At 29.1% G+C, this 72,089-nt stretch overlaps 2 protein-coding genes across 6 annotated transcripts in view; one reads left to right on the top strand and one right to left on the bottom strand.

Annotated features, from left to right (window-relative positions):
- Window positions 1-25,355, bottom strand: part of LOC142329678 (uncharacterized) — a 62,615-nt gene extending 37,260 nt beyond the window's left edge. Inside the window, exon 1 of one of the 2 annotated variants that reach the window (XM_075374368.1) lies at window positions 25,092-25,355. In XM_075374368.1, the coding sequence (XP_075230483.1) occupies window positions 25,092-25,265 (174 nt within the window). In that variant the 5' untranslated portion in view covers window positions 25,266-25,355. The other variant, XM_075374370.1, reaches the window with a different exon arrangement.
- Window positions 25,356-32,785: 7,430 nt separating this feature from the next.
- U2af50 (U2 small nuclear riboprotein auxiliary factor 50) lies at window positions 32,786-71,660 on the top strand. 4 transcript variants are annotated; one of them, XM_075374380.1, is made up of 10 exons: window positions 32,786-32,912; window positions 33,003-33,245; window positions 36,992-37,119; window positions 41,404-41,520; window positions 46,029-46,167; window positions 50,512-50,567; window positions 60,839-60,961; window positions 63,309-63,467; window positions 66,880-67,044; window positions 69,208-71,660. In XM_075374380.1, exons 1-10 carry the CDS (start codon window positions 32,894-32,896, stop codon window positions 69,337-69,339), a joined length of 1,281 nt encoding a protein of 426 aa, XP_075230495.1. In that variant the 5' UTR covers window positions 32,786-32,893; the 3' UTR covers window positions 69,340-71,660. The 4 variants fall into 4 exon arrangements, with proteins under 4 accessions (XP_075230495.1, XP_075230494.1, XP_075230493.1 ...); XM_075374379.1 differs by having other exon boundaries at window positions 50,512-50,573; XM_075374378.1 differs by having other exon boundaries at window positions 50,485-50,567.
- The last annotated feature ends 429 nt before the right edge of the window (window positions 71,661-72,089 follow it).

Below are 72,089 nucleotides of genomic sequence, written 5' to 3'. Positions count from 1 at the left end.
TTGAAGTGCAATCGTTTACGTAATAGCGCCATACAATCGTTTGAGGAATGACAGTATCGCATGACGCACGTCGAACTGATTTCTTCAGACTACGTGCAAAGCTTTCTCCAAGTTGTTCCACAGCAGCTTCAGGGATGCGTGGACATCGTGGTGATTTAGTATATTTAACAGAACAACCTGTCTCCACGAAGGTTTGATCCCAAGAGTAAACTGTACGTCTACTCAGAGGCTCCCAATGAAACTTATCGTACTCTCTACGAAAATTACGTGGAACTGCATTTGCTGACTGCAAATCGTGAAACCAAAACATACAGCGAGCACGTTCCGTAAAGGTTTAACAAAGGATTTTTAACGACACTGGTAACAGCGCTGGTAGACAAAATTCGGTAATAATGAACTACGCTAGTCAAAACTTGAAGTGTTCTGCTATGAAATGAGACCTCAAACGAATCTGTATTATCTAAATAAATTTTTGTATGCTTTTAAAGTTGTGAAATTCTTTTTTAATCAGCCGGTATTTCTTCTCCTGCCACCACGCATTCGGTCATATCAGCTTACCTTCGTTATCTGTTACATAGAACATTATTATATTTATATAAATATACAATGTGAAACACCAAACAGATTTTTTTAATGTTAATTATATAATTCCACGACCGCAATTTATTCTCCGTAACAAATTTGTTCTAGTTAAAGTATTTAAGTAAATTATTTCAATACTGCGACAAGTGTAAAGATTTCTGCAAAAAATAAATGTAAAATAGGAGAACATGCTACGCTATACGTACAAAAATGTTATATCTTTTGTACATTCTAAAGGTCATTGGGATCAATAATCGTACTCTGAATACTTGTATACTTTCGCGTGCTATTTATTTCTCTTAAGACTACAGTCATTGAATCGAGAAAAATATAAAATTGTCTTTAGAGAAATTTATTTAATACAAATAATAAACCAAATTAGTGGCATTAAGTATACAGGTACCCAAATAAAACTTAGTTTTGTAAATTAACTATCCAATATTGCGTATAATAATTTTTTACCGTTATTAAAAATGTTATATCAAAAAATAAAATTATTTAAGAATATACATTCAATATTAATACTTAAAAAGAAATATATATTACAAAAAGAAATTCTTTTATCATATATCCCGTTTCACAAAAAAGGAGTATATTAATTTGTTTTTTCACATTTTTTTTTCTTTCATGTTGCAGTGAAATATGTAAAGCACATAAGATACAAAAGACACCATCAAGAGTTTCTTTCTCCGAAAGTAATGATATTCACTCTACAATCTTATTCACTGTATATCTTCCGACGAGCAAAGTGAAAATATCGTTTGTAGAGCCAAATATCATCTGCATTTCAGTAGGCTTAGATTTCCGGTATTATACATCAATAAATTGGGCTCGCTGAATAAGCCAATGTGAAACAATTTTATTCCTTAGTAAACTTGACATGACATGCTAGTAATATACCTGACGATACGGCCATTTCAATCGCTTGAATGTCAGATGTAAAGTCCACCACAACCACCACGGTTATACCACTGAACATAGACGATTTTATTATGAAATTTTTATACCGAACCGTTTCCGAAAAAATCGTTAAAAATGATTTTTGAATTTTGCCCAAATCTCGGTCGGCTATGAAGATTCATAAAATTAACCATCAGTCAGTTAACAAATAAAGAAAATGGAAATTGTACTAAAATAATTCCTCTAAACGAAAAAACGCTGTAATAACGCCGAGAGTAAAAAAACCAAAATCTCACAGAATTTTAAAGATTTTAACAAAGATCTTTTGATTTTTATATAATCATTTCAGCCGTTATCGACGCTGGATGAAGGCCTCTTCAGCACGTTTCCAACTAATATAGTTTTTGCGATTTTCTGCCAATTCGGTTCAACGTACTTGATAATACAGATCCATCGAACCTTTGGTCTTTTTCGTGGGCGTTTAACGTCTAGTGATATCCACTCAAGTGCTATTCTATCTGCTATCGGTTCTTCTTGCTACTTAGCGTGCCCACCGCCATTCTAATTCTTTAACTTTCACCATGATATCAAGTACTTTCGTCTGATCTCTGATCCATTTACAGGTATTTCCCGTCTCACGTCTGGTAACTCCAAGAATACATCTTTCCACATTTATTTAATCTATCGGCAGCTTCTGTAACGATTGAAAGGTTAATTTCAAAAGTTTCGCTTTAACAGGAAGGGGACTGACTGGATGGATGCACTGATCGAAATCTTACTTTTTAAGGCAAAAGGGAAGTTTGTTCTTGAAAACGCTTTAAGTCTTCCAAATGCCTGCCGTTCTAATCTTAACTCAACCTTCGACTTCGATTGCATCACCGTCAGTTGATTATCCGTTGGCCAAGATATACGTAACGATCTACCTGTTTGAGTACAAAAATCTTTCTTTCCTCGGCAAACTCGTTAAACACGATTTTTAAATACATATATTTCCGTATTACTCTTTTGATCGCTAATTTTTACTGCGCAACCGTAAAGAAAAAAAAATCAAAATCAAGTACATTTTATTGTACTTGATTTTTGTACCTTACTTGTAACTTAAGATGTAATCGTTTGTGTAATTATTAACCCTAGAATGGTACGAATACGCCTATTAGACGTAGTTCAGTAGTTGAACAGCCGCCATTTTGTTTTGGAGGAGAATAATACCCCTGCCTTCTAGATATACTACACCTGACTCTCCATTGGAGGATTAGTGTACTTCAAACCTCAGAAGTGTTCACATCAAGGTCAGTGCATTTTTTCTAACAAATCCTACCCCGCCTCTCAGGCGTGTTGGTACTATTCTTGATGTATTTTTTTTTTTGCTAAATATAGCAAGCTATAATGCTTACATTATTTATTTGCACAATTTTTTTATGAAAAATAATGGTGACAAGAAGCCTTTGTCAAGATTTCACTTCCTCATGAAATTGGCCGATCAACTGTCAATTCCGTGGATGATGGAGAGACTGAAACAGTCACACATGCCTCACAACCTACGAAGCATCATAAAAGATTGTCTCGGTGTGACGGATGCACCTGTTGAAATACAAGCGGCATCAAAATCTGAAAAAAGGCAGTATTGTACGTACTGTTCTTATAAGAAGAAAAGAATGAGTAAAATGACCTGCTGCAACTGCAGAAAGCCAGTGTGTGGCGAACATTGTTTCAACATTTGCCAAGTTTGTAAAAAATAATAAATTTATGACCAATTTTTGTTTAAATCTCATTAAAGTGTTTTTTATATACCTCATCCTTTCATTTAAACATTTTTACCTGCTTGAAAAAATTCCTGGGAATCGAATTCAAATTTATTTTCTATAATGATGTTTTCTTACTTGCAGTTTTGTTTAATATTTTAATTCTAAGAGCAGTTTTTCATTCTATGATATGTAGTAAGTATGCAAATAGAAGAAGATTTAACATTTATTGACATTTACAGAATTTAAAATATTTATTATACCATTTTTTGGCACTTTTCAGGGCTGTACGTCTATAAGACGTATAGGTACCATTCACTATTGTTGTGTATAGGTACTATTCTAGGGTTAATTTACTTATTTTTAGTTATGTAATAAAAATTATCTTTAAACAAAAATGACATTACAGAAAGAAATTATAAAAGGCATTATTTAATGCCATTTTAGGCGTGAATAAAAAAAACTCACGGTCGATACAATGAAAAATAAAACGATTCCGCGCAAGGAAAATATAATATTGCGCGCAAAAATAAACAATTAAGAAGAAGCAAAAATAATGGGCAACAAAAAGACAAATAAACGTGTAAGAAAAAATAAAAAGAAAACAATAATAGCGAAACAGCTGAGAAGTTGTAGAGGTAATCGTTTTTTAACCTTGACTACCACGCCATCTGTAAAAACCTTGGAACAACAAAAATCGCATGACAATATTTGAATAGCGAATAGAGCATCGCCGCCTCGGTTAACAGCGAATGCCGTAAAGTAAAAATAATATTAAAACAAGAGGAGAAAAAAATTTTAAAATATGAGATGAGCTCGACCTCCATGGATCAGGCCGATCTAGTTTAATAACATCTTTATTTGAACACCGGTACAATAAAGAAAAAAGCAAGGGAATAAACGTCGATCGAATTTAATAAGATCGATAAAACTGTAATAACGGCCGGTGACATTTAAATAAAATGTACTTAACCCTCGAAACTGTAATTAAGAGCCGTCTAAATGAACACACCTGGCCCTGTAGTAACGCATCGTTTAAATGTATAGCATTTATAGAGACAAACGAATGCAACTTTAATTTTATAAATCCAACAGAACTTCAGTTAACCGAATCTAGGCGTAACCACCTTGTTTACAAAATAGGATTTTCGGAAAATATAATCTGCTTATCCGCTTAAAATTACGATATATGATTTAATTCCTTTCATATTAAAATTAATTACTTATAATACGATAATAAAAACCACCGTAATAATTCAAACTTAAAAAGCTATCAAAATAGATTTAATCAAATTAGCAAAGAAAATATAATCAACCCGAGAATTTATTTTTTCTACTGGAAAATTATTCATTTAATTTTTATTATTCGACCGCTATCCAAGTTGTATATTTTGATGACATACCTATTCGTATAATTTCATCTTTACCCATGAGAAGACTTTTATAGATCCATTTTCTAAGCTACCTTTAAATTTTAAACCAATAAGCAAGAAGAAAGATCAGCAATTTGTTTTACTATTACGACTCTGGAAGTATACAGATTTTTCATGAATTAAATTCGTCTCAATCCCGTCGAGTGAAACTGGGTGTAAGAAAATTTGAAAAAAAACGTTAAACAAGAAAAATTATTTTTTCTAATTCAAAACATTTTACATATTTTCCGGAATAGTAGTCCATAAAAAATTTAGCAATCAATTTAGAACAAATTTAACTAGTCAATTTAACTCGGCGGTTTTTTTTACAAGAAAGCACAAACCGTAGTACAATCCTTCTTCTGGAACTTTTTAATCGATCTCTCCTTGAAATATAATCTAGGTAACTGTAAAATTCTGATTAAATTTAGTGCCAAAACTAAAAAAAAAATTAAGTATCTAAACGGGGACTTAAAAAAATTAAATCCGGAATTTTTCAAACTAAGCTTAATTATTATTTAAGTAAGGTTTAACTCCCTCCCCCAAAAAAAAATCTTATAGCCGATTTTTTTCGTGTGAACCCCAAAAGCTACAAATTGATAAAGGTGATTTTTTTCTAATGATAAATAAAATTATAAATTGATTACAGATCAATAATAATACTTCAAGTAGAAAATTAAGTAAATAATACTTTTAAGTAAGAAAAGTTGTTCTAGACGGCAGTTTAATTTATTTACAGCAAGCAAGCACGCTACCGATCGGCTGCCATGACAACCACGGTTAGGAGTAAATAAAGATGTTTTTTTATTAACAGAATGGAAAATGAAATATTTTTAAGTTACAAAAGCATATAATTAAAACAAAAACGTCGTCTAACAATACATTATAGGAAATTTGGTGCAAAGCAATCTCACAAAAGGAGAGGATAGTATCAATTTTTAAAATGTACGTGGAAGTTACCCCCCCCCCCCATATACGCTTTCCTTAAGCTTTTTACTTGTACGAAGTAAAGGAAGTATTGTGATCGCGAAAAATTTAGGTTTTCAGATTTCAAAGGAAATATCCATTTTGACCATACCTGAATATTCAGTTTGACTAGTTTCGGCATGATGTCTGTACGGTACGTACATACGTATCTCGTATAACTAAAAAACGATTAGTCGTAGAATGTTGAAATTTTTTATTTAAGACTGTTGTAACATCTAGTTGTGCACCCCTTTTGATCGCAATCGACTGGACCAAAAGTGTCCAAAAAAAAGCCCAATATCCAAATAAATTTGGATTTTGGACTTTTTCTTAACTGCATTAATAAGCCCTTATTGAGAGCTTTTCAACGATATATATATATATAAGTGGTAATTATTTTCATTAGTTCCGGAGTTATAGTCAAATAAAATTTTAATTAAATATTTGGATCCTACACGGTACAAAGGTTCGAGTCAGACATCTTTTTTTTCTTTTAATTTAAATGTATTGATTTACTTTTACATATTAACCTCTCATTGTAAAAAAAAAGAAAGTTTACGATGAATAATAATGAAATAATAACAAAACAAGAAAAAATATCAGAAATTAATAAATAAACTTTCATGTACTTTTCATTTAAAAAAAATGTGTATATGTAATTTAATATGCGTACAAGGAAGTCATGTGGTGTCCACATCACAATTTTTATATCAACTCATATATTTATTCAGATCAGAGCTATTATGTACACATTTCAGAATGATAGTAATGAATGCTCTTACACTAGTAATGACAGCCAATATATTAACCCGCTCCATGCATGGTGGATATAGGTTGACTTCTAGAACACTATAACTGTTAATAAAAAGGCATCTGCAAGCCTTTTTATTATTAATAGAAAACTTCGTACCTTCGCAACTAAAGAAGATGTTAAATCCAAAAATGGGATACAAATTTTTTACATTATCTTTAAACAGTACATCAAAAATTAAATAAAAATGGCGGCCATTTTAAATATTAATGGTAAATTTCTTAAAAACTAATAATAAATAAATAAATAATTTTAAACGCTTAAAAAATAATATTTCGTTTATTATTTTAAGTAAATAAAATTCGAGAAATGAACTTTTTACCAAATAATTAAATTATGCTTTCAATACTTTTAATCTGACTACAGCAAGATAACAACAGGTAATTATTTGATAAAATATTAATGCATTGTCATTACTCATCATAAAAAATGAAGTAGTATTTATTTAAACATTAAACTTATTATATTTTCTTATGTCATTTTTTAAAAATAATTACTTTTAAGAAATTCAGAATTGTAAAAAAAAACCGCCGCTATTTTGAAAATTACTTTTATTTATACTATACTGTTTAAAGATTATGTACAATAAAGTGCAATGTGTATTCCATACTTTATGTAAATGCGAAGTTATTTTAAAAGAAAGGAAAGACAAACAGGCAGACAAATACGAAGTTTTATTAAGTTCTATGTTTACTGAATATAGATAATTTCGCGACGTTAGGCGTGATCTGTAAACATTTGGGCGTAACCAATATATATGTATGTGCGTGTGTTTAAGTGTGTGAACGCGTGAGCGTAAGTGCGGGTGTAGAGGGTTTCGTAACAATATTACCTACCCAAAATGAGTTAAAATTCAGAAAAATATTTACTTAAAATAATTTAACAAAGATCGATTACAATCTGAAGAAATGAAATTTTTCCAAAGTTGGGTGGTTCTGTTAATTTTAATATTCTACCTGTTTCGTTATTTTTCCTAATCGTAAAATAACGAAAAAGCTGGCAAAGTATTGCACAACTTTTTCACTGCAACACGTTTCCGGCTTCACCAGAATATCTTTGCAAATCAATCATTAAAAGTCTTATTTTTTTATGTTCATAATAAATGTAATAAAAAAATTTCGAATTTTTTTTTTTTTTGGCGTCCCCGTATCAATGGGGCTTTCTTACCGACAATAAAGATCACCAAAATAAAAAAGCATCGAAATTTGCAAATTTCAAAAAGGAATTGTCTGATTTTGGAAAGTCCTTACTATGTGGTGACAATTTAATAGATTTTAAAAAATAAAATAGTAATCTTTAACGAAAAATTAAAAAAAGAATTATTTAAAAATACTGAAAAATAAAGTAAGTTTTATGACAGTAATGAAACAAAAATATTTCTTACTTCGGGTCCGGTGTAGAGGAACTTAAATTTTAATTGCCCTTAACACTTTAAGGTGACAAAGTGACAAAGAAAACATTTTTTAATAATAAAAATTAACAGAGTTAAAACCAAAACACATAATATATTCTTTAGAGGTGGGGAATAATTTTTTTTTTCAATTTTCTAAAAATATTCATATATAGGTTAAGTTCAACAAACTTGCTTAAGTAAAGTTTTCTCTAAATCTAACACCCCCTTCCAATCAAGGGTAAAACAAGAACGTAAACATTTTCAAAAAACGTTTCGTGTTTAAAGTCCAGGGTCTATAGTTTTGGAAAATTCTATTTATTTTTTATAGCCCTATATATGATGTATAAAAACCAAAAATAAAAATTAATATTAAAACCGAAGGGGATAGACTAAGGCAAAAAAAAAAAATTATTTCAGTTTTAAGAGGTAGGAGTTGTTTATTGCAAAAAGGATTTTCTGCAGGTAACAAATCTGCCGAACTTAACTTTTTTTCCCCAAGTACCTCTGAAGAAAATCGAAACTGGTTTTTTGCGATATTCCTCCACCCCTGAAAATTTAAAAAAATGTGTATGATCGATCAATGCTCATGTATAGAAATATTTGAACCAAATTTTAAGAAAATCAGTTCGGTCAATTCAGGTCAAAAGCAGTGCGACACACACACACACACATACATGTTTTTTGGTCTAAATGAACTAGTTTGACCCTAAAACATTTTAAAAAACCCAATACTCCATTTCTAACACGATCACGAAAATCCTTCCTCTTTAATATAGCTATAATCGCCAGGAAAGTAACATGTAACTACGTACTTATTACGCGAAGAAATAACTGTAGTTTCTTTTTATCTATATTTCAGGTATGTATAACCTTAACAAAACTAAATTTAATTTTATCACTTAGTAGGTGCATTGTTAAGTTTCCAGACGCCTTGTAGTACCCCCTTTAATAGATCCATTTTATTGAAAATTTAATTTTTCATACGGCATGCACATGTTAACGTTTAACAGAATTCAACTATACGTATTACATTAAAGCCCATACATGTATATGACAAATTAACCCTGCAACCGTGTACACAAAGCAGCCGGGCAAACCGGCAGGAAAGGGGTTTCCTTATTTACGAATAACTGCAGTTCAACAATCGGGTACAAATGTGCATGAATAGCAAACATGCTATTTCGAGTCCTAGAAGATAAAGGCAATATGAAGAACAACAGCATGTCCTTTATAAAAAACAACCTGTCTATATCGGTAGGTATATTTAAATAAAAAATTTGATGTGGACAAAACACGACCTCCTTGTACGCCTATTAAATTACATTTATACATGGTTTTTAAATGAAAAGTACATAAAATTTTATTTCATTAAAAACTTCTGATATTTATTCATATATATTTTTTTTATTATTTAATTATTATTCACCGAAAAAGTTTTTACAATGAGAGGTTAATAATTATAAATAAATCAATATATTTAAATGAAAAAAAAAAAGGTTAAAAAAAGGAGACGAAGACCGATTCGAACCGATGTGCCTTTCCGATCCAAATATTTCATTAATTAAAATTTTATTTGGCTACAACACTGGAACCGATGAAAATAAGTACCACTTATATTGTTGAAAAGCACTCAATGAAGGCTTACTACTGCAGTTAAGAAAAAGGCCAAAATCCAAATCTTTTTGGATTTTGGGATTTTTTGGACACTTTTGGTTCAGTTGATAGCAATCAAAAAGGGAAGTGCACAACTACATGTTACAACAGTCCTAAAATTTCAACATACTACGGTTACTAATCGTTTGCGAGTAATGCGTACATAAGTAGGTACATACATGCATACATATGTACGTATGTACAGACGTCAAGCCAAAATGGATTCAGAGATAGTCAAAAGAGATATTTCCGTTGAAATCTGGAAACAAATTTTTCGCAATCGCAATACTTCCTTTACTTCGTACAAGGAAGTAAAAAAGGATTTGTAAATTACCAAGTTAAATATTCTATTCCCAAACTTTCCAGTACCTTTAATTCTAGAGTAAATTTTTGGAAGTGGCCGCCATCTTCATGAATACACGCTTCCACCATTTTCACCGTGTTTCTTCCAACTGTTTTCAGAGTTTGTGGGTTTATACTTAAAACAGCTTGTTCGTTATTGACCTTCAGTTGTTCCAAGTATTCGTGGTTTGTTGCTGCAGGCTTTTTATTTGAGCTAACTCGAAAGAAAAAAATTTGGCGTAGTCAAATCTGGAGATCTTGATGACCATTAGCCGCGACCAATAACGTGATCACCAAAGAATTCGTTAACGATATCAGAAGTTGAAATGTGCGTTGTACAATGTTGGACCGTCATGCTGGAACCAGCAGTAACGATCATCTTCCAAGAATGCAATGAGTTACATTAAAATATTCTGATATCGTTCTTCAGTAATGGTGTAAAAGAGGTAAGTAATGGTGTAAAAGAGCTTCGTAATGGTACGAAGAAAAGAGGACCAATAATTTTTCCGTGATATCGCACACCATACGCCCATCTTCTGCGGGTACAATTGTTTTTCATGATAGACGTGGGGATTTTCAGCACTCTAAAGCCTACTATTACGGCTGTTTACGTAGCCGTCCAGATGAAACCACGCCTCGTCAGTGAAAAAATCGAGAATCGATTCCATAAGATAAATACCCTCATGCACGAAATGATGAAACCACCGATGACAATATTCTAGCAATTATCTGGATGAAGAAGATGATGATCTGTTTGAATTTGATATGATCGTAAATTAATTTTTTTGTCACCCGATAACAAGCGTCTAATTGATTTTTTTTGGCGAGGCAGTTAATCGGTCTTTGATTTCAACGACTGCCTGAATTTAACACTGCCATAGATCTTTTATGTTCCTTGTTATAACAGAACTTGTCTCTCTAAATTTAGTCACTGACCTCAAAATGATGTTTTGTTAGGTGATAGTTTATTACGGTACTTACGGCAAAAATATTCTTGCATTGCAACCACCGATCGTTTTCTCAAAGTACGACTGAAGAATAAAAACACGTTCGTCTTTTGAAAACACCTTCTTCTCTCTAACAATGCACTGAGCGTTATGATCGCTTTGTTACGACTATCAGGAGCAGTCTTCTGCATCGGCGGATGTTCACTTGTTGAACAAGTCCATTCCAGTAAAACGTAAGCGAGTCGGACAATCCACTCAAATATTATAGAAGGCCGATTGGTTGGTTGCGTTTTAAATGCGACACTCCGTATTTAAACTGCAGATAAGGAATGTTTCTAATTTTACACACGTTATTTATGAACTTAAAGAGTCACCCGTACGAAAAAAGGTCGATCACAAGATATGCAACGGCAAGAAATCTGCGACTTAAAAAAAGGGATGGAAGGATCAAGTTTTTATAAAAGATTGCTATTCGGCTTAAGTTAAGGGTGTCTGGATTTTATTTTTTTCTCATATCTTTCAATTAATTTTTTTTAATTTTCCCGAGAAAATTCTTTAAATATCATACTGAAATTTCAGTAATCATTATTATTATGCCTTACAACATTGGCTAAACTAATGCAACTAGCACTGAACATAAAAAAGAAACTATCTTCATTCATCCAGACAATGTACCAATATAAACGATTCAATTTGTTTAAACATCTTTCACACGTAAGTTACCTGGAAACCTTGCAACGGGACCAATAGAGGAGCTTCCTCCATATTTTTTTTTAAAAACTATCAATGAAATGAATCCACTTGGTGATGAATAAGCTGAAGTTAATTTTTAAAAACATTCTCGCAGTTTTGCGCAAAAAGACAAACTTATCTTTATTTTGTTTCATTTTGCCCCGCTCAAACACATATGCAGTTATCATGACCCTCAAAGTACTCCAAACAATATTGCTAACAGATACCGCAGATAAAGAAACGTCAACGTTCCTACTTGCAGCATAATAACGAATTACGCTTCTAACTTGCCCAGGTCAAATTTTTTCGACCTTAAATTAAGCGTAACTCAAGAACGACTCGACTGATCTTCATCAAATTTTCACATTCACAACTTCAGATAAACTACTACTACAACATAACTAAATCTCAATGGAAGGAAATATCTCGTAGTTTTGAAAATTTTCGTGCCACAAAAGTTTATACGTAGGCCTACAAGTAAATAAATTATAAATATACATATTGGTCGAATTGAGAACCTCCTCCTTTTTACACGTAGATTGACCAAAACAGACATTTCTAAGACCCACTCACCTCACACATGCAAAGCTCTGCACGATTAAAAACTGAAGGTACTTACAGCAATATCTAGGAGAAAAAAGAATCGGCCTGAATAATCTTTGCTGAAAAGATAAACGTTGATCCGTTATTGTGAACTTATTCTGTACCCGTTTAAAGGGAACTAAAAATAGAATTAACTACGCGTGGTTTCAACAAGACGGCGCCACAACACGTACAGTCAATCAATGAACCTGCTGACCGAGGTATGAGGAGATGCAATTAATTATTTCAAGGCCACAAAGTTCTCCTAAACAAAGCCACCGTACCTTTTGAAATAAAAAAATAAAGTTTCCAAAGAAAATTCCCATTAAAAAACCGCCACATTACAGTCGATCTTTAACCAAATTATGTCAAAATATTTTTCATTATGAATGAAGAAAAAGAAAGAAACCATATAATTTCTGATATAAGGATTCCCTATCGCTAAAATGATTTTAAGATTAGCAATTATTAAGTTATATTTTAAAATCTTCTAATTCGTCTTTCTTTTAATCGGCATTACATAATATTGTTACCTTTAGTATACAAAGAATTGCTACATTTTTCATGAAACTAATTTTTTTATTTTGCAAAATCAATATTTAACCCGCACTATTTTTATCAGTGTATTTATAACATATGGTCTTCTTTCAGATAATTTTATGTCCGCTATCAATCAATAACTATTTCTCTAAACTGTTATCAGTAATTCAATCTATATCTATCTTAAATTATTAACTCGTATTAATTATCATATACGGTAAGTTGACCTATTAAACGATGTTCAAAGGCTTTCTTATCGGTGTAACATATATAAAGCACACAAGAGACACAAATTGACAATTGCTTTTTCTAAGCGTAATAATGCTCATTATTCTTTTGTAGTAAACAGAACGGCAGCACACGAAAGACTAGATACTCAAACCATATTATTTATTAGTGTAATCAATAACAATGTATTTTTTTTTTAATTCCCGTAATCAATAAAATAACCGTTTTTCGTAATGGTATTTAGTAATCAAATTTAAATTTACTTTATATTACCAAAATAGGTTGAATACCACCTGGAATTCAACGAGCTTGAATACTTGTAGGAAAGGATTTATTCAGCTAAATAAAGAAACAAATGAAAACATTTTAATTAGATAAACAACCCAAGCCGATGAGGCGTAAAGCATTTATTCTATTATGATAATAAACAATGTACACATAAATCCGTTTTTTTACCGCTTTTATTTTATACCACTGTTAATAATTTCAATAATTTTAGTTTTTCTGGTTGTAAAAAATTGTCAACTATTTTCAATTGGCTATAAATACATTACTGTGCAAGATTAGTCGTGTATTTGGGATGAATCTTTGATTGCGTATCGTGTAAGTCGACAAACACATTCTAAAATTAAAGGAGTACAACATACCATAGAAACATTTTACACATATCCTGATGGTATCTGTTAAAAAAAAAAGAAGATTTTCGGTACAGTACAATGAAAAACTTTTTCTGTTTTTAATTTTAATTCGAATTTTCAAAAATTAATTGGAAAATAAGAATGTGAAATTGAAAATTTAATTTTCAAAGTTCGACATCTACATATGTTGATTTCTGAAGAAACATTTTATGTAGACTTTTTAAACGTAATTGGTCATATTCAGATGATGATAGTACCAAATAAGATTACTAAAAAACAGAATGGAAACTGAATTTTTACGACGGTAAAATACCCATGTTATTAAGGAACAATCGACCGACTAAAATTCTTACAGTATCAAAAGTATTATAGATCAATAATTACACAGTTTAACAAGTTTAACTGTATAAAAATCTGCTATACGGGATATTTAATTAAATTTAGAAAAGGAAAACTTTCTGGCAAGCAATACAACCAATCTCAACTTTCTGACGTTAATGAACCGTAATGGCAATTAAAAAAAAAACTTACCTTCAAAAGATTAAGCTATTACATAAGTCTTTTTTCTTATTTTAAGAAAAATTTGTTTTTCTTAACAAATTTAATGATTGGTGTTTATGAAATTATTGCAAGTTTTAACGACAGCACCATATTAAAATGTAAACTCAAGGTACTAGAGAAGAACGGTTTCATTCTTGCATAGACAAACTGTGTATAAGTATGAAACACTTTGACATACACCATACTAGAAATCAGAAAGTTAAGTAAATAAAGTTAAAAAAAAGACGAAAAAAGCCAATGAAATCATTAAAACTATAAAAAAAAATGTAAAATAGTGTGAGCAATGTGCGAAGAAAAGGATCTACGACAGGTTGATCATACTCAACTGAGGCCAACTAAAAAACTAATTAAAGCATATTTATAAACTTTAATAGTTTTTTCTCTCCATCTCAACATCTATCACAGCTGTAAATCTGGCTTTTTTCCTTTTAATCACTTTATTTGTTTTTTTTAATACAGAGCGAGTCAAAGAGTATGGAAATCCCGTTAAAACCTTTCCAGATAAAATACTGTAACTTTCAGGATAAGGTATTTGTCAACTACTTTACCTTTTGATGATAAATAAAATTTCAATCCCTTCTTGAGGGGTGGCCCAGGATGCAACACAACTATATTAAATGATAACATCCTTTATGCGATAAATAATTTTAAAGTTATCTTTAAGACAAAAAAAAATTGTATAAATAAAAATTTAGTTGATGGTACAAAATTTGGATTTTGAAAAAATACACTGATTAATTTAGGAAACTGTTATTAAAAATAAATAAATGCTTCATAAAAACTTCATTAAATGGATAGAATAAATTTATTTAAAAATAAAAAAATATTTATTAAGCATAATGTTTGCTTGTTTACTTAAATTTCAATTTAATAAATGTTTCAAATGTCCTCCTTCTGTTGTTTGACAGTGTGCCAATCAATTGGAAAAGGATGGTACTGCATTATTCAATGATTCCCTAGTGTTATTTTGTGTTGATTCTCGAATTCTATTTTGTAAATCATCGATATCTTGGGACTTCTTACAATAACAATGCTTTTAAGTAGCCCCGCAGAAGATAATCCAATGATGACATATCCGGTGATCTAGCTGGCCATTCTATTTGACCCCTTCAGTCGGTCCATCTTCCAAGAAAATTGAATTTAAAATTTCACTACCTGAAGATTGAAATGAAGCGAACAAACATCTTGTTGAAACCAAATGTTTTGGAAGTTGGAGCCAACAACGTTTTGAATTTTTGCAATGATACGATCAAGAATCAGAAGCTATTTCACTGCATTTAAATTTCCATCACAAAACATAAGCCTTATCAGTCAATCACAAACAATACCTGCCTGTACATTTGCTTTGGCTGGATACGGTGTATGCGTCTCAAGATACCAGTGCGGATTAATATCAGTCCAATATCAACAATTATGGCGATTTGCATTACAATTTGAAAAAGTGGTTTCATCACTAAAAACTATGTTGTTTAATAAATTAGAATTTGCACATGTATTGTTCATCATAATTTTGCAGAACTCAAGTCTTTGATCGTTGTAACTTTCATTACGTTCTCGCACCACACAAATTTTGAAGGGTTTGAAATTTTCACTTTTTAATGTTCAAATCACTGAACTTTGGCTAAGGTTACGTTCTCGTGCTGCTGTTTTAGTCTAGGAATGAGTATTCTCAATAAATTATTGCAGAATCGCCAACTATTGTTATTTGTTGCAAATTTAGACCTCCACAGTTTTCCCCTATTATTAATGCTCCCTGTTTCTTCAAATTGTTGTTTGATGGTTTTTAACTATGTACCTTTTGAAACAGGATTATGATTATTAAATACTGTATTGAACAACTACCAAACTTCATTATATGACCTCACCAAAGTACCTAATCATTAAAAGTGTGACCCTCTCCTGTTCACTAAGCGACATGATAGCAATGTTAGCAGGTAGCGCAGAAAAAATTAATTCAGTAAAAAACAATAAAAATGTTTAAAAAATGTAACTAACAAATGTGGTAAAGGTAGACAAAATCAATTAGCCAATTGATCACAGTAAATTCTCATAAGAAACAAACAGTGTAGTACTGAAACACTCTAAATGGAATATAATCCAACTATGAAGTAAGCTTCATTTCAATGATCAGGTGACAATATTTTTATTTGTTTACTCATAAAATGCATTAAAAAATAAAACGTTTAATTTTTTTTTAAATAAATTTTAATTTAAATCAGTTTAATTTTTTTTTTAATTTAATTTTATTATTTGAACTTTATCCCGCTGCTATTTTGGGTACAGACATTGCAGCGACATTTATTTATAGCATTTTTCCTGTCTTTTAAAATTATATATCACACAAAGGGTGTTACCGTTTAAAAATGTCTGTAACCCTTAGGCCACCCCTCAAAATGGGGTTGAAATTTTATTTCTCATCAGGTAAAGTAGTTGACCGATACCTTATCCTGAAAGTTACAGTATTCTATCTGTAACTGTTTCAAAGTTGTTGTTGAGGGGTTTCTATACTTTTGACTCACTCCGTAGAGTATTTGTATATCAACACTTATTAAAATAAATATTAACAGAATAAAGATCATTTTTTTTTAAGCTAAAAGATAAAATGAGAATTATAACAAACGCCCTGTGTTATATATTATGTACATTTTGATTAACAGCGTATAAAGTATGGACGGATTAATTTTTTAAAAAAGATCTACAAAAAAGGCACTTTAAAGGTACACACCTTGGCAAAGTTATAATTAAAAAAAATATTTTTGTATTAAAACCAAACTGAATCATTCCATGTCCCCACAAATATTGTTTCTTACCACCTAATAAAAAAAAAAATAAATAATAATAACAAACATTAAGATATTTTTTCCATTCTTTTGTTTTATTTTAGTCCTTGCTTTAATTAATAGAAATAAATTAGCCTTAAATAAATTTTGATTTCCTGAATATTTAACATAAAAAGAAATAGTAAATTTAAAATAGGTGCCAAGGTTCTTTCTACTCCATGACCCATAAAATAAAATATTAGGAATATAACATAATAAATTAGATCTCCCTTTTTTTATATATATATATATATATATAATAAACAATGTCATTAAACAAAATACTTATCAATCCACTTTATAATTTTAAGAAAAGACTTAAGACTAAAGATCTTGACTTAAGATCTTTCCTAAAATGTTTAAATATTAACATTTATATTAAATTTTATGCTTATAAACTATACAGAAATTTGAATGGTAGTTTAGCCCTTAAGCAAGACAACAAATTTGTTCAATCTAAATGCCCCTTGTATTCATTACCGCATTAAAAACCTAAATAGTCCTCCAGTCATAGCTCTTGAAAAAGGACTGTTATAAACAACACGGAAAACGCATAACATTTTAACCTGAAACACTACGCATTTTTGATAAATTATGTTTTTTCTTCATAACTATAACACCGAAAAACAATCAAGGATAAAAATTAAAAATTCACATCATATTCATGAAAATGATACAATCGCATACCAAAATTGTAACTCTATAATAAAATTAACATCCAACAATAAATCTTACAACATACATGACCTGAAAATAAAACAACTTATTTTTACATTTTAACTCTCTTTTCTTTTTTTCTTTTTTTAACAAAAGCATCTGAAAGAAAAAAAGAAGGAAACTAGTGAAAAAGTGACTATCATCTGTCCATATAACAAGCGATCCCTTTTTTTGTCGCAAGTGAAAAAACAGAGAATTCTAAACTTACTATTTTCAGCAATTAGTTTTTTAAATTATTTTGAATATTTGTAATAACAAAAAACCTAATTTAAAGTATGAATCGCTAAAATATGAAAAATACAAATTGAAAACAATGTTGAAAAAAGGCACCTGTGAAATAATAACTGTATATTGTTCATGTTATATAAAATGCACCTGTGAAATAATAACTGTATATTGTTCATGTTATATAAAATGAACACTTTTCATTCATAATAGCGGTAAATATACACAGATTCTATGGATATAAATACAAACATGTCATTTATGTTTTGGGTCTTTATATTTTTCAATAAGACTGAAATTAATATATGTTAATTACATATACTCTTTACAACCTACATCTTACTACTGACAAATACATTATTTATCAATAGGTGGTTTTAATGACAATAATTAATTTTTAGAAAAAAAAATAACCGTTTTGCATCTAAAATTGTTAATATTTTATTTATTCTGGGAAAATAATTTTTTCTATTGGCAAATTTTACGTGAAATAAATAAAAGTAAATATTACATATTTAATCTAAAATAACTTGAGACTCTGTTTTAGTAAATAAATATCTTTCATGAAGTACGTAAATTGTTACATGCAAAATAGTGCCTGGTTTGATGCATTTTCTATAGCGTTGTAATATGGTCCCATCTTGAATTTGAATGCATTTTCTACAACCAACATGATGTATTCTAAATTTTTTTTTGCAATTAATACTGTATACACAACCTTTCCAATATCATACTAACTTAAATTACTTTTATGTAAAGTATAAGTGTGTGGGTACATGATGATTTAAGTGTATATGTAGATTTATTGTATGTTGTAGATTATGAGCTTTCATTAGAAAGCCAGTAATATTTTTAATTTTTTTTGAAATATAATTCCAGTAAATTAGGATTAGCAAATATACAAGATTTCATTGTTTAAAGAAGAAAGAATATTTTTATTCTGCAAAAATTGCTGCAACTAGAAGAGTGACAATTTTATGATTACTACTTCAGAATGTTTCTCTCAATTAGTTATAAAAATGACGCAATCAGTGGGTCTATTACTATAATAATAGCGTAGGCTGTGATATATTTTATACACAGCATACAACTTTTGATAGGCCAAATCGCAATACTCTACAAAACTGCAATTGTAATAACTAGCTTATAAATTCAATGGCCAATACAGTTCTCAGTCAATATAGTTAAAAGCATACACAAAAGCTGCCAAATAAACAAATTGATTATACTAAGATAGTTTGTATAAATAACCCATAGTTAAAAAATATAGTTAAAAAAATAACCCAAATTTCAATTTAATACTAGAAATACAACCAATAAAGTTAAAATTAGGCGATCGGCTTTTTAAAAATGCTGATTACAACACATCTTGAAAGATAATAAAATTCTGCAAGTTTAATTGTCTAAGAATCCAAAAGTAATGCAGTTTAGCAAATACTAAAAATCAGTAGAATGCCACAATTAACAATAATTTTCACATTTGTGCAACAGATTAACAATTTATAAAGTTTTTTTTTTCAAAGTACTAATAAATGTAAAAATTTTAAAAATCCCTTTTGGCATGCTGGAAGGCAAAGGTAGATTTCACCAGCGCTGTAGGGGATCCCCCAAAAGTTTCACGTGTCTAGCATACGACAAGCCCCATCTTCTTACAATTCCACCAAACGTTTGGTCATACCTTGCCGTAAGGGTTGGTCATATTAAAAATTGTTTCAGACAAGAGTTTTAGGTAATGTTTAGAGAACTAATGGCCATTTTAAACCGATTTAATACTGTGACTATTAAGGGAGGTATGATTTTTTTTGTCTTTGAAACCCCTATTTTTTCCACCCTCTGGGCCATTAGTTGGTGATATCAAAAAACCTTACTTACTTAAGTGTTAGGCCCTTATCCAAACAACTTGAAACAAATTTGATATTTTAATTAATAAGAAAGTTATAGCGATATATTGTTTTTTGAAAAAGCACCCCATTTCCCGTTTCCACTCCCATGGTCCGATTTTGCCTATTAATGAACTCAACTGAGATTTTGGGTCGTTATATTTTATGTAAGTGATTAGCACAAAATTACACAGTTATAGTATCCACAAGAAAATGATATATATATATAATTTCTTTTCATGTTTTTTTAAAAATTATCAAATTTTTAATTTTGTGTTTACCATAGCAAGGTTTATAATAGTCTACAAATAAACAAAAAATAATGTGAACCACATTACGTAAAGTAACATAGTATTAACAAAACATTTCTCTTTATTCCATACATGTATGTAGCTTTATGTTGTATGAGCATATAAAATTTAAATTGATGTTTAAACCACTGAGGCTTGTTAATTTATTGTTGCATATTATGTACTAAAAATTTTTTTTTAATACACTACAGTCCCACTCATCAGGACCAGACAGGAGTAGATGTAGTCAAGGTAATCCCGAAATGTAACACTGCCTATGTAGCCTTGAAACCTACAGTATAAAGTGCATACCGTTCTTCTTTGCCAAGCCTGTAATGATTAGCATTACACAGTTTGATGTTAGGAGGGTTACACCATGCCAGAAATTGATAACCAAAGCTTTCTTCCAAGGTTGGCATTGAATTGTTCACCTCCACATTGGCATTGAATTGTTTAATGCTACTTATATAAAAAGTTTCGAGAATAGTGGACTCAAAGGTTTTTGTTTAACCATAAACACCAATCAATTTCATCAGAAGAATAACTGCTGAAATGATCTGTAATATGTGGCATAAAATTGAACATCATCTGGATACATCAATACTGCAATTAAGATAAACATTATGTATAATTAAAATCTGTTATTACAATGGAGTAATTTGTAGTTTACAATTAATTTTTCAAACATTTCAGTTTTACAGTTAATAAACACTATATTCAATAGTTAATAAAGCAAATATTTTGTCAATGTAACAAGTTTATAGCTATCACTCAACTTGCTACACATAAACATGAATTTATGTTCATACTTTTGAAGAAGATGCCAACAGAAGAAAAACAATCTGTAGTAAGTTAGTTGTTAGGTGGCGCCACAGAAAATAAAATTACAATCTAATGTTACATAATAAATAAATATATTATAAACATAATCTAACCAAACTTAACCTACGCTCATTAACCTTGACTAGCGAACATAGATTAATTCTTTTTTTTCTCCCACCTTCCTGGAACCGCTCTAGAGCATTGCGTCGGAAAGGAGAAAGTAACGCAGTTATGTGCCAGTATGCAGAGTGCTCACGACCTCACTGCACCAGCACGACCCACACGTAGTCAGGGGGCCCTCTAGGCACTCAGTTGCAGGCCTGTCCGCTCAGCACCCTCCGTCGTCTTATTCTCTGACAGAACTCTTCACAGGCGTGTAACTTGTCAATACTTTCTTGAAGAAGTTTTCTACTGCTATCCATTCATTGACTCTCTTTAACACGATACCCTGTGTATCCTTGGATGAAACATATCTTCCTGGCCCAAAGCGCCCGGAATCTCCTAACGCACACCTCCAAACTGTGGGCAGAAAAAATGGACGCATTATAGAGATTCCTCCTTGTCAAATCAAGGCATACATCCATATAATCTAGGCCAAATCTGTAAAGGTATGACCTGCAACCTCCATGGCCCAACAGGAACTGCGTTAAACTGTATCCCAGCCATGTGTTCTCTTGCACCAACTTCTAATGTCACCAAAAAAGACAATGGATCCGGCAGCCCTTTGTCCCCTAGTCCCAGCATACCTGCCAGACCTGAAGTAGCTCCTCTTCAATCTGCAATGATAGCAGATTTTTTTGTACCCATGCAGCAAAGGTCGCTGCTCCCAGAGTCTCCCCTCCTTCGCTGTGTGACTAGATCTATTAGCATGACCTCCTCCAGCTCCTTGACCGCCTCCTTTGAGATGGTCCAGTACATTGCTATAATTCTCAAACAGCATTTTCTATATACCACCTCAAGCTTCCCTTTATATTTTGTGTATTTTGTCACATTGGCCCAGTAAAGCACGTGGAATATGTGACTCTGGCCAGTAACCTGCTGCTATACTGAGTCAGTCGTCCAGTGTTTGCTAGGAGGGCAGCATTTAATCTCATCATCCTCTCTGATTTGTAGGTGGTTCATATGGCATGAATGCCGAATTTCATGCTGGAATCAATCCATATTCCTAAATGTTTTATTGCTGGCATTAAGTCAATCCTTCTATTCTCCAGAGTTAATTTCAGTTTCGGTTTCCTTCTTGCTCTGGAGATTGCAACCACCTCAGTCTTGTCTGGAGGGAGCGACAACCCCGCCACCATCATCCATGTATTTATTGCCACATATGTTTCGGTTATTTTCTGTGGCGTCTCACTGAGTGGTAGCCTCTACCACTAGGGCGAGGTCATCTGCTTATCCTACTATGGTCACTCCCTGCGGAAGGGGGACCCCGAATATCCCATCATGTCAGGCTCCAAAGGGTCGGCCCAAGGACCAATACCTGGGGCACACCTGCGCATGCTCCATTCACCCAATTGCACCCACACCCTGCATTCGATCCTGCGTGCCACAAGGTAAGATAAGATGATGTGCCATAAATACATGGGTACCTGTGATCTTCCAGTGCATGCATTATGGTGACATGAGATATGCAGTTAAATGCATTTCTTGTGTCTAGAGTAACAAAAGCTCAAATACTCTGCTGAATGCCCCTCATGATTCTCCCGGCCACCTCAAGCACAGCACCCACGGCATCGAGGGCGGACCTTCCCCTGCAAATGCCATGCTAGCTTGCAGAGAGCCCACCTCCCCACACCACCACTGCTGTAGATATTCTATGTTGGAGCATGCACTGCAGCATCTTAGCCATTCTTTCTATCATAACCAGCGACCGCTAAGAGCCAGATCCCTTCCCGGTTTGGAAATGGTACTTCCATTTCTTAGGAAAAATGCAGTCTCAAAAGCACACATTATACACCTCCAGGAAGGCGAAGGGAAAACATTATACACCTCCCGAAGTTCATCTTGGGTGAAGAGAAGCAGGTTGCTCTCATTGCCCCGAAATCAGTCAGTCATCCCTCACTGCCAGGAAAAAGCTCTTTAATATTTTCCAGACCTCCCGAGCATCCTGCAATCCTGCATGACTGTAACTCTGGGCCTTGGGGCTCTCCTTACCATTAGTCTGGTTACGAAAATAAATAAAAAAAAAAATATATATATATATATATATATATATATATATATATATATATATATATATATATATATATATCTATTTATTTATTTAATTACTTATACCAAATTGGATAATAATTTTTATTTATTTATTTTCTCCTTTCAGTGGCACAAATTAACAACTAACTGACTACCTACAGATCGCCTGCAAGCATCTTCTTCAAAAGTACCAATTTATACAAATGTTAAGAAATACTTAAATGTAAAATTTCAACAATGGTTAAACACACGTTCAATTTCATATTACAGGTTATACATATCATTTCTAACACAGACTGAACAAGTACTCAGAATAAAATGCACACAAACATCAAGAGATATCAACACATTTAAATTACATTAGCAAGCTGAGATGCAGTTCAAGGCATCTACCATGCAGATCAAATAACTGCTATCACAAATGCTTATGTTGATCATTCACAGCAAAAAGCGATAAGGCTATTTTGTGATTTATTCAAACAATTATTCAATCAAACCTTATTCTTTATCACATAATAGCTAAATACATTTACAGATCATACATTATAGTTTTTTTGGTGCATTAAAAATTGATAGCAAAACTTAGCAAATTGGTGACACACTTTTTCTCATACCTATAGTTTGTAGCCTTTGAACCCTTATCAGACAGGTAGATTACAGTTGTGAGCAGTAACCATCCATAACATGATTGAAGTTAAGTGAAATGAAATAAAAATCTTTATTGCTCATTATATTTAATTATAATTGTAGGCAAAATAAAAATATAACTAATACCACAAACATTTAAATAAGTTCAGTTTTCAAAACACAATAAAAGGAAAATCTGTAGTTAAAGAAATTAACTAATATCACTAGCAGTAATTTGAAAAAAGAAGTTAAATTTATAGATTCACTGAGATAAGATTTTTTCCATTTAACTACTGCTAATATTCCATTCTTATTTTTTATACATTTCTCTGAACTTTTACTTTTTAACAGTCATTAGCAATTCCTTAAGCATAGATGGAACAAATGTTTGCAATGGTAACATACAAATCTCAATTGGCAGATTAATCCTATTTTTTTCTTCATATCTCGTAATTCAAAATTATTTTTTTAGTAAGTACTTAAGATTAGTGTACTGGTCCTCCGGAACAAAAATTGGAAACAAACGATATTTGTAAAAGATTAATAGTAATAAACCAAATCAGCATTTCATAACAAACAACCAATACGTAAAAAATCACAATTGTACTTTTACACTGATTAACAAAGTAAAAGTTTTTGAACAATTCAAATATCAAAATTGAATTATTTGAACCAATACATCTTAACCAAGTTTTACAACCTCCTCTAACGAAGATTAATTGGAGTTCTAATCTAATGGAATAAAAAGCAATTTCACTATTGTTTAAATGTAAAACAAACATTGTTCTGACAGAAAACAATATAGGACTTGGTTGAACTGAATCGCAGGATGAAAAACAAAATATATTTGAGAATTAATATATTTGAAATCGAATAAGTAATAAATAAAGATGACGGGCTGTCAGAGTAATAGGCCCGACACATGCTAAAAATGTTTCAAATACGTACACGCTAAGATGAATGGAAAAACCCCGAGGCTGCGACTAATAACCAAATTCATTTGTGGAATTATTTACTTTTTTCTTAATATTTACTTAAACAATAAAGGAAAAAATACAATTTATAACATTTCTATTTCTAGATCAGACTTTCGTAAATAACAGCAACCAATTTAATTCTTATTGTTATTAACCGATAACTGATAGGCATCAAGTTAAATAAGCACAGGAATGCAGATATTACTTTAAAAGCATGCATAAAAACTAAGTCAAGGTTAAAAAGCAGCCTATGTCATAGTTATTAAAAATGTGAAAAACTCGTTCATTTATTGGGTCGTTAAATAAATCATCACAAAATTAACTTACCTGTATATCTTAAAATAACAATGCATAACTCTTCGACTTTGCCAAAAATTAAAGCACAATTTTTTAAAAAGTCTGTTTTAACAGTTTATGACCAGGCAAATGTGAATTAATTAGTATAGTTTTAAACAAACAAAACACGCATAAGAACAGAACGAAATTCCGATTACTTAAAACGACGTCCTACTTACTCTTGGAAAAGCCGATCCCGCCGGTGTAAAACCCCAATTTGGGTTAGAATCGTAAAACATCTTCCTGTCTTTATCGAATTCTTGTCGTAATTCTTGTAACAATTCGTCACCAGATTTTCCACGTAAACGATCACTCAATCTGGTTCTCGGCTTATCACGAAACGAATACGACATAATAAGTATCAAGTATCACTAAAAATAAGCAAAATACAGATACAAGATTCCCACAGATTAATCTAGAAAATTCCACACAACCCGAATGATACGTATAAAATTGACCAATCGTACGCATTCATGCTAAGCTAATTAGCCAACATCTTGTAAAACTTCGTAGGATAATCGTTAGAGTACAGCACTAACCAACACTCGTAAGACCTTACAAAACGCAGGTAGAATAATAATTAATATCTAAGGACAACTTAAAATAAGTCTCTGCTTTGATGCATCAGTTAAATGCAAATTTTAACTTATCGAATATATTAGGTTAAAAATGAGCCAAATTCTTTAATGAATAAACCACAAAAGGTAATGTAAATAATAATAAAATTATGTGATTCCATTAGAAATGTAATAATTTTAAAATTATTATATTATTTTTAATGTAATGTAGTGAAAGAAAGCATCTAACTTCTTTTCCAAATCACTTTGATAATAATTTCTACCAAATATACCTAAAAAGTGAATATCAGTGTACAAATTATGTCTTCCATTTTTCAAATGTTTTAAGTAAATATATACTGGTATCAGGATCATATACTTTGCTGAAGGTAAAATTTGGGAAAATTAGCTTAAGGTGAAATATGTGATATTCAATGTGCAGATGTACAATTGATGCAACAATCAACACACCAGCAAGTTGACTTCATTATAAATATTGAGGTTCTAGCTGGGAATTGAACTTAAGAGATTGATTCAGAAGTGTGCTGTATGACTAATTTATACAATGAAAAAAGAATTATGTTTCTATCTTACACAGAGACATAAAATTAACTGGCTGTAGACAGATACAACCTGCATTTTGTGAACAAACTCAAGCTCATTTTAGTGAATAAATGACAACACAATTCATAGAAAACTACGAACTTGTTTGCAATGTTGTATGGACATGGCTGAGATTAAAGTGATAGCTGGTAATAATTTTACTATTTCAGTGTCTAAGCCCATGCTGCAATCAGGTTGTAGCAATGTGTGATTAAAAGCTTAAACCCAGCTGATACTTGAGTTACTGTAGTTTTCTAAATATTTATGGGTGATATACTTATGTAGATTCTTAAAGTTATCTATAACAATTATTTATTACTTGTACCATTTATTTATTACTTGGTGATACAAGATATAATATATGGTAGATACAATAAATAATATAATTTGAAATTTGGTCATAGTTAATATATTTTTAAAATAAAATATATATCTTATTCTGTAATACTGATTTATGATTTAAAAAAAAAAACACAAAAAGAATATACTTATGCCATTTAAAAAAACAATTTTGAAAAACCTTTATTTAGTATGTTATATGGTAGTTGTTAATATTATTTTATATTTAATTACAGAATTTATGAAATGATTACATTAATAATGATAATATTTTTATAATTGTACAACAATGTTAATATAATACATATTTTAATATGAATGTTTTTATTTTTCTGTGATATTAGTTTCATACTTTTTTTTCTTATTTTGTACTTTTCTCTCAGGTTTTTTTATTCATTTCTTATGTTTCTATATATATATATTACATAGATGAACAATAATATATATTGTTCATCTATGTAATGTCAGTTTATGTTATAGTTTCATATTATTACAAAAATATTTACAATTTAATTTAAATTAAAAAAATTCATTTTTATTAATTTTACATGTATTGAGGTCATGATTTACATACTGCACATAAAACGTTATGTCCTCTTTAACATTCTTTATGTGTTCCTAATCACATTTATATATTGTAATCTGCAAAGGTTTATTTGATGTTTTGTGTAGAATTTATATTTGTATGAGTTCTTTATATTATAAGTGAAAGTAGGCAAAATAAAAATCTATTCAGACCAAACTTAACCACTGAATTTGACAAAAGGTGATATAAGATTGACAAATCAACAAATATAACATAAGAAATTATATTTTTATGGTAACAAACCAATAATAAATTAATATAATAAATTTTTTGATTAATATCAATTTATATGACAGAATTGGTAATAATTATATTTGCTCAAGTACATAATTAAATATTTGACAATGGGTCTTCCAACTACTTTAAGACGTGCAACATCTGCAGCAACACAAAAGAAAGGAATGGACTATGTTCTGAAAAGGTTTTCTGGTGCATATTTCTAAATAATTTGGAATTTTGGTCATAGGTAATACATTTAAAAAATATGATATAAACCTTCTTTTGTAGTACTGATTTATGATTTTAAAAAAAGTTAAAATCAATATACTTTAATGACATTCAAATATCAATTTAGTCTCATGTGACAGTTATTAACATTATTTTAAATTTCAATTACAAAATTTGTGAAATGAATATAAAATTATTAAGCTGATAATCACAAAAACTATTTCCTCATGAGTGGACGAAGGATAAATAAAGCCGGGCCAAGAAATAAGCGTTTTGGTTATTTGTTAAGAGCGATATAAAAGTACCTGATGAATTGTTTTTTTCCATACTAGCCTTCTAAATATTCAGTGTTAGGCTTCAGTGTTACGACGTATAACTAAAAATCATTTTTTATTTGGTGTAGATTTTTTTACTACGTGTTTCTAAAGAAATTACTTGTAAAAACAATTTTTTAATATTTAAAAATAAATACACAATTCCGAATTTTAATTCGCAAATTTTATCGAAACAAATCATTTTCGTTATTCGGCTACTATCGATTTGTTACATGTTCTCTAGAAATCGATAAGTGCCATATTGTTGTAGGTTAAAATTAAATAATTGTAACCTCGATGATAGTATTTACTATCGATAAAAGGCGCTGTTTACTATCAATAGAAGTTGTGTAAACATATGTTCGGTGATACGTCGTATGTATTTAACCTTTTTGCCTTAAGGTCGATGATCAAATTTTTTTTTTATTCGTTTTACTTTGGCATTATTTATTAAGATCGAAGTTTACTTTTAAATCTTTACTCGGTTTTATGATTTTTATGCATTGCTATATAAGTCATTTTAATGACATCAATGTGAGTTTTTAAAGTGTCGTTTAAATTTACATTCGAATGAAAATAAATTTATTCTATTGTAATTTAAAATTTAGTAACGGCATTAAGTTTGCTTTTTAATTCAAGCGAATCATTACAACTCCTGTATTTTTTCATGACTATGATACGCTCGTTTTCATTTGTCAGTTGTAATTATCAGCCGATATTTTTTCAAAATAATTTATTAATGGCATATTACCCAATAAATCATTACTTTAATATATTACCGAAGTATTATTCAAGTAACAGAAGTAGTAATAATTTGAATAAAATTAGTAAGAACACTTGTACTACGGATAGTGATTGCGGAGAAAATAGAGAAGTAGAAGTTCCAGATGCACCAACTAACTGTTGTATGTCAGGTTGTGCTAATTGTGTGTGGATTTTGTATGCTGAAGAATTATCCAAAATATTCAGTGATAGTGGTAAAAAATCTCATGAAATGATTTTAAGCAAAGTAACAGATGAGAATATGAAGGCGTTTTTAAATATGGAACTTAAGTTTATGGCTCAGCGTATAAAAGATAATTCTGGCAATAATAAGTTGTAGTGTGTTTGTTTACTGCTATTTTTTTTGTACAGTATTTATTGTATGACTATTATTAATAAAGTTAATACCAATAGGACTGTTCCAGCTCTATTTTTAAAAACCACACCTTAATAAATTTAGTATATGTCAACATTTTTGAGTGTACATTATTAATTGAAAGAAATAAAATATAATTAGTACACTTTATTTTTCATAAATATCTGGGAACGGGAAAATAGTAGGGAAAAAGTAAAGATATGAGTAGCTTTTAATAGGGTGATGTTTAAGAGAGAGTCAAGAATTAAAAGAGCTCTTGAGTAAGAACCTGAATTACAGATCCAGTCTATTAGTACTAAAAACTCAAATTGAGATGTATGTAAAAAGATATACTAAATAAATTTATTCCTGTTGTATAGTTTATTGACTTGTATTTTACAGTAAAGTGTTGTGTACTTATAAACTCATGAGTCGCCCTGAGTATCTGAGTTTTATAATAATTCTAAATTGCATGTTTCAGGGTCATTAAACACTATTCTGTACATTCTCCATTTCCATTAAATATATTGGAGTAAAATGCTAATATGTGGAAAGTACTCAGGTAATGGTTTAGAACTTCATTGATTTATCAAATAGAAAATGAGAAGTACCCAAAATCATTAAGTCACCAAAACTAATTTATTTACTGAAATTAGTAGTTCATGTAAAGTTTTTAATGACAATTAAACCAAGTATTTTTTGTATGTTTATAAAATCATCTAGTAACAATGTCAGTTATTTTTGTGGCTGTCTTCAGTGACTGATTCCAATGACTAAAGTTGAATTGGTTTGTTGTTTAAAAAATAAAAATAGTTTTATATAATTTATGCTGTCAGTCTAAGTCAAAATCATTGCAAACTAGATATTTATTTGTGTACACAAAAATAACTTGGGAAAGTAGTTATATAGTTTATAGTCAGATTACACAGTTTTGAAGTTAATACATATTTGAAATTTTATTGAATTTTTTTTCTAATATGTAGGTAATCTATTCTTATAATCTATTCTTAGCACTTGGTTCTTACATTTAATGTACTCAGCAAGTCCGTGCAATTGAACTTTGTAATAATAATTAACTTTGTTGTTCTGTTACCTAATTATTTGTTTTTATTTATTACATGTAAAGTAATACATTAGCCAAAATGTAAGTTTTAAATGTGCATGATTACATTTAGCTTGATTTTATTACATTTTACAATGTGAATGAATAATTTAATGAGTTTGTTGTAAAACAATTTTAAAATGATAACGGTACATTTTTTAGTGAAAGCTTTAATATTTTGAGTTAGTTGACTTTTTTTTAATTAAGCTTCTTAAGAGTTTATTGCTGGGAGCACTGAGTATTATTGTGCTATTGAATGTGGTGCAATCTAATTTAATTAGAATTTGAATGGTATGATATTTTGTTAATTTATGACGTGTTCAAAGGGTATGTGATTTAAATTCTGTTTGTTAATTTTAAATGGTGTATTCATGTATTTTGAATTGCTGATGTGAGTCTAGTTTTCATGTTTTTAAACATTATGTGTAAGATTTTCATGTCATATGGATATATTTTCGGATATCAACAGCAATATGTAACTCTTACATGCTAAATAGAAATAAAAACTTTTGTTGTCTTCACTGATGATTTATTATGGGTTATATTGTTTGACAATTTTTAACATAACATTCACCTTTTACCACTTCTAGTTGTTGAAAGATTCATTAATAGACATGTAATAATAATAATAATTTATCTCTTTGCAATTAGTATATTCTAAACTTACTGGAAATCATACGCATGATTTTGAAAGTCTTCTTCATTTTGTAAATTACTGTTTCATGAAGATGGTATTACATGGCATGTGTATTGTTGATTAAAGATTAGTTCACTTTTATGTATTTTCTTACTTTATTTTTTCTTTTTCCTGTTTAGCCTCCAGTAACTACCGTTTAGATAATTCTTCAGAGGATGAATGAGGATGATATGTATGAGTGTAAATGAAGTGTAGTCTTGTACATTCTCAGTTCGACCATTCCTGAGATGTGTGGTTAATTGAAAACCCAACCACCAAAGAACACCGGTATCCACGATCTAGTATTCAAAATCCGTGTAAAAATAACTGGCTTTACTAGGACTTGAACGCTGTAACTCTCGGCTTTCCAAATCAGCTGATCTGGGAAGACGCGTTAACCACTAGACCAACCGGGTGGGTTATGTATTTTCTTACTAATTATAACTAACTTTGTGTAGACCTCATACCATAAATTCATAAAATTTTAGAGCTCATCTGACTATTACGTTAAATAAAATAACAGGTGTATATATTATATATTTTACTGTAATACTAATTTTGAACATATTGATTCATCAGTAAGTTAGACTTGTGTAATTTTTATGATTGTTCATCATGTTTATTAATATAAACATAATATTATTGGAACGTTTCTTTCTACTTGTAAATTCATGAGTCTATGCAGATAAGATTGATTTGAGTAGGAGGAGTGTCTATCTTCCTTCTGCACTTCATTGTCGCTCATTTACTCTAGTATACAACAATACTTGGGCATACCAACTACATGGCATGCATGGAGTTAGTATGTTGTAGTGTTGTATGCTAGAGTAAAAAGCTTCTTGTGTTCAAATTAGGTAAAATTATTTTTAGCAGAGGGAGGCTTTTTTTAACTGAATTAACCCCCCTCTCTCTTCTTTCTCTCTCTGTGCACGCATGTGTGTGTGTGTTGTATATGCATTACTAAACAACACAAAGTGAATCAATAATCAGTACATTGGCAGAGAATAGGAGAAGCATTAGTGAAGGTGAAAACGTGATTGTCTATTGGTAAGACTAAGAGTTTTGGGACTATAAAGGTGATATGTATTTTTTGATGTTATAATATATTTTGTATACACATATAAACAGTAATACAACATCCAGATTTTATACAGAGCACCTAAATCAAAAATCTCAATGTACTTGAACAATGTGAAACTTAAAATCACACTAAAATTGACAAAACCAAGAAGTTAAACCAAAGAAAATCGACCCAACACAGATTGAATATACTATTCCTTTTGTAAATCTCTAAATTCTTTAGAGACCAGACACACTCTATTAAACAGTCTGTTATATTAACAATAACCACTGAGAATCTATAAAGAAGTTGTTTTCCTACTGTGTTCCATAACATGTGAGAATGGCACCACAGATGGAACTGCCTCGTTAGTGAGGTTGCAGCTAAACTATTCCAGCAGTAGAAAAGTAGTATTTGTTAAAGAAACTAGTGACCGCATGACAATTTCTGTGCATGTAATTGCACTGTATGTTTAAGATCATGAATGGCAGTCATATTTAATGCTTACAATGCAATGTTTCTCCACAGAAAAGCATAATACAAGTTGTTCACTATTTAGAGTTGCTTTCCTCAAGAGTAATTATGTTGTATAGTCTATGGAGAACAGAGAAGTGTCACTGTTGATGGGAATATTACATGCATTGCAATGGATCAGCATGATGATGGGCTACATTATGTTTGGCTCAATGAAGAAGGCAAAGGGAATTTACTTCACTGCCACTTTTATTATAAACCTGGCATTAAATGCTCTTTATTTTTTATAAGGATTATGTTACATATAATTGTTTTCTGAGCTGTTACTTTTCTTCTAAGTAAACTCATATGTGTGGGTGCCAGAACTAAGAGTGGCCTCTATATTAAAAGATTATTTTGATTAGCCCCACTCTAGAACGATTATTAATGAAAATCGAAGAGATAGTACATTTTCCCTCTATTCAGTTTTTAAATACTTACACTACATTTTGAATGATTGTTCTTTCGATCTAAATACATTCATCTATTCTGATTGGTCACTGTCAGGACTAGTGCTGCTCAGGCGGATACGTGTTCAGTTAATAAATTTTGCGGCCATCTCTTTTCGGCCATTTTGGATTTGTTCGGTTTCTTTTTGATGGTGGTGCGTTACATGTAATTTACTTATTAAGATCTTATTAATTTTGAATTTTAATTGCGATTAGTGATGGGCGAAGAAAATAAAGGTAAGATATGTTCTTTAGATTAAATCATTGCATAAATTTGTGTGATTGGGTTACATAATATATACGTAATTGATAATTCTTAATTTTTAGACAGGGACAAGGATCGGGATAAGGAAAGGAGAAGAAGATCCCGTTCTCGAGAACGATCAAGAAAACGTACTAGATCACGTAGTAGGGATAAAAGATCTCGTTCCAGAGATAGAAAAAGATCTCGATCACGATCTCCTAGAGAGAAGAAAGGGAAATCTAGACGTCGTAAAGCTTCCCTCTATTGGGATGTTCCGCCACCCGGTTTTGAACATATTACACCTCTTCAATATAAAGCTATGCAAGGTATTGTTACTGTTTATTCATTTCTTTTGTTTTATTTATTGTGGTAGTCTAATGTATAATTTAAAAATGGTACAAAATATTTTTCGAAACGTTTTTATTTTGTTAACGTAAACTTTTCAGTAATCTACTTAACTTAAATTACCTAGTAGGTTTTAAATTTAGCTATCGAAATATTACAATAAATGATCTACAAATACGAATACTAAACTAAGTTCATATGTTTCTATTTTAATTACATTGTAATTGAAGTGAGCAATATTTTAGAGCCAAGTAGGTTATGTGCTGCAGCTTTTCTTTGTTATCTATGTTTTACTATGATGTCATTTTATATGAGGCAAGTGTTGTAATTGTGTAGTTATGGAAAACACCAAATTGAATTAAGACTGAAGATTATTAACTGTTCGAGTGTCAAGGTTTGAAAAAAATTACGCCAAAAATAATTTCACCTAACTTTCTTGTCAAATACATGCTAAAAGATAATTTTTTTATTTTTGATGGCATTTTTTTAATGAAAAGTGTATCTCAGAATGTTTCACAGCAACATAAACAACGAGGAAATTTCTGATAAAAATGTATATGTACTTAACATAATGAACAACTTAAAACTATTTTAAAAAACAAATGTTAAAAAATTTTAATGTTTTTTGAAAACAATTTATCTGTGAGAAATTAGTTTCTTTAATTTGTTGTATTGTTTTCTACAAGAAAAACAAAACAATTCAAATTTGTGAATAAATACATATAAATTTTTTTAGTTTGAAAAAGTAACTGAAACAAAGCACATCTTGTGTATATAAAACAAACTAAAAATTTATAAAAAAATAAAAATAACATGTCTCCAATCCAGGGATGACCTATAATCTTCAAGCACTTCTTTAAAAATACCAAACGTGTCTTATATGTTTGACACATTAAATAAATAAAGAAAATCAGTATTTATTGCAAAAATTTTATTTTACAATAAATAAATCAATAAAATTTAAGAAACATGCAACATCATTTAAGAAAAACATTGTGCAAACATTGAGAAAAACCAACGTAGTATTTTAGGTATGCTGCTACTTTGTCAGGCATTGAGTCAATTTCAAAAATTTTTTTCATCACCTGTTGCTAAAGACTTGCAATTTGATATCGTAATTTGGCCTTATTTTCTGGTTTTCTTTTATTCAGCTGTAGTGCCGTTCAATTTTATTAATTTTAAGTTAGATTTAAGTCAGAACTGTAAGCTGGCCAGTCCAAAACTTCCATATCATTAGCATCAAACCGTGACTTGGAAGCTTGAGATTTATGACAAGGCACGTTGTCCTGCTAGAAGATGAAATTCTCTCCCACAGGTTATGAACACTAGGAAGCATGAATTCTTCGATTGTTTTAATGTATTCTATGCTGTTCATTGTCCCATCAGTGATTCTCTGATATCCAGTACCTTCTGACATTATGCAATCCCATACCAAAACGGCATCCCCACCTTGTTACACAGCAGAAATGATGCAGTCTGGTAGAAACTTTTCAGTTTTTGTTCACCTGACCCTAATTTTTTTGGTTTGAATACAGATGCAATGTTTTCAACAGAAAATACAATACTTCTTCTAATACAATACAATACCAGTGTTCTTTTAACCAGTTCTGTCTTTACAAAATTGATTGTGTTTAGATTTATGAACTTTTTTTAAAAGAGGCTTTGGGAATAAATTTAATTACAATATTTCATCTTCTTTTAAATATCTGAGCACTATGATATATTTCTGTTGATATATCAGGCAAACTTGCAAACATATTTAATTTTGATACTTTCATGATAGCTCTGTCTTGCCTCATTGAATTTTTTCTTGGTCAACCAGATCGAGGATTATCAATAACATTTTCTTGATCGTGATATTTTTTAACAACTAGTCGTACACATGTTTTGATATTTTTAATGTTTCTGTATATTTTATTAGCTTTTCACAGACTTTTTACATGCCATTTAACTTTGACACTAGCACTTTTCTGTCCCACTGTTAATGAAACAGCAAGTCACCACCTCAAAGAAAATGTTGCTACTTCATTACAGTTCAGCTGATATGAGTGCCTATTTAATGTTTTTAATAACATTTGGTATGCTTGACACTTTTAAAAGGATTGGCATTTAAAAAAAAAAATGAGTTGCTTGAACAATGTTTAAACTAAAATTGTTAAAAAGCTAAACATTTACAACTCAAGAAATAATTTTTTCTAATAGTAAAAAACTACATGAAAACAGCTTTAAAATTATATCATACTTGACAGCCTAAGTTAAATATTTTTCAAAATATAATATTTTTTCCCTAAAAAACAGACGCCATGGTGTGGTAAACTTCCCCACACTTTGTGTACACTTCTGGCTCTTTTCTTTGATTGTTTGATAGGCATACCTATTTGTTTCAATGACAAACATGTTCAGCAGAGCATGTGTAAAAAACAAAGTAATCAACAGGAGCACTTAAAAGAGGACTATGTTTGGGACTATCTGTCTCATTGTACAAAAAATTATGGATAAAATTGTTTTCTTCTTATAACTGGACCTCTAGATTTTATTGATATCATCGTCATTATCTAATTGAGAAAAGCTTTTGTTGAATACTTCCCTATTTATGTGCTTTATAGGATTAGGTCTTATTGACATAAGTCTAGTTGATGAGCCAAGTTGATCTAACATGTCATCATCAGCTAGGCCTAGACATTGATTACAATTCACAAACAAATACCTATTTTGCATTTCTGCTTCTGGTGTGTATGTTGGGTCATTTTCAAATACATCAAACACTGAAATGCCAGAATGATTATTACTAACAGATAAATCACTTGGTGATTGCCCGTCAATTTCATGTAGCCTTAAATGATCGTGATCCATATTCCAAAACAATGTGTACTAAATTGGTTATTTAGAACACAGTCCTAGTTATAAAAACACACCACCAACAAAAACTAACTAATTATAACCTCCACAACAAGTTGAAAACAACAAAGAATGGAAACATAATGAACTGCATAGTAAATTTATGCATTGACTCTGCTGTTCTGTCAGCCGCGTTTGGCACAGCTGGTGTTACAACTATTATATTCACTTATCTTTTTCTTTGTCATTGTTTTTATATAAAATGTTAAGTTTCCAAAAGCCTTTTGTTAGGAATCGAACTTAATTTTAAAAGATATAATCACTTTTTAACTAAATGTGATGCAAACTAGTTTTTATTTATAAAAAATGTACAGTGATGGCAGATAATTGCTGGCAATTTTAGAATAGAAAGGTGGCAATGGCGGATCGTCACAATGACATTTTTCACATAATTTTCTAATGATAAATCATCGCCGTGGCACTCAAAGGTTAAACAGCTGGTAGGAATCTGAATTGAGTTTTAATGTTTTACTCCCTGACAACTTTGGTACCAAAGTACACAATGTTAATGTTGTGATGCCATGTGTATGATGGTAATGTATTAGGTGTTTTAATATGTGAAGGTAAGTAGCCAAGAAAACCTGTAGAAAGAAGGCTGTGTGAAATTGATATTATGCATTTTTTAAAACATTTTCCAGATGAAATTTAACAATGATTTCTCAATCATGCTTATTAGGGAAAACGTGAACTGTGTAGATGTGAACTTATAATATTATTCTAAACAAATTTAGTTTTTGGATGTTTTTCTAGTTAACTTTTATTTAATTAACCTTTATAATATTTATTTTCATTTTCTTATTTTTTAAACATTTATTTTGTTTCTTTTCAGCTGCTGGTCAGATACCGGCAAATATTGTTGCTGATACACCACAAGCTGCAGTTCCTGTTGTAGGATCGACAATAACAAGGCAAGCCCGTAGGCTGTATGTTGGAAACATTCCTTTTGGTGTCACTGAGGTATTTATAAACGTTATCTTCCATGTTACAAGTTTAATTGTACTAATGTTTTATGGTTATAAAATCAGTTAATTTTATATATATAAGCCATTATTCTAGGAGAATGGATTACCAGATTTTAATTTTGTTAATTAGTAGTATTTATCAAATTTTAAGGGGTAACTAATGATAGCTTTCAGAAACTTTTTTTTGGGTTAGGGGAAATCCCTGCTTTCCATGCTTTTTACCTGTAAAAGTTCATACTTAATAAAATTTTAATGCAGCATGGATTAAATGTTCCTTAACTCTTTTAATTCATTCCAGATTTTCTCCCATCAAATAACTGGTCAATCTTTTTTCCCCATTATATATGCAAAATATATTGCATCTTGGTAGTGCTTACATAAATGACAATTATATCATAAATAATTTTAAACCATAGAAAAAATCAATTTTAAAACTGTAAAATAAAAGTAAAATACAATGAATGTTTAATTATCAAAACTTTCTTTTCTAGTTAGAATTTCTTTATTGTAAAGTTGTAGAGAAAGAAGAACTTACAATCCTGCATTTGGCAGAGTTTATTTTAGTCAAAATTATTTCAGTAAGAGAGTAACATACATGAAGTCTGTAAATAAAATAATGAGACTATTTTTTTTTGGCAGCCAAAGTGGCAACACTGTAAAGTTACTCGTAAAGTATGGTTATATGAACAGCTGATTTGTATTAGGTATTAATACTTTTAGTCTATTGTTGCCATGTGAGATGTGAACAGACTTCTTGTGAAACTAGTTTTTGTTGTGTGTTACATAAATGAGTGATACTAATAATGAGCAACATTGTGCAATCAAGTTTTGTTAAACTCTGTGAGATTGCTACTGAAACTTATTCAAAATTGAAAAGGGCGTATGGAGGTTACGCTCTGTCATGAAGCCAAGTTTTTAAGTGTTTTGAAGCATTTTAAGATTGCTGGGAATCTGTTGTGGACGAACCACGCCCTGAAAGACTGTTAACGTCAAAAAGTGACAATGTTAAGTGAATCAGAGACTTGATTGACCGGACAGTATGACCAGTGATTAACTTTCAGAATGATTGCAGAACAATTGAATTTGAACCGTACCACATTCCATCAAATTTTGACAAACAATTATGTAAAATGTTTGTGCAAAATTGGTCCCAAAAAAACTCATGGTTGAACAGAAAAACAACAGGATGGAAGTGTACCACAATGTTCTAGGTCAAATTGAAACTGATCCTGATTTTTAAAATATGCTATTTCTGTTTTTGAATCTTGGATACTTGAATATGACCCAGAAACAAAACATCAGAGCAAGCAGAGTGGCACACTTTAAACTCAAAAATGAACAAAAAAGCAAAAATGAACAAATCAAAACCATGCTAATTCTTTGATAGTAATGGCATTGTCCATAAGGAGGTTTTGCCTACAGGACAGACTAAATCAATATGTTTACTGAGAATTCTTGAAAGACTGCAGAAAAGAGTTGCCTGCATGAGACCAGCCATCAAAGACAACTGGATGTTGCATCATGACAATACACCTTGTTACACTGCACTCTCAATTGAGTTTTTGGCAAAGAAAAACATTCCTGTAGTTCCTCAACCACCTTATTCACCTAACTTGAGTCCCTGTGACTTTTGGTACAGTAGAAAACATAAAAAAAAATGTGACTGACTATCTGAAGGATATTCTGGTTTCTTAATTTCAACACTGCTATGAAGAGTGGGAAAATCATTTGAAGTGTTGCGTGGCTTCCCAAGGAAACTATTTTGAAGTCCATGTATAATTGGATTGTAAATGAAAGATTTTCTGAACCAGTCTCATTACTTTAACAGACCTCGTATGTCATCTCCATGTATGCACTGTGATGGCAATTGTATTTATTATATAGGCAAATGCAGTTAGGATATGGTTTTTACTTGATTTCTCAGTATAGAAAAACAGAGTAAAAGGGTTAATGTAAAATTTTGATTTTATATCTACACCTTTTAAGTGCTATTCAATTTTTCTTAATGTTTTTTCACAATCAGAGGGGCAAGAATGTCCATTCAATTGTCTTTTTTTTGTTGTCATTGTGTAACCCCATTTTGTTTATTTATTTAAGATTTATTTTAATTCTTTTTATTTAAAGTTGATTTTAAGATGATGTTGCTTTGATGGTGAGTAAATTTACTGCTGTCAAATCATAAAATTGCTTATGCTGGTGGTAATGTTGCAGGTTGAGCTAAAAGATGCGATTTATTAAATAAATCTTCATTGCAAACTAAATACTGACATTTAGGTCTAAGTCGAAGTTTATTTTTGTTTTTGCAAATTAAGGGAATATCTGTTGGATAATCAAAATTGAAATTATCATAATTTCTATACTGATAAATGTACTTGTTACCTACTTTATAACTTAGCAAAGTTGTTCATAACAAACATAATGTATTCAGTCATAAATAGTCTTTGGGCCTGTAAATGCTGAGTTAGATTGTAGTATTATTCATACTTTATTTTTTTAAATAAGTTACGTTTAATATTTTTAACAATTATCAAATTTATTTTCAACATTTATTTAAGTTAAATATTCTTCTGAAAAAATACAAACTTAGGAAACGATAAAGTACAGCAGCAATGAAATCTTTCTGTATTTAGGGGAATAATTTAGGGATATTTCAAAAAGTTTCATTCAAAATTAACTCTAAATAAGAAAAAAACATGTGTTTGCCTGAATTGGAGAACCATTTAGAAAAATTAATATAATATATTGTGCCATTCGTTAATTAGTTGTGATAATCAAAATTTTTGTAATGAAGACATTAATGAAAAAAATTAATATTTGTACTGAATGATAATGTTAAATATATTATTTCTAATTTATACTGTCCTGTTTTCTTTCGTTTTAATAAAATATTAATGTTTTGAAGAAAGACAGAGCATTGTGGGTGAGGCATATACCAGCAGATGGATAAGATACTTCTTCCCTCGGTTATTGAAGGAACTTTTATAAAAGGTGGATGGAGTTAAGGGGATAAAAGTTTACTCTTTCTTAATTTTATGAATTTTTATTATGTACTGGTGTTTGTTATTTATAACTTGCTCTTAAGAATTTAGTTTTTAATGCAATTAATTCACCAGTAGTAATCATATAAAAATAATTAATTTAATAATAATTTTGAATAATGAAGTAACCTCTATTACATTTCAGAAATCATACTTATTTATTTAATTTGATCAATCATTAACTTTCTGTTTCACATTCTAATATCTCATTTATTATATGATTTTTTATTAGTTAACTCATTGAAAGTATATTTTGGGGTATATTTTATTGTTTTTATAAATAACGTTTATTTATATTATAAACTTATTTATATTATTATTATAAATTATTTATATTATTATAAATTATTTATAAATTTTTTATATTTTACTTATTTATTTATATTATTTTATAAATTAATGTGTTAATTTAATTCAATACAAATGTCAAACTAAAACTATGTTATAAAGTTTGAAACAAACTTTAAAACAGATTGAAACATAATTTTGCCATTAGAATGTCAAATTTATTTGTAATAATTAAGACTTCCTTATATCCAAATAAGGTATTAAAATGTATAAAATAATTATATTGAGTGGATAATTCAACATTTTTATAAATTATTTTAATTTTATTTTAATTAAAAACAAATTATATTATATACATTCATAAATAGATTTTTTAATAATTATTAACTTTTGATTGTAAAAACGTTTTACAATAAATAGTAATTCAGTAATATAAAAAAATATCAGAAGTTATTAATGAAATAAAATTTTATGTACTTTTCATTTTCATAAAATAATCGTAATTTGTATATGTAATTTAACAGCCATACACAGAAGTCATGTGGTGTCCGCATCAAATTATTTTATGTCAACAATTCGACATATGAATTCATTACAGATGGAAAATTTTATAATTTAGGTCCTTGACAATTGGCTTCATTAACAATAATTATTACCTAAGAATACATATTTATTATATATTTTTGTAGGAGTAGTTATAACATGTCCTGAAATACGGTTTTTGTGAAAGTACATAAAATTATGTTGCTAGTTGGGAGTAAAATTTTTTTTTATTCCAAGATGTAAGAACTAGGTAGAATATTTTTAAGAAAAATACAGTAGTTGTGTAGTGGGCATTAGTTATATTTATATTGCATATCTGGATGGAGTTAATTATCTGTTAGTTCAATTTTCTGAATTTATGTAAATTTATATTTACTTATGTTTAATGTTAACTTTTTCTTTTTTTTTAGGATGAAATGATGGAATTTTTTAATCAACAAATGCATTTATCAGGTTTAGCACAGGCTGCAGGTAATCCTGTGTTAGCTTGTCAGATAAACCTTGATAAAAATTTTGCTTTTCTTGAGGTAAGTTTTTAAGAGTTATTATTGTTTATTAAAAATTAGTTTATAGTATAAAGTGTATAATTAATAAACTGGTTAAATTTGAATATGATAGATTAGGAAATAATACATTTAAATTATTCAAATCTTTGTGTTTTTACAATAAAAAATATATTTGTGTGATAATAAAATGAAAATATTCACGTAGTGCTTGTGTTTGTAATATTTAACATTAGTGCTTTCGCAGTGTGTACCGCTTCATCAGATGTAAAGATTAAAATAAATTTAAGAATTTAAAGTTCTCTTATTTTGGTTAAGTTCTTTGTACACTGCTACAGTGCTTTGTGCTTTGATGCTCAAGTACAAATTCATTACCACACATGTGTGCACACACCCACACAAATATATATATATATAACTAATTACAAATTATAAACTTATTCAGCCACTCCACAAGTACAGAAATAAAGAACACTCTTACCTTATTTTTCTCTTTTAGAACAAATATTACCTTATTTTTCTAAAATTTTTAGAACAAATATTTGCTCAATCAACATTTTTTTTTTAAATTCTAAAGCGTTAATACTTAAAATTTCCTTAACTTTTATCTAATGTTAATATAGTATTTTACTGATATATGATTTAATTTAAAATTACTTGTCAATTGTCCCTATCAAATTCTGCCAGCAGATTCATTAGGCTGAATAATTTACATTTGTATTTATATATGTAAAATCTATCAAAATTTCTAATTTTTTATTATTACTTTTGTGGTTAAAAATATTTACTTTTTCAATAATTCTAAATTATTTTCCACTAGTTATATTATGTTAGCTAATTATTAAATGGCTTGCAACATCTGAGAAACCTTTTTTTTATTTTTAAATAACCTGAAATGTTCTTTAAATCTATCTTTAAATGATCTATTTGTTTCTCCAATTTTAAATTTCATAAATACCAGGAGAATAGGTTTCATTTTTTAATATTTTATTATATTTTAAATGTTTTATTATGTGATTATTAGGTTTATATTTATTACTAGCTCTACCCGCCTGCTTCGCTGTGGCACATTGTGGTTGCATGGATGAGAAATGAGAAACAAAACAAAGCATACGTTCATAGAAGTTTAATTTTGCAATACTTGTGGATATACAATATTTTTTGTTTTTCCACTGTCTGCGTAGATATAAAGGCTATCTGGTTTGCCGACTCGGGAACACGCAACATACAGTTGCCCATGTGAGAAGCAACCCGCATCTAAATCTAAACCACACAATTCTAAAGATTGACCTTGAGCTTTATTGATTGTGATTGCAAATGCCAATCGAATTGGGAGTTGCAATCTTTTAAATTAAAATGGTGTATCGGTCGGGATTATAGGTATTCGAGGAATGAGGACATCTTCACCTTTGAAAGGCCCTGTTAAAATCGTTGCTTCCACTACGTTATTCATCAATTTCTTAACTGCAAGTCGCGTGCTGTTGCAGAGTTTTGGCTGATTAATATTCTGCAACAGGATAATTGCATTTTTTGATCGAACCGTTGCTAGAGTCAATCTAATGAGGAATGTTTTCCCAGTTTCTCCTGGTGCATCCAAGAAGAAGTCATTTCAACTCCATCATCCCAACTCCGTCATTTATCATTTGCATTATGCGATCATAAATGCCTTTCTGTTCACGCGTTAATTAGGGAATGTTTGATTGGACATATGACTGAAGATCACCAATGTTGTAACTCTGGTTCACGGCGTAAATCCACATCAAATGAAGTAATCTCAGCTCGGGTGGGTGCTGGCATTCCCAATTGACTAAGAACTTTATTTGCAATAGCTAAGCACTTGTCTTCAATATTTATCAATGCTTCGTTGTTAATGCCTTCTGTAAATTCCATGGTCATATTGGTATTTTCTAGGCGTACTCTATGCAAAATATCCTCAGCCATATGCGATCGATATCTTTCCCATAACTCTGTAGGAGATGAAGGGAAGCGAGCGGTCAATATAATTGTGAATAATGCGCGAATTTGGTTTTGATGTGCAGTGTTGCACGCGTCATTAATACATATATCCCACTGTTGGTCATTTTCTAATAAATTCAGAGCTTGGTGAAAGGCGCAGCTCAATCACGACACGATCACACAAAAGTACCTCGATTAAAGTGAATATTTAATTCAGATTGTATAATAATCTGAATCAGGTGCAAGTGGATACGGTTTTTTTTTGTTAATAAACAATGTAATTGGGAACAGGTATTGTTTCACATGTGACTGCGGTTGTTGTTAGCTAGTATGGTGAGTGATCCCCTCGCTTCTGGCAGATAGTGTGGTCACTGGTACACAACTGACCGTTGAAAAAACTGTTTTCTTGTGGTCGTGAGTATGTGACTGATGCGAAAAATAGATAAAAACAATCTTTGATGCGGGTTATATATCGTGCTAAAATTTGATCTCAATCGGTGCAGAACATTTTGAGTTTTTGAAGCGAACACAAACGAACTTAACATTTTTGTATATGTAGATTATTATTATAAGCATTAATTACGTTTTCTATAATTCTATTTGTTTAGGAGTGGTTTATATACAAATTTTTGTTCACATTTTCATTTATGGGCTTTAATGAGTGATGTTATTTTATTGAAGTATTTGGAATTATATTTTTTACATATATTATCAATCAATGAGGTATCATAACCATTTTTTATAGCAGCTATATTCTTTATTTCATTATATAATTCTTGTCTATTGTTAGTGTATTTTATTTTGCTCTATTTATCATGTTTTTAAAAATTTATATTTATAAATATTTTTTTTTTATATGTCATTTGTGGGGTAGGTTTTTTAATATACTCCAATTGTTATTTTCATTTATTTTAATATTAACATTTACATATCTTAATTTTCTGTTGTTCTATTTCATATGTAAATTTCTCAATGTTTCTTGAAAAGAAATTAATTTATTTAAAATTATTTTGTGTTCATTATTTATACTTGGTTCATATATAACTAAAAGATCATTTACGTATCTGACCCATAATAAAATTTTATGCACATGATTTATACCGTAGACAATTTTACTTCCAAACTCTTATAGATAAATTTCTGACTACCGCAGATATGGGAAAAACCCATAGGTAAGGTGTTTCTTGTGTATAATATGTACCTCTAAATTCAAAATAATTTTGTTTACAATGTTTATAATTATTATTGTATTATTTATAAATTTAAATATATTATTTATAAAGAGGTACACACAAACATGCACACATACACATACACGCACATATCTTTATACTTCTCTGTAATTTTAATATACTAAATCAGTCAATGTTAAAAATAATAAAATAGTGTTTTGATCTGAAGCAGGTAGGTTTTTCTAAACGTATTTGGTTTTTTAAACTTTAAATAACACTTTTTTTTAACTTTTAATAGCAATTTAATAATACACCCTAGTAATAATATTACAATAAAATTTCATCATAATTCACCCCACCCCTAAAAAAAGAGATTTTAGGTAACCTTGTTATTGATTGTACATTTTTTAGTGTATTTTTTTAAAATTTCTTTTATTTAACATAGTAAATGTAGAAAAATTAAAAATATTTCTTGGAAGATGGTTTTGGAGGCAGAGGAGCAGAAAAAATAAGAAATTCAGATTTAAAAAAAAAAAAATAATAACTTGCTTTTTTTTAAACATATAATCATAATTTTACAAAAAAAAAACTTTATCATATATTAACCCCACCCCAAGTAAGAAATCTTAGGTAACTTTTTTCGTTTATAACTATTTTTTCACTGTATACGTATAAATGACCAATACCAGGAAAATATTCAAACTTTATTATCAGATTTTTTACACTTGCTTTTATGATGCTCACTCTTAAAAATTTGGACTATTTCATTAAAACATTATAAATACAAATTCTGAAGTACTTAAGGATGATACTGATGGAATCAGTAATAATATCCTTTGTAATTTATAAACAGGTTTTGATGATTTTATTTTGTTCTTTGTGCTTTAATTATCTTAATATTTGAATTCAAATCTAATGAAACTGAAGTATGTATGGAATAACAAGTATTAATATTAAACATTTTCATCATTACCTCTGTTTGGGATATTTGTATTGTTAATATTTCCAAAGTGTAGTAAATGCTTTTTTGCTTTCTATACTAGTAATAGTTAAATTAAGGTTAAAAAATATATTAAACCCTTTCAAGCAGAATTAGTTGTAGATGATGCCATGTGAGTTTTTTTTTTGTGAAATTACATTACAACAATGCAATTCATCCTTAATGGCATATGTATATATTTGCTAGAGGATATTGTAAATTAGCATTGTTAGTTCTGTCTTGCAGTGATTAAATTTGATATAACCATTATTTTATATTGTTTTTTTAAGAAAGAAAAATTATTAGATGGTGTTACAGACAGTCTGACATGAGAAACAAATTATTTCTAAAAACGATGATGCCTTTCTGAAGAATAGAAAAATAATTATTATTTAAATATAAAATATGACAATCTTTTGTTTTAGTTCCGATCAATAGATGAAACAACACAAGCCATGGCGTTTGATGGAATTAACTTTAAAGGACAGAGTCTAAAAATTAGGCGACCTCATGATTATCAACCGACGCCTGGCATGTCAGAAAGTGCTTCTGTAAATATTCCTGGTAAGTTTTACTCTGTTTCATGCTGTTTTTATTGTTATAGTCAGTGTTTTCTATGTGCTTTTTATATCTGGAAAGATTTTTGCTTTCAGTACTTTATTTTCTATATATATCTCAGTGTGTCCGTGAAATATATGGAAAGCAACTTAGGAATTGGGTTCATACATAAAATGATTAAAAAAAAATTATTAATCTATAATACTTAATTTTCTATTTTTGTTTTTTTCAATGTAAAGTATATCAAGAGATCGATTAAGATGTGAAATTTGGTGTACTAATTTAAACTAATAATCTATATGAAACACAAAAATGTCCACTTCTAATTATCAAAGTGGTATTGTTAATAATATTTTAACTGTTATTAAATATCTGTGCGTACTATATTGTTATTACAACACAGTATAATAAAAAAATAAACATATATCATTGAATTAAAAATTAATAAGCTGCCATTTTTGTTGTAAGAAAAAAGTTTTTAGTTTGCTTTCATTAACAATCGATAGTTATAAAAAGACAAATATTTAATGGCATATTCTTCTCAAAGTGATCATAGAAATTACATTTTGAAACTGTTGTGAATTTATATTATTGAGTGATCCTTTTTATTATTTAATTATGTTTTGTTTAATCATTATTTTTAAAATGTTCTTTAACTTAGACTGTCGAGGACATTATTGAAAAGTTCAGTTTATTAGCAACTATAAATAATAAAATTAGTATTTTGACTACAAAAAAAATGTTTTTGAGAATGATGATACTTCAGATTAATTTTCCTTGAATAAATAGTGTCATTTAGTGGCTAATAACCTTAACAGTCTCAGGGCATTAGTTATAACAAATTAAAATATTGCTAAGGCTTGATTGTAGATTGATTCAAGCATGATGACCACTAGATGCATGAACATTAGTTGCTTGGGATATAATACTCATCAATTGTGTTAATAGTTTCATTGAAATTTGTTACTATCTTTTCATTATTTTTGCGTATAAGTGTAGATGTTATTATAATTCAAGGTCAGAACTTTAAACAAATAAATTCTTAACGTTATTAGTATTCTTGGTGACACACTGTTGTTTAATCATAGGCCTTTTCTTTTCTATTTCATAAATGTTATTCCCATTGAATTACATCTTTCTGATGTTCACGTTTCTTTATTTTGGTTGGAGTAGAAAGTAATGATTGTCAGTCTCAGTAAAATAATCAGAAAATATAGTCGTGGAATATAAGAACTTTAGTTTTCTGTACAAACTCAGTCTGTTGCAATGTTAAAAGAAGAGTTCTCTAATGTATTTGAAATTCATATGTATTTTTTGTCTAAAAAAATTTATAGTTGCTACTTATATAGCTATTTATAGTTGTTGTCGACTCGCAAAGCAACTTTTTAAAATTGTATTATTCGGAATATTTTAAAAAGCAACTTGACTTTAGTATTTTGCAAATAACAATAATTGTTTTTACTTTCAAGTTCTTTGTGAGAAGTAGAAAGAACCAGTCTGTAGTAAATCAATTTTTTATATTTTTTGTTTAATGTTTGCATCACTGTAATAAGATCATCCATTTCGGCATTTGACACCAACTACCATGTCGGTGTAATGATACACACTTCTAAAACATATATGGAATGGTTACAATATGTAACCCTGTGTTAGTAGCTGTGCTCAGATTATGAGCTATGAATGTATCATATATTACCAGCTTTTATCGGATACAAAAAAAAGTTATGTCAGACTGAGGCTATATTTTTTATGTTTATTACTTAGAAATATTTTACATGTTTAACCCATTTACTGCCATTGAACAATTGGACAGATTAATGACACTAATTAATCTGAGTGTCATTAATCATTGAACTGAAGATGCTTGCATTGACCAGAGTGGGAAAAATCAAATTTTTTAAAATTTAGTTTTTACTGGTATTTAACTTCTTAATTCAGAAAACAATGTATATGTAGCGAATATTAAACTTGTTATTATTTTTCAATATTTAGCCATTAATGAACTTTCTGTGGTACAGTAGTTTAAAGAAAGTTTATTTATAGTTATGTTTGGTGAATCTAGATATTTTTGGTTTAAATAATTTTTTTTTTTTAATTTTCAACCAATTTTTCTTTTTAACATTTGCAGTCATTTTTCACATCGTACTTAAGAAACAAGCTCTGTAACTGACGAATTCTTAACTCAATAGTATAACCTGTAGCTTTCATTGTTTACTGTTTTTGAAATGAAATGGTAGTAGTGCTGTGTTTAAAACAAAATGCAGTAGTGCTAGAGTCTAATAGTATTTCTTTTAAAACAGGGGAAGAAATAGTCCTTATTTATTCTGAACAATTGAATATGTTAGATATTGATATAACTGTTTTATTAGATGATACTTAAGTTTGAGTAACATATTGCATATCTGCTTGATCATGCAAGATAAGAAATAAATCCTATTCATCAATGGCAGTGAGTGAGGGGGAACTATCTAATACACTGTGGCATGTCAATGTTGGTCTAGTCAAATACATTACTGGTATTTTTTTATACGATATACTGGTATTTATACTGGTATTTTTTTATGCGACCTTAAAGAATTTGTGATTAGCATTTTACTGACATTTCGTTAGTATAAATTGTAAAAATATCTAGATATAAATTTTAGGCACAATTGTTTTTGTGCCTATTTTAATTTATGTTAATTTAGTGGTTTATGTTTCAGTTTGTGTTTGTTTTGTCTGATTTTACAGAAAAGTATAATATGACCCATCATTACAGTATTTGCATTTTGATGTTTATATACTTCTTCATTATTATATAATAGTAATAATTAGTATAGTTTTATTGTCAAATGTACATAAAATGTATTTGTTACATAAGTTCATGTACATACTATGAAACTTAACAGTTTATTGTTTAGAAGTAAAAGTGTGATCAGACACTACGATAATTTATATCTTTTATATAATTAAAGATATGAATTTGGAATTAAAAATATTACTGGCCGACTACATAAAAATTAATGACTAAACTGTTTTTGTTTACATTTACCTTGAGAATATTTCCTTTGCTTGTGGGTGCTCTGGTTCTAACATTATCTATTATTTGAATGTTATTTGAAATTCCATTTTAATGACAGGTTTGAGAACGACCTGATATTGATTCAACACTGTTTGAAACACTTCAGATTGTGCTTCATGATGGGAAACAGAAAAATTTGTTGGGGGTTGATTTGGCCGGTGACGAGGATATATGATAACTATTTTGTGGCCAAATATTGGATAATGGGTGCTATGAACGTTGTTATGGTGAGATGCCAGTTCTGATATCACCAGAAGACTAGGCAGTTCCTTAATCTCCACATTGGTCATCACAAAACAGTGATGAATTTGAATTGATGGTCAGTTATCTCTGAAATGATCTCTTTTTGCTCAACATTGATAAAAATGAGCTTGATATTGCTATTCTGTTCTTTTTGGTTCGCTTTTTCCTGGGACTGGTTAATTTATTTGAGAGTCATGATTATAAAAGCTGTCAGTGCATGTAATGATGTAATTATCATTAGATATGAGCTCAGGCATTGACAGTTTTCTTTTACAGTTGTCAGCTATCGGGAAGTCAGATGCAAAATTACTTGTGATGGGATGCTTGCCAGATCCTTCTGTTAGAGTTTTGAAAAATCTGATATTGATTTTTGTATTTTAGATACTAAATTTTCATTGATTATTGTAGTGCTGCTTGATACGTAGTAACTTTCCTGTGTGATCTTGTAATCAAATTGTGTGTAATATGGCTAAATGTGATACTTTTTTGTTTGTGACCATAAAATTTCTCTCTTAACATCACAATATTGAGCCTATGCTAGGATCTCAGTTCTTATTTAAATCTGAATGAGAATATTTTTATATAATATAAAGTACGCAATGAATGTAGTTCATTTCTTTTGTATGTTCTTTTTTCATTGAAAAAAGAAGGTGGGTCATATTATACTATGAGTAAAGAAATTAATGATATGTTGATGATAAATGAATGAGTGTATGGGTGTGTTATACATTATAATAGCAATACTATACTATACTAATACCATACCAAACTGTTGATTTCTTTTTCCTTTTTCTATTAATATTAATCTATATTAATATTTATATTTACACTGTACTTTTATTACTTACAAGTTCAATTTTTTTCTATTATCTATGTTGTAAACTTAGTTGCAAGTTCTTATATCATATCTTTTTTATATTAAATTACTTAGGTCATCGGTTTTGTGTATTGTATTGTATTGTGTATTGTAATCGTATAATGTGTTATTGTAAGTGGCCGTTGTATGTGTTATGTGGCAGCTGGAGTGATCAGCACTGTCGTTCCAGATTCACCGCACAAGATCTTCATCGGCGGTTTACCGAATTACCTCAACGAAGATCAGGTATTGGTCAGTCTGTACCAATTAAGTTTTTACTTATCATAATTATAGTTTAGTTTTTTACTTATTATAACCGTCTCTCTTTTCTCATTTTAGTATTAGTAAAAGGATCAGATTATCTTTTATTTTTTTGGAACATGATTATCCTTTCTTTTTTTTTAATTCTTATACAAGGAGGCTTCAAAACCAAAAGTGGAGACTTGTTTTGAGTTATTATTCAGTATGATCTTGGGGCAGTACTTAACATATTTAAACTTATTATAAGCTTTGCAACTATGCAACGTATGTAAATGTTATGTGATAAAAACATTGAAATCTTTTTGCTTAAAAGATAGTGAAATACAATAATATGGAATTAAAGTCTCTTTGTGATGCCATTAATTGTATTCCATTTGCTAATGATCATGTTTGAAGTGGCGCAGGAAGCGCAAGAAGATTTAATCCTAATGAGAAATAAATTGAATTTGAATTGCCAGAATTTTTTTTTGTTATTTTAATTTTGAACCAGAATAGATTGGGAAAAAGAAAGAATATGGTGAGCTATACTAAATAGTTCTTTTATTTTTTGTTATTGTTATTCTTTTTTTAAGAAAAAAATTATATCCAAGTATTTACCAGATTATTTTTTTCCTTGTTATATAGTTTTTATTTGATTTATGAACATTTTAAAATACATCCTTTCCTAATTTTATTCTGTGGGATTAATCTAATCTTGTTTTGTAATATGCTTGTTGTTTTCTGCTCTTTTGCTGCTGCAGATATGTTCATTTTTTAAGTGTAGTACCTTAAGTTCACTTGCCCTCTTCATTCAACAGTAAGCTCTGTATTAAAGAAAAACTTACACAATCTATTTTGTATTAATGCCTTTTTTATTATATAAGTGGAATTAACACTGCTGTAGTCCACTAGCCACTATAAATTCCTCTAATAATTCTTGTTTGAGATAAGTTTCTTGGATCAAAGTAGTATTTTAATAAAAGATTAGTTATGAACAAGGTTTTGTTTTGTTTTAAATACTTATAATGAGAAAAGAGAGTTGTGATTTTTGTTATTTATTATTTTGACTACTTTACAATGTTACGATTTTGTTAATGCCAGTCATAAAAATGCATTACGAAAATAGGGGCTTATTATTCTACAGAATAATATTCTTAAGTATAATTTTAAAGATTCAACTACTGTTGAATCCTCAGTTACTGTTGATTCTTTTTGTTTTATTTTTTATTATAATGGATGGTATTATGATACGACTTGTATTAAATTCATACAATTCTGAAGGTATTTAAGTCTATCGGTCGTTATTATTATTTTATTAAATAGAATCTAAATTTGTTTACATTCATTTTTTGCAATTTTTCTTATGTATATATGAAAAATTGATAATGCAATGAGAGTACACATATACTTACCCGATCAGTAGTTAATTATTTTTGTGAGGGGTTATTGTTGAAAAGTCTAAGCAGTAGAATTTTTGTTGTGTCTATGAGAAAGACAAGACTGGCTATGTTTATGTTTCAGCAGATCTTATTTATATGTGTAATTGTAATACAATATTATATACAGCCTTTTCATTTGAGCAACGTTTGAAATATCCAGAATTTTTTTTCTTATAGCATTTTAGCAATGGAGGAAGGAGAAGCCGCCCCCGGCAATTTTTTTCAGGTCCTTTGTTTTCAGGCATCCTATGAATAATTGTTTTGAAATAAATTAATTATCATAGTTATTTTATTATATATATTTATTTACCTTGTGATAAAATTATTTACATATATTTTTATATCTTTAGTCTATTTATTTATTAGGATAAATAGTAAGTAAAGGAGTCTTTTTCCTTTTTATTTAACATTTTAATTGTTTATTTGAATTTTAGTATCTGTTCGTAAAGATCAGTTAATAATTATGCGGTGCTTTTTCTGTTAATAAAAGTTAATAAATAATTAAGATCAATGTATTTGTTTTTATGTTTAATGACGCAGTGCATAATTTTCAGAAGTGTTGCTATATGTTGTAAGCCAGTATGTGAAAATTTTTATTTTCTTTCTTGTTGTATCCTGCTGTACTCTAGTATGAAGTATGTGTGTACAACTTCTTGATTAAGTGGAGTAATGTGTGTCATTTCTCCTGAGCGAGGTGATCATATAATTTCTCATCACAGTAGGCCAGTATGTTTTTTTTTTGACAAGGTATCTCAAAATACAATTGCCCTAGTTGGTTTGGCACTAATACAGAATGGGGAAAAAGAGAAGATTGATTGTAGACCAAAATTCTAAAGTTTGTAAAATTCAGGAAAGAAAAATTGGCCTGTCAAATTTTTTTGTGTTTTTTTAATTTTGGATTGCTTTCTGCTTTAAGTACACTAAAATTCATAATTTTATTTTAAAAAAATATATAATGAAATTTCAAATAAATGTATCAAACTTTGGTGTGTGGGCTGGCCTTAAGCAATGTCGTGATGGTAATTACATTACCTGGAATGTCAAATATTAGATGAGATTAAAAAAAAATGACTTACTTTAACTACTTCTTAAACTTACTACTTTTAACCTCTTGTTGTTTGATGTGGATCAAAAAATAAATAAATAGTTAAAAGTACTTATTTTACCAGAGTCTTTTTTTCAAAATAGTTACTGTTGCTACCATTTTTGGCTTCATTATGCTAAATGCTAAATATGCTATCTATCAAATGTTACTTCTGAAAAAAGAAATATCTTTACTAAAAATAATTTTAGAATTATTAGCAATATTTATAGTAAAAATTTAAATTGGCATCTGAATTAGCAACATTTATAGTTATGTAGAAATTTTACCTGTTACTCTAGGTAGATAAGCAGAGCTACAATTGCAAAACAAAATTAATCCTGCTTAATATAGACTGTGGTATATTAACAAATACCAGTTTGATTGAATAAGTGGTTGTACTTAAAACCAGTATTAAAAAAATACTAGACTTCATTACACGTCATATGTGTAGTCTGAAGCCAGTAGTATGTTAGTAAAACTGTTTATAAGTCAGTCTGTTTTTAGTAAAATATTTCTCTTCTCATTTTGGTGAGGATTATATTATTTCAGAATTCCTTTATATCATTTCATTTCAATAATATGTTAATTTGTTAAAATTTACCAAGTTTATTATGTTACTTCTACTTTTGTTATCAATTATTTTGTGGCATTATACTTTAACAGACCTTAAAAACTCTACTGATAGGTTGAAAGCTGTCACTGTTGTAAGGAAATTGTATGAGGGAATTTTACTTGATTCTAAATATTGAATTTAGGAAATTTTCGATTGGAAATTAATAAGTTTAGCTTGCATGTGGTCTACAATGTCAAAGACTTCTTAAAAGTCTTATATAAACAACCATATTATATGTGGTTTATTGAAGGGTGTTCATCGCTGTTAAAACTTAAAATGACATTTGCAACAGAAGCATAAATGTTTTCCCCTCCCTAAATCCGTCCTCTGTGAGAAGACTGTACTCTTCAGACTGTATTTGTCAAATGTTTTGCAACACCTAAACTGAATTCAATTTTTAAATAAGTTGTAAAACAACCCAGAAAAAATTTTAACTTAGAGTTATTAAAAGTGATTTACAAATGATTCTATAAACATTAAAACAAGTTCATGCTGGAGTTCTGTGACTACCATGATTAAGAGTTTTAACATCTACAAATGCTTAAAATATTGTTGTCTTTTCCTATAGAAGTTTTCTCTGTCCAAGACATTTTCAAGATTTTTTATCTAGTTATCCTATAAAAGTGATTTCTAGTTATGATATAAAAGTGATATTTTTTTTTTTACGTAAATTCATTTGTCAAGTTAATTTATTTTAAAATGTACAGTTTTAAGAAAAAAAACTTGCACTAACCAGGTAACAATATTTGTATGAGAAAAAATATAAAGACATAATATTGTTCAAATTGTTTTTTATTTTTTTGTATCTGATTTTCCTAAATCTATTTGTTAAACATTTTGCCTTGCTATGGGTGCTAGTCCAATTTAAATGAAATGTTTTCATGTTGTGATGAAAAAAGGACCCCAGTTTTGGAAATAAAACCTAGGACCAGTTAAATAATCAGTTGGTATTATGAAATTGCTTCAGCAAATGGCTGGCCGTACCTAATTTTCCCAGTAATAATTATGATTCATTTAAAAAATGTTATTAGTGTTACAAGAAGAGACTGTTATGCCGCTTTACTTATTAACTGATCTATTACGTTGGTTTTTTGCAGCTGTTTTTTTTTTTTTTCAGTAAGGGAAATTTTTTCTTTCTTTTTAGCGGTTGACGGCCGATTCTTAGCCTCCATTGCCAGCACAGATTCTTCTTGCGCATTTCTTTCAGCTTTTTTTTTTTAGCTAGCATGAAACGTACGTCCCACCATCATTCCACAATACCACCACACCTCAGTATGGTTGGATATTTTTTCTTTTTTTAATTTTCAGCTTAGTTTTAACCAGTTTGTATTCTGTTTTGATGGGTTTGTTGTTGTCGGTTGTTTTTATTTTTTATTTAGATACAGTTCATTTTTTCCAGCTGTTTCTTTTATCTATTTTAGCTGCAGTGCATATATCCAGATTTATAGACTTACTTGGTCTCTCATTGTTCTCATTTTTTTAGTCAATTTTTTACAGTATGTTTTCCAGGGTACTTTTAAGAAATTTTACATCTACGTACATGCATGTCATTGTCCTTTCAGGGTTAAGACCGCACGTTCCATCAAATAGTTAATATGCATTATTATTTTTATTGTATGTAATGAATAGACATAAGCTTATTATTTTAGAGTTTGACAAAGATAATAGTTAAATTTAAATATGTATGCATTTTGATAAAAGACGGAAAATTTGTTCATCATATGCTTTATTAGAGATTAATTCTGTGGTTGTTGAAAAATGAATTTCATTTTTGTCAATAACAGTTTTGAATTAGGTCAAGAAGAGGCAACAAAAATTTCTAGAAGAGCAGATTACTTTTCAAATTTTTGGATAAAAATTTTTGGTTATTAATATTCAAAATATATGACAGCATGGTTTTCTTTTTCCAAAATGTTATGGCAGTTATCACTAAAAAATGCCAGCAACATACACTGAAGTTGCATGCAGCATAATTTAACCAATTCTTAATTTTAATATACAGAGGCTAGATTTTTATCATTGTTTCTTTCAGCTATTGAAATTTTATTTCTGCTGAACAGTGATCAATTTACAGGATGCTACTCCTTGAGATGTTAAAGGTGTTATGGAATATCAAGAAATTTTTTGTTTTTCCTTAAGAATAGACTCTGCAGAATTATAAAATTTACTTTCAATTGTAATTAAGTATTTTCAATTTAGTAGTAGTTTTTAATAATCTGAATTTAACTACATAGTTTATTTTATATTTAAAATAAGTAATAAGTATAATATTTATACTTTATAATTAATAATAATTAAAGCATTAATAAGTATTATACCTTTGTTTTGTCAATTTTTGAAAAACATGATTCTTTTTTAAATCAGGAAATCATATTAGGGTTAGAGTTTTAATTCTTTTTCTAATGTTTATGTTAACAAAACATCATTGTTCTTATATATCATTATTAGGTTGTTGCTTTTTACTCTCCACATATCAGAAATGTTAGTGTGTATTCTTTGTTGGTTACTCATGGTCAGTATAGGTTATAGGTTGGTAAACCTTTCTTCATGGCCTAATTTTTATTACTATTTTTTCAAAATGGAAATAATTTTATATAATTCTTATACCGAACATTCATAGAAGCATTAAAAAAAAAGTAATATGTATTCGAATAAAAACAAGATTTTCTGAAAATAAGTGTTATATTTTACATAGTTGAAAAATACTCAGCAGTGGAGGAAAAAGATACTTAAAGTCAAATATACTTTCATTATAACTTTTTTTTTTTTTTACTTCCAATATTTTTTTCAAGGTCTTATTTTATAAATTATTTTTAAAACTTGTAAGTTATGCTTTTAATATTCAGGTTATTTACTTAGCAACTCAGGTGGTTGGTAATGAGTCCTTGGTTCATTTTTTTTTTTAATTTCGGTATCATAAAATTTGGATGCAGAGTGTTCTGATGACTTTTACAGGACAATTTCTATGCATCTGTACCTCTTTAAACTGCTTTCTAGAGATTTTATAGGACTTATAATCAATTTTTCATAAGTACAGAAAAAGAATGCATGGAAATAATTAATTTTTTTCTTCTTTCAAATGAAAATATAATATGAAAGTAAGTAAACTGTTAACAAGCCTTTAACTTTTCCAGTTTTCTTGGTGTTAGAAAGATTTCTGTTAATGGGTGTCACAATGTTACAAAATTGTGTGGGATATTAAAGTTTTTTATTATCAAAAGTTTAAAATTGTTTGTTATTTGATTCATTTTAGTTATGTAAATCAAATAAGGGTGAACATAAAGCTGTTACACTTATTTCTGTGTGATATTTTGGAATTAGTCTTTGGAAATATTCTTAACGTTATCATGCCTATTTTTTCATTACAATTTTTTCCTGTTATTTGATGGAGCGTGCAGTGGTTTTTTTTTTTAATTTTTTTGTAGCAAACGATGTGATGATGCTGAGATCATTTGACACGTTTACATTAATGCATGTGATTGGTGAGGCACATGTATTTTCTTCTTTAAGGAAAAGAATTCAGTATACATTCATGTGTCTGTATACTTTTTAAGAGAAAAAACAAAAAAATAATAAACAGATGATGCTGGAATCATCGGTTCAATTTTTAAATTGTCAAATCAAATATTTAGTAATGGTTTTTGCCCCCGTTTGTCATAGCGAAGGTATCGTGGGTAAACACATATCCGAGACCAACCAAGTACAGTTGTAAGGTTGCATTCCATTAAAGGAGCTCTCTATCCTCTCTACTATATATCAAAGGCAAGTCAATAACACCATTCAGTCAGTCTCTCATTTATTCTACTTAACTCTGCATTAATCGACTTCCACATACCTCAAAAGTAATTGTATGTATTCACATATTTATATTAATATAATAAATATTCATTATTATGGTAAATTTTAAATCCAACATGTGTACAAGTGAAACCAGTAATATGTGTTTATTTCTTGTTAACAATTTGAAAATGAGGCTTAATTTGCAGTAGTTAACTTTTTTCTTGTCTATGACGTATTTTGTTTTTTTTAGAGGAAAGGAATAATGTTTATTTTATTTTTGTATCATGATCAATCTGTTTAGTGATGTTTCTTTTGATTATATTGTAAGGTGACACGTCATACTTCTTGTTTTCAGTCTGCCCAGTCTATCTGTCATTACCCTAATTTCTTTCCACTCTTAATTTTCTAGTCATTTGTTTTTTGTTAAGCTCAATAAATGTGTAATTAATGGTTCTTGTTCAGTCTTTATTAGCATCTTTTTCTTTGTCCAATTTACTGTATATGATCAGTTCTGATTAATGTGAATAGAATAGTTCAAGATGTTTAAATCTTGCATATATGCACACTAATGTTTTTGTCTTATGTCAAGTTAGTTGTTAAATTCATACATATTGTTGAATCTTAATAGGATTTCTATCTTACTGTTTTATACATTCATTTTTGAATAGTTTATAACATCCAAACTTGTTACACAATAAAAAATAGTTTTGTGTTCATTAGACCCTATGTTACTGATAATTGCCCAGATTTTAAAACATTGCTTTTGTATTACTACTACTTGTGGTAGTAGAATATAAGTAATTATCAAAATAGTCTTAAAATTTTGTGACACTACTGTTGCCGCATTTTCTCAGAATAATTATTAAATTATTATTTTTTTTTTTTTTTTTTGAGTTTGTCTTACATTACACAGATATTGATGGATATTACACAAATTACTGCTTATATAACTGCTACAAAAATCTTTTGCTTCTCTCATAAATTACTATTTTACAAAGTGGATACAGGAAAATTTTTTCCTATTTATTAATGTGGTATGTGAAACTTAACAATGTTTTTGTAATAAATGTGGCTAAGCTTCTTTGTAGGATTTTTGAGTAAAAAAGTGTTTGATGTGTTTATAGCAACTGATTGTTTCTGTTATTACACTCTTTAATGGATGAGACTACTTTATTGATGAAAAATCTAGTATAAATTCATAATCGCAAAGGCATAATTATGATATGAATGTCTTTTTAAACTAAATCTGTACCTTTTTATTTTTGTTATGAGACTGTCTTGTTTTAGTTTACCTTTGTTTAGTTGGGTATAAATGTTTACAGTAGTTAATGCTTAATTGTCTATTGGTCTTTGGATTGACTGTCACAGAAATAAGGAGTGTGCATTTTGTCATATTTAATCTTGACTAACCCATATTATTGATTTTTTATGGCAGGCTGATTTTCTTTTTCCCTTTACATAATTTTTTTCTCTGCTTTTGTTTACAATTGTAAGATGTCTGATTTATTGTCCTGGTAAATTATTTATGTGTATCCTCATTAGTTAGTTATTGACATTTTTGTTAGTACCCTTGAGAAATTTAGACACTTTAAGGATAAATTGTTTATGTAAGCCTCATTTTCATTTTGTTTTCTTAAAAGGTAAGAAGTCAGAAATTAACGATTTAATGAAAGATTAGCTACTTTTAAGTTAAGTTGCTGATGTAAAGACTTTTGTATTATACATTATTTAATATAATGTATATATATTAAGTTTTCTTTTTTTCTAATTTTTATATAATAAAATAATTTTTTTTTTAAGTACTTAATTTGAAATCAACTAATTCAAAACTGAAATCATTGGTGAAGTTTCAAAATAATTAATCTGTGAGTGGATGATTTATGCACATACTTTGATTTTGATACATACTTTAAAATAAAGCAAAGTAGGTGCAAGAAGTTGGATTACAAGATATTTTTTAGTTTTTTTTTAAATTCATTTTTGTATTATATCCACTCAGAGATTTAAAGTGAAATGGCAGCATATTATAACATTATTAATCTAGCCCTGATCTGGTATGTGAACCTTTTTTTGTGTCACTAACACGTAACAGGAGATTTAACCCAAGATTTTTTTTTTTAGAATTTTTTTGAGAAATCAGCATGCTTATTGCTACACCTACTGGCTCTCCAGTTAGTGTAAACTATGAGCTTTTATTTAATTACATCTTTTTTTTTTTAAATTTCATGTAACATTTTTATATTACTTGTAAACAGGTTCAAATGTGCTGTGCAATCCATATTATCTATGCCTTCCACTAGCCTGGTAAATATTGTTCTGATTAAAGAATTGCACAGGTCCAAATCAAACCACTGTTTAATAATAATTTTTGTCTTGTACAACATCTTTGTAGGTTTAATAAATAAGTAGAACTGAAATAAACCAAATGAGACACTACCAAATTCTCAAAATTTAAAAAGTATTCAAATTTTGTAATGTAAAAATTAGAAAATTAATTACTACTTTTACGTTAGATGGTTTTCTAACTCAATATATTTAGTCTGTTCATATATATGAATTAATTAATTTGCACATACATTTATAGCAAAAATTTAGATTTGTGTACAGTTTATAGTATTGCATTTTAGTCATGATGTACATAGTCAAATTATTAAGTAGAATATTAGAATAAGATTTTAAATAATTCAAATTAAACTATTAATAATACTAATCAAATTCATTGTAGGTATAGTATGGAATAGGTAGTTTGTATGTGATAAGAAAGTGTTAAAATCTGTTTTTAATCTATTTATATCTTCTTCACTGTTACAACTTTAGTTCATGCTAAAAGAAATACAAGTAAATAGAACATTGAACATTATCAGTAAATGAATGTGGCCATCCAAATTACTTGGCCTGCTTGTATACTGTGGAATTTTTTAAAATTATTTTTCTTTGTATTTGACATTTTGGGTACTTTTTCTAAAAAGTTAAAAGCCAAGCATATGTTAATGAAAATTGTTAAAATTGAATTCAGGATTGATTTCTAAATTAAATAGTCTTTTATTGCAAAAATACTTTTTTTCCTTAAGTTAATTATAATCTCACCAGTAGTAGTAATTTATAATGTTAGTTATGTTTCTATACAGTTAGATCACATTAGTTAATCTCATTTAGCATTATTTTTAGTTTCAAATATAACTAAATAACTAACTAAATAATAACTTGTTAACTGCTTGTTTTTTTTGTTTTGTTTTTTTTTAATGTTATGGTATGCTGCTACATTTCCTGTTAGTTTATAAATATAAGTTATTCATGCATTATTTTAATTAATAGTGTCTTTTGTTGGTTTCTTTCTCTCCTCTCATTATCATTGGGCTAGGTTAAAGAGCTGCTGATGTCATTCGGTCAGCTGAGGGCATTCAACCTTGTTAAGGATTCTGCCACGGGTCTCAGCAAAGGTTATGCATTCTGCGAGTATGCAGATGTTATTATGACTGACCAGGTATGTGTTGATTTTTTTCTTGTATTAAAACTGTGAATAAGAAGAAATATATGAAAATAAATTTTAAGTAATTTTTTATTAAATATTGTAAATTAATAAGTATTTATTAGGGTTGTCTTGCTCATCGAACTAAATAAGATCTTGTGGGTGGTAACCAAAAAATTAGATAATTTGGATATAAAATGGTGCGATAGCAGTCATAAATAAATTTTTTAAATAACAAAAGATTAGTATTCTAAATATGATTTTAACAATTGTAATCAAGAATTTCCAAAATTGTGATTAACAAAAATATTTTGAAAAGTATATTTTTTATGTGAAGAAGAAAAATTGTACACTAAAATCTATGGAAAAAGAAGATTAAATCTATTATATTAGACAAATTTTAAACAAATTAAAGTATCTAATGTTGATAAAGTGGGTAACTTGTTTGCTTTCCTGATTCACTAATTTTTGTGTAAATATCATGCCAGTTAGGACAGAATGTATTAATAACCTTCTTAAAATTATTCATTTTAAGCCAGCGTTACTTCAAGAATTTGTTGCTGTTGCACTTTTAATTCTTTTGATTGTCCATGTTTTGATTTACAGCCAGTAATATCAGCCTCTTGTTTATCAGTAAAGTATGGATTATGGGACCAGATCAAAAAAATGTGAGAAATTTACAAAAAAATTACATAATTAAAAGTAGGAGTTTATGTAGATTTTTGTTAACCTGTAAAAATGTCAGGTAAAACAAAGTTAGGTAGATACTAGTCAGATTACTGAAATTTAATTTAAAATGAGAGAATAAAGAGTAAAATAAGTATTCATTTATTTTTGTGTTAATTTATTTTTCTATCTTTTTAATATTTAATTTTTTTATCCTTTTTGCTGCATTAATTTGAAAAAAAAACTTTTATTTATGCCAGATAATGGGGCTGTATATATTCATCAAACAAAAACGAGATAAATACAAGTAAAATATTCAAGAGAAAGAAAAAAATAAATGGAAATCTTTATTTTCCTCCGTATCACATGTTTCTTGACACAGATTGTTCTAATATAAATCACCTCGTATTATTTGTTCATTGGAAGTGTTGTTTTTGCTTGTGTTTTAAAGTCAGTTTTAAAATGAGTTCCCTTTCGTCAAACTCCAATAAGGAAAATATGAGTTGCAATATATTTTCTCAATTCAACAGGCATAAAACCAGCAGAAATTATTTGTGCAAACCAGTAGCAATACAGAGAAGTTATGAATGGATTGATTACTTTAAAAAAATTAAGATTTTTGTCTGCGATGAATAGTGAAAAGTAGGCCTTCCGCAGGAAAGTTAATATTATGATATTCTGGGATATGGAAGGATGAGTTTTTATTCACGTAGTGTCTAAAGGTGAAATTCTGAATACTGCAAACTGCTGTGATCACTGTAGGCAAATTCAACTCCTAAAGCCTTTGTAAACTTTGAAAAGTGTGATTTTGCTTTATGATAAGAGTTTAGCCAACCCAAAACTATACGAGATCTGTTACATTATTTGCCTACAAGAGATTAGTTTTGAACTGCTGGACCGCCCACTTATTGCCCAGATTTCGATCCAGACTTGAAAATTATAATTTTTTGTTCTACTGTAAGAAGAGCTGTAAGGGAATTATTTCTGTGAAGAGGTCAAGGAAACTGTACAAAATTGAGTACATGTTAGATCTAAAGTCTCTTCCAGAGAGGAATTCAAAAGCTTGTTAAAGGTTGGTCTAAAAGGAGAGAATTATGTTGAAAAATAAGCATACTTCATTTATGAAGGTGCAAATAAAAATAATGGTTTTTTAATCTTCACTTTACTTTTTGACTTAACTTTTATTAAGATGTACCGATTAGAGATTGCTCTTTGGTTGAAAAATGTATTGTTGGAGGAGAAACTGAAATTAACTAAAAATAAGAAGAATGCGCATCTAAAATAATGTTTTAGTTGTGAATAGAATGTGTTAAAAAATTCTAAGGTGTGGGTCTACTGACAAAATGTTTCTGTATGGACTGACACTGAGTGGAGGAAGTTTATAAAAATTAATAATTATCCATTCAACTAAATATTATGGCAATGAAAGGTTAGTGGCTGGAATATGAAAATTCGACTATTGTAGTTTGAAATAGTGAGTACATTTTTCAACCGTTAGTGAAATTTTCTTATTTTTGTGTTTTGTTTTACAGAATCTCTTATTATATTTATTGTATGGAAAATTGTGTAACTATCAATATTTTAGTAAGATTATCAGAAAATGTAGATTTTAGAAACATGCTGTTTTTGCCACTGTTAAAGTAGAGATACTCTCACTAGGTGTAAAGCAGTCTATTAATTTTAAAAAATTTTTTAGGCAATTGCTGGCTTAAATGGTATGCAGTTGGGCGATAAGAAGTTAATAGTACAAAGAGCCAGTGTAGGTGCGAAGAATGCTGTGCTTGGGCAACAGATGCCAGTTACTATACAAGTGCCTGGTTTATCAATGGTCGGCACTTCTGGACCTCCTACTGAAGTAAGTTATTCTTATAATATTATTATTAAATTGTGTCAGTTTTTAATACCGGTAAATATAAATTAATCATTATGTTATATTTTGTTATTAGATTATTCTCTATCATATTTGGCAAAATATTTTCCCTTATACCTTTTGTTCTATATATTCTTTTCACCTCTTTACACCGTTAATGTTACTTTTCCTTTTAACCCTGTATGGTTTTTCTCTATATCAAATAAAGCATAGAACCTGTTGTATTTTCTTGTACCTTTTATTCTACATGTTTTTCTTTTTACACAGGGTTCTCCCAAGCCTTAAAAGACAGGTAATTTCAATTTAGTTAGATAAAGTCAGGGAAGGTTTTGAAAAATCACCGTAAATTGGGGAAATTTATTGAAATTTGTAAAATGCCAGGGAAAATTTGAAAATTTTATTTGAGTGGAAAGTATACTAAAAGACTGAACTCATCAATGTTTGAAAAATATACTATCCATTTGAGAAAAGCAATCAACAATTTTATGTATATATATTACTAGCAAAAATGCTATAAATTATAGAATTCCATTACCAGGTAAAAAATCCATTGAATCCAATCAAATCTTATTGATATTCATTGAATTTGACAATGTTTGGGCCACATCCTTCTCAAATCCACAGAGGTACTGGCCTTCACGGCATGAGTGATAGCGTCTTAGCCTTTCATCTGGAGGTACTGGGTTCAAATCTGTCAGGCATGGCATTTTCAAACTGTACAAAGATTGTCCCTCATCTCATCCTCTGAAGCAGTACCTAATGGTGGTCCTGGAGGTTAACAAAAGAAAATTCTATTTCAGTGATTTTTCAATAACATTTGATTAGATTCAATAGGTTTCTTCATGGACAATCTATTAAATCTAACCAAATCGTAGTCCAATTAGATAAAGATCGAGCCTGATCCCATTGAAATTAAATCAATTCAGTGGATTTTTTAAGCAGTGCTGCAAATTTCAAATAAGTATCTAACAATTTTCATAATGAATAAGTAAGTATTCGTGCTTGTTAATATTGTACATACATTATGGATGTGGTACTTTAAGTTTTTGAATAATTTTTGAGTCTAGTATGAGTATTTTAGAATAGAGTAGAGTATTTAAAAACATTTTTAGTGATAAATATTTTAATACTCATGATCCATCCCCAATTATTTTTGTTATAAGGTTACTTCTACTGTGAAATATATTTTCGTATTGGACTGAGATTAATTTTGTACTGATATTGCAAAATATAACCAGTTTATTAATTTTTCAACTTGAATTTCCAAGTTGAAAAATCTTAATTTATTGTGAGCTAGTTTGAATGTTGTTTGGAAAAATATTGTTAGACTTCATCTACATCATGGTTATTTTAGTCAGTGAAAATTACTTTTCAAAATTTTGAAAGAACCCTGTTACATTTCTTTACACCCTTCATGTTACTTGTCCTTTTAACCCTGTATGGTTTTTGTATGTCAAATAAAGTGTAGAACCTGTAGTATTTGTTTGATTTTGTTTGATAGCTTTTATTCTACATATTTTCTATACACTTCTTTACGCTTTTCCTTTTAATCCTGTGTAGTTTTTTTATACAACTTGTTGAATGATTCATCTTTCTTTATAAGTTTATTTTCTCTATGTATAGCTTATTTTCTGCTTGGAAGCTGACACTGCCTGTCTTTTTTCTCTTCAAATCCTGGTTTTTAATGAATTGATGTTGCACTTCTCAGTGAAGTGCAATTTTTTAATTTTACATTTCATGTAATAATGTTTACATCATTGTTTTATTTATTAATAATTTATTAGAATTATTTAAATCATTATAATTGTATAGAGAATTTCATGCGCATTCTAGTGCACATGGATGAAATATCCTACATTTAGATATATTTAAAAAACAAGTTTTAAAAGTTTATTATAAAAATATTGTAAAAAAAGTTTTACATTACCAGATAAATTCTGTTAATGATCAAAGTAGTTACTCTGCCTGACCATCCAGGATGTCAATTGTAGTTTCCTCTTTATTCCCAGGTTGTTGTATTAATAACTATGGTGTGGTTAATCGTATGTTATGATGATGTATTCTCTGGTGAAGGTAATGGATTATGTAATTAAAGATTAATCAGTGAATGTTATGATGTAAAACTGGCAATATCAGGTGCATTAAAAATAATCTGATGTACAAGCAGATTTAATTTTGTCCTTGAATATATGTTTTAAAGTGCAAATACTTCATTGTCATTGTTGTGTGTGATTAACATGCATAAATTATGAACAGGGTTGTGTGGGTTTTATTATGTAGTGTACTGTTTTAGAGGTAACATAATGGTTTTTCTAGTACATAATGACAAGTGAGCAGATGTCTCATGTCATTCTTCATATAACACAATTTAAGTTTACAAAAAAGGAGTAACAAGTAGTATACAGATAGTTTTTTTAATGTCCTCCAATTGGCCAATTTTTTGTGAACATATGATATCATGTGATATTCAAAATGTGGAAAAACCATATTTTTGTACTTATCCTGTGAACAGTAGTAATATACATACTGGGTCATTACAGTGGGAGCGTGCTAGTCTCCTGCCTGTTGACAAAATATAACAGTTCATTTAAAGGAAAAAAAATCCTGTACAACCTAAATCCTCAACTTTAAAAAAATTGCTGTAGAGGTTGTCCAAATAATTTCTTAAATAAATTTTGTCTGTGTACCTCTGTAAATGATGTTTGTGTTACCAACAATAATAATGAAACCACTCACTCTGTCAAGCAGCCACCACTATGAAGCAGAGATCTACTTACTGTATAAGAACATAGAAATTCATTCTTTCAAGAGATTTGATTTTCATTCAATCATCATGATAGATACGATAATCATTTAAAGATATTCTCCTTGGAGAATCTTGACTTCTAGTTACCTTCTAAGAAATATTAACAAAATTAAAATAAAAATATTTTATATTTGAGAACCAACATGTCTTTCATGAGATAATTTTGTCTTTTTTTCCCCCCTAAAAACTTGAGCATCAAGAATAACAGTAAAGTTAAATGTTTTATATGATGTGTCTTGAGAACTATTGTCCATTGTATATGTTTTTTTTTTTTGTTTGTTATATCTGAATGTAATCAAAAAATTAAGAAATTCATAGAATATGAAATATATGATTAAAGATGTATTGAGGTATATGGTGGTCATTTTTAGTATGTATTGTAACATTGTAAATAAAATTTCTAAAAATTTATTTTTGTAAAAACATTGTCTTTATAATTAATACTTAAACTGGATTGCATGATGTTTTAATTATTTATTTATTCATGTTAAAGTACTCATCTTGTAACATAATATTATTACATTATTAGAATTAAAGAATTGTTTGGATGTATGAATTGAATTACTTGATAAATCTTTATTATTATTACAGGTGTTATGTTTACTAAACAGCGTTACTCCAGAAGAGTTGCAGGATGAACTAGAATATGAAGATATTCTGGAGGATATTAGAGAAGAATGTAGTAAGTATGGCATCGTAAGATCAATTGAAATACCAAGACCTATTGAAGGAGTCGATGTACCTGGATGTGGGAAGGTAATTATTTATTTCTTGTTTTAATATATAATTTAGAAACTCCTTATAAATACAGTATTTTTGTCTTGATGTATGGTTCTTGTGATATATATATATATTCAAAAATTTCTATTATGAGGATCATTAAAATGTAAAGTAGAATTTTGTGGCGCAGACGAAGGAAGGGCAGGAAATGTGGTGGGGCATTGCTGATAGTTAGTTGGATATGTTTGGTGGGAAGCAATTGGCCAGCACATTTGTAGGTCATGTTTCCACATCAGCAGAAGATTGTCTTAGCAAAAAATTTTGAAACGGCCATGATGAATCAGAGAATAAAATTCATGATCATTGTCTGTGGACACTTACATTGTGTTTAAGTGATGATAATGCTGAAGTGTTTTTCACCCAGAAAAAAATGATACAGTAATAGTTTGGCTACAGCCTACTGTGGTCTTAAACTAGTCCTCTTTACAGTAAAAAACTTGTGAGTGAAACTGCAGATTATTTTAAATTATATGCTTATATTAAAATAGCTTTTTTTTTTTAATCAATATGTATAAAATATACTTAGTATGTTTAATATACTTATTACCCTAATAAGTATCATAATATATACATTTCAAAACTATTTTCAGTGATTGTTAGTACTAATAATATCAGTATGATCAGCGACACTAGTCATACAGAAAATACAACTTAAAAATTGGCACAAGAGCACCTGTTTTGAAATGTTATATTTATTAGAACTAGTTGTGTATCTGGTTATCATTTAAAAAGCCTGGAGTTATCAGTAATTTGCAGTTGCACAGTGAATGTTCTCTTGTAAAATGAATATGTATTAAGGGTTCTAAACTATTGTTTAAGATATAAATTATTTGCAGAGTTAAATTGTTAAACATTAATGAACATATAAAGCATAAAAAAATGCGTTTGCGTAAGTTATTTACAACCTACACCACATATCTGTGTGCTACACGCATGTAGTGCATACATGGGTATGCGACAATATAAGCCCATTTTACTTCCTTATGTACCAACTAAACTGTCAGCCATTTTTACACATGCATTGATAAATGGTAAGGAACAAGTGATTCAATTGGCTGATAACCGCAATGAAATTTTTTGAAGAAATCTTTTACCAATTTATCTCTTGTCTGCCAACTCCTTTGCTCCAACCTACCTGTCAACTCTTTCGAACTTAGGTTTAATACATTGCTAACTTTCATTGTACAAATTTTCAAGCACCACATTGATGGATAGATAGGGTTTCCTGGAAAAATGACACCTGTCTTACTTGGTCCCTGTACCAACAAAACTGTCAGCCTGCTTGGATCTGTAAAATACTTTAGTAATATATCAGTTTCCAATAAATCCTGTCTACAACAAAGATCAAACTACTTTTTCATCACTAGCTCTTGGACTAAAATATTTTATCCTTAATATCATTAACAATCTTATACAGAAGTTCACAGAAAACATTAAGATTTTCTCTTGTACGCTGATTTTATGTGAGGAAAAACACATATCCTTATGGAGCTGTTGTCATATTATTTGATTCAATTTCCAAAATAAGTTCATTAATCTTCACTCATAAGGGTTATGTGTTCTAGTAAGAGTAACTTAGGAGATGCTTACATAGAAGTACCACTTTTTTTAAATGCATCTGAGAATCCATAGCCTCAAGTAATGGTCAATCTAATAAACTAATGTCACTCTAGAATGAAAATAATTTAGTCCAAAAATATCATCCATATTCAGTAATATTGGAAATTATATGTTAGTACAATAAATTTAAAAAATACAATTAGTTTCTTGCACGATATAAAATAATTTCCTGTAGAAGTTAAAAGTTTGTGAATTCTATATTAAAATTTTGGGGTCAGCTTGTCTTCATTCATATGAAAGATAACTAAAATATATTACCTTATCTGTTGTCATGAACTCATAGAGGTCTCACTAAATTTTTGAGTGAATTATCTCAAGGTTCAAATCCTATTGTCAGTGAAATTTGTGTACATTTGTTGTTCTGAGTAGATTTTGAATAAAAATTTTTTTCCAGGTGTGAAAACTTTTTAATGTATTTTGTATTCATGATGAGTAATAGGTGACAGTATCAGTTTTTGTTATAAATGTATGTATTTTTTTTTTATTGTAAAAACTTCTGTAAGTTTTTTCTTTTTTCAGGTGTTTATTGAATTTAATTCCGTTATCGATTGCCAAAAAGCACAACAATCACTTACTGGAAGAAAGTTTAACAACCGTGTTGTTGTAACATCATATTTTGATCCAGATAAATATCATCGTCGTGAATTCTAAATTATGATTTATTTAATTATTTATAATTTTACTTTTTAATTTTTAAATAAAAGGACTATAATAAATGGCTCATCAAAAAAAACAAAAACAAAAAAAAAACATCATAATAAAAGGTGAATGCTAATATTACTATATGATGAAATGTTTTTCAGTTTGTAAAGTTAATTTCTTTTCTCTTTTCTTAATATAGTATTGATGTCAAACAATTAATGTTATAGTGTATTTTTTTAAGGTTTAATTTTTCTCCTCTTGGTTTTACAACTCAGGTATAATATGATATATGAGTTTTCTGTCAAGCATTCATTTGCTTTCCTCTGCAGAGGTGAACAAAATTCTGAAATTGAAAAATTTTTGCTGTGAACATATCTTTTGAACGATCTTCTGAAAACTATAATGTGAAATATTGCAGTTACTTCCTCAAAGATCTTTCAAGAGTTATAAGTAACTTTTGTTGTGTAGATTTTTAACTTTCCTTTTGGTTTTAAGGAACATTTCCTCAAGATGTGATTGTACTGAAAATTGCAGTTTTGTTTAGAACAGTTTTGGCTATCGCTCTGTTTAGAGTTCTAGTAGTTTTTTCTTTTGACTAACTCTTAGCTGCCAAAGCTTAAATAATGATGGTAAATTAATGATTAATTGGGGAAAATTTCCTCATATTGCTGTTAATGGTAGTTGGCTTGTAACTTTACTACTCTATTGTCCTTCCAAAAACTAATACCTACATTTTTGAATTCATCTTTCTAATTTAATGTTAATGTTCTGCATGCCATATTATTTTCTGTTTTGAGTCTTTCAAAAAGGTTTGCAAATGTATAGAAAATTATCAAAATATATAATTCTATTTTTTCCCCTTTTTATGTTAAATCCAAAACTACACGCTCCTTCCAAATTATTATCTGGTAAAGATATCTTACTGTGTCAAACCAGAATTAAAAACCAAGCCAAATATACTTTTTGAGCATTTTTCTTGTACTATTGACATTCAGTTGTACATTCTTTTATTCTATTCATCTGTTTCAATGTTATCATTTTCTTAAGTTAATTAGGAATCTGGTGTTGATTAACTAGAAGTAAATTATTTACTTGTCAATTTTTAGTAGTTGACTTATGTCCTGTATCAGGATTTTTACTATTATTAGTGTGCCCAACATACAAAAGCAGGCAGCTTTTATAAAAAAAATTGTCTGCTTTTATCAAAAAAAAAGCTGCTGCTTTTTATAAAATAAAATGAGAATCCAAGTCATGAAATACTGCATCCAATATAACCTTCAGACATATTTATTATCTTTGCTGAAAGGTCAAGTTATCTGTCTTTTATTTCTGATAAAAATCCTATCTACATGATGTATGATATTGAGAAACCAGCATGTTGTACTTGTAATGTGTTTGTTTCTATAATCATTTTATATTGTTTTGATAAAACAGATTTTTTCTTTGTTATTGAATTAAAATTATTAAAAAAAACGTAATTTCAAGCTTCAGTTAATATTAATTGATTCAGTTTAAAACTGCTGAAAGCTTTTTTTATATGAATTTTCTCATTACACTAATTTTAGTAGATCTACAAAGGTTACACATGCAAAGAAAAATGGTTTATAAGAAAATCTAACCTTTTAACAAAATTACCTTAGTGATAGGTTGTCTAAATGAATTTTTTACCTTTCACCTATTGTTCACTGTATGAAAAGATTTCTATGCGCGTGTGTAAGTAGACACACACACAGAGGATAAGAGATTTGTTTCTAATTTTTATGACGTGTCTATTATTGTAATGCTATAATTTTCATTGCTATTATTTTGATATTTTATATATTTTTATTTATGAAGTAAGTTATTATGACCATTGTTCATATTTATACATTTGTTATAAAGCAGTTAGATGTAGAATCATAATTTTTCATTTTTATGTACTTTGGTTTACATGAAAACTAATGACGTAAAGCAAAAAATATTTGAATGAAGTTATTCATTCAGTTTTATTCCAGAAGAAATTATAGATTTTTTTTTGTAATTTTCATTTTAAAATTTAGTAATGAATCAGACTAGATTATAATTAATGATAAATTAATTTTTTAAATTCTATATTCTTGTATTTTAAATTGTGATTGTAATTAATTTTTAGTTTTGTGTAATATTTTGGTGTTAAATGTTTCACTTAATAATAAAAACATTATTAGTCCTAAACAAATGCAGTTTGTTTGTCTTATGAATACAATTTACAGAGTTAGTTAAAGAATATTTCTAATTTAAAAAAAAAATAAAAATAATTTAAGCTGTAAAAAGACAAAATGCAATAAATTAATTTATGTAATTATATAATAGCTTGATGTTGGGTCTTTAATTAATTCCTGAAATAATATATCAGTAAATATTTATTGTTTGTTACATTTAATAATAATTTTGTCTTAAGTTGTATAACTAGACTTTGTCTCACAAAACTATGCAGCAGATATAAATATGAATTCAGCGTGTATAATTAATAAAGCCTAGCATAGGGCTTTACATAATTTTAATCGAAGACCAACGACTTAATTACTCTGCACCTTCTGCAACGTGAGGGCTGTTTGCCGTCGAATGTTTAGGTGTGCTAACAGAATTCTTGGATGAATTATGTTGAGTAAATTTCTTGTACACCATAATCTGTTGTATGGAGAAAGGTTCAAACCATGTGTGGATCAGTACAGTCACCACAGCTGATTGGATTGCAAAGTGGAAAAACCCTTGTTATCACACCAGTTGATGTAGCGACC

The sequence above is a fragment of the Lycorma delicatula genome, chromosome 9, assembly GCF_047948215.1.
Source record: "Lycorma delicatula isolate Av1 chromosome 9, ASM4794821v1, whole genome shotgun sequence".
NCBI lineage: Eukaryota > Metazoa > Arthropoda > Insecta > Hemiptera > Fulgoridae > Lycorma > Lycorma delicatula.
Note: the sequence above shows the minus strand (reverse complement) of the source record. Positions and strands in the feature narration are given on the sequence as shown.

What these genes read in the sequence shown, in the direction of transcription:
- U2af50 (XM_075374377.1), top strand. An exon ending in TTCCTTTTGGTGTCACTGAG is followed by an intron (nt 37,120 to 41,403) that starts GTATTTATAAAC and finishes CTTTTTTTTTAG; the next exon opens with GATGAAATGATGGAATTTTT. An exon ending in TCAACGAAGATCAGGTATTG is followed by an intron (nt 50,574 to 60,838) that starts GTCAGTCTGTAC and finishes TCATTGGGCTAG; the next exon opens with GTTAAAGAGCTGCTGATGTC.